The sequence below is a fragment of the Solanum verrucosum genome, unplaced genomic scaffold, assembly GCF_900185275.1.
Source record: "Solanum verrucosum unplaced genomic scaffold, falcon-dt-bn FXZP01000086.1, whole genome shotgun sequence".
Lineage (NCBI taxonomy): Eukaryota > Viridiplantae > Streptophyta > Magnoliopsida > Solanales > Solanaceae > Solanum > Solanum verrucosum.
Window position 1 is genome coordinate 1682078 of NW_026020100.1, and position 71503 is coordinate 1753580.

General features: G+C 32.4%; 7 protein-coding genes across 8 annotated transcripts; 2 read left to right on the top strand and 5 right to left on the bottom strand.

The window, feature by feature from the left end:
- Positions 1–305: 305 nt before the first annotated feature.
- LOC125825047 (kirola-like) lies at positions 306–1061 on the bottom strand. The gene is made up of 2 exons (XM_049504398.1): positions 875–1061; positions 306–520 (listed from the first exon to the last, which is right to left on the bottom strand). The coding sequence occupies exons 1-2, from the start codon at positions 1059–1061 to the stop codon at positions 306–308; spliced, it is 402 nt and encodes a 133-aa protein (XP_049360355.1).
- Positions 1062–15946: 14885 nt separating this feature from the next.
- Positions 15947–20489, bottom strand: LOC125825046 (transcription factor bHLH81-like). 2 transcript variants are annotated; one of them, XM_049504396.1, is made up of 5 exons: positions 19967–20489; positions 19091–19231; positions 18910–18975; positions 16757–16825; positions 15947–16349 (listed from the first exon to the last, which is right to left on the bottom strand). In XM_049504396.1, the coding sequence occupies exons 1-5, from the start codon at positions 20402–20404 to the stop codon at positions 16299–16301; spliced, it is 765 nt and encodes a 254-aa protein (XP_049360353.1). In that variant the 5' UTR covers positions 20405–20489; the 3' UTR covers positions 15947–16298. The 2 variants fall into 2 exon arrangements, with proteins under 2 accessions (XP_049360353.1, XP_049360354.1); XM_049504397.1 differs by lacking the exons at positions 15947–16349; positions 16757–16825 and adding an exon at positions 18711–18771 and having other exon boundaries at positions 19967–20439.
- Positions 20490–33817: 13328 nt separating this feature from the next.
- Positions 33818–38086, top strand: LOC125825044 (transmembrane 9 superfamily member 1-like). Its single transcript, XM_049504394.1, has 12 exons — positions 33818–33973; positions 34447–34636; positions 34718–34822; positions 34972–34989; positions 35083–35177; positions 35271–35423; positions 36050–36184; positions 36298–36464; positions 36541–36635; positions 36767–37140; positions 37309–37585; positions 37679–38086. The coding sequence occupies exons 1-12, from the start codon at positions 33896–33898 to the stop codon at positions 37744–37746; spliced, it is 1755 nt and encodes a 584-aa protein (XP_049360351.1). The 5' UTR covers positions 33818–33895; the 3' UTR covers positions 37747–38086.
- A 2360-nt stretch (positions 38087–40446) lies between these two features.
- LOC125825045 (protein NRT1/ PTR FAMILY 5.10-like) lies at positions 40447–45966 on the top strand. The gene is made up of 4 exons (XM_049504395.1): positions 40447–40663; positions 41209–41426; positions 43852–44387; positions 44880–45966. The coding sequence occupies exons 1-4, from the start codon at positions 40528–40530 to the stop codon at positions 45694–45696; spliced, it is 1707 nt and encodes a 568-aa protein (XP_049360352.1). The 5' UTR covers positions 40447–40527; the 3' UTR covers positions 45697–45966.
- A 1054-nt stretch (positions 45967–47020) lies between these two features.
- On the bottom strand, positions 47021–49518 carry LOC125825021 (GDSL lipase-like). Its single transcript, XM_049504373.1, has 5 exons — positions 49244–49518; positions 48813–48934; positions 48252–48470; positions 47589–47832; positions 47021–47420 (listed from the first exon to the last, which is right to left on the bottom strand). The coding sequence occupies exons 1-5, from the start codon at positions 49494–49496 to the stop codon at positions 47179–47181; spliced, it is 1080 nt and encodes a 359-aa protein (XP_049360330.1). The 5' UTR covers positions 49497–49518; the 3' UTR covers positions 47021–47178.
- Positions 49519–56491: 6973 nt separating this feature from the next.
- On the bottom strand, positions 56492–58095 carry LOC125824978 (GDSL esterase/lipase 1-like). The gene is made up of 5 exons (XM_049504323.1): positions 57847–58095; positions 57657–57779; positions 57369–57587; positions 56924–57188; positions 56492–56826 (listed from the first exon to the last, which is right to left on the bottom strand). Exons 1-5 carry the CDS (start codon positions 58093–58095, stop codon positions 56492–56494), a joined length of 1191 nt encoding a protein of 396 aa, XP_049360280.1.
- Positions 58096–67255: 9160 nt separating this feature from the next.
- On the bottom strand, positions 67256–68931 carry LOC125825020 (GDSL esterase/lipase 2-like). The gene is made up of 5 exons (XM_049504372.1): positions 68679–68931; positions 68460–68581; positions 68141–68362; positions 67584–67848; positions 67256–67497 (listed from the first exon to the last, which is right to left on the bottom strand). Exons 1-5 carry the CDS (start codon positions 68929–68931, stop codon positions 67256–67258), a joined length of 1104 nt encoding a protein of 367 aa, XP_049360329.1.
- Between the last annotated feature and the right edge of the window lie 2572 nt (positions 68932–71503).

The window sequence follows — 71503 nt, forward strand, 5'->3', positions numbered from 1 at the left end:
ACATATTTGATTCTTTTCAAAAATAAAATAAAAAATACCACTATATAAATTAGGAAAGAGACAAGGAGCAATATTATATAAACTTCATATCCATGTGTTATTCCACAACACAAAGGTTACATGAGACAGACACAACAAACATCAAAGCTAAAAACGAAATAAAAAGTACACAACCAACATGGATTATTTTTCACCATACTCTCAAACAACAAACAAAGCATGAGGCAGCATTTATGTAAAGCTCACATGCATATATAGATGATCCCATCAATTCATCTTGACATGGTGATCATCAACAGCTTTGGTCATACCAACAATGATTCAGAGACATTCTCATTTGGCCTTTCATACTCTATTGTCCAGCTTACTAAATTGATTTTGCCTTTTGTTTCGATATGAAGAGTTGCCTTATAATTATCATATGTATCCACTACATCACCTTCAAATTCTTTGAATATGACCACCTTTTTTTCATGATCTATAGTGTCAATTATCTGCTTGGAGATCTTCTTTTTCCCTTCTGTCTTACAGGAGAAAGAGAGAGTTAGATAACCATAAGAGTCCTTAAGAAAAGCTGAGTGCAAAATGATATCATAAACGGAGAGTATACAGAGGTTTGGCTAAGATTTGAAGTTAATGTGTTTTGAATTGGTCACAAAACCCACTACATCTTCTTAGTTTTTGAGTTCACACTTAAATATTCATACATATTTAATGAAATTCCTGACACAAATATATGATCTAAGCAATATAGCTACTCAATAATTTGTCCGAACTGATAGCTAATACTCTCCCTCTGCCCCTAGTGAAAAGTCATTTCCCTTTTTTTGACGAGAAATATTTTTGTTAGGAAATTTTTAAATATTTAGCTTACCAAAGGTATACATCCAACAAATTTTGGGCCCAACTGTTCCAATGACACCATCAAGAAGTTCAAAACCTTGTACATGCAAAGGGCACATAGTAGACATATGGTGTGGTTTATTTGTAAAGACATCATGAAACACATCCTTGTTAGCCTTCATTTCTATTTTGGCACACAACACAGATTTTAGACCCATTTTACTAAAGACTTGGGAATAAAAAGATGTAGTCAAACTATAGGAAACTTGTAGATCAGAGGAGAAGTGTTGATGTCCATTACAATGATTATTCAACAATATATATAGACTAGAAGGGGGAAGGTGGAGTTTTTTTTTTTTTTTTTTTTAAATCCTTTTTTTAAATTAAAAGATGGTATAACATCCCAATCATGTCCTTACGATTAGTTTTTTCTTTATATATATATATAACTACATTTGTGGAATTGTGATCAATTTTAGTTGGGACTTTGAAAGATGTATTTGATTTAAGTTAGAATTCTTAAGGCTACTCTAACCCTAAACCCTAGCTTATGCCTATATAAAAGATATTATATTTTCTTAAAGAGGCATCTCGAATATTCCATAAATTCATTTAATTTTCATAAGGAGATCAAATTCAAATCATCCTAGGTCATCAGATCATGGAGAAACCTTATGAGAGAGAATCAAGGGAAGAACAAAATTGTACTCATATTGATTTATCAATAATATATTTTGCTTTCTTCAGATTTTATTTATTATTGATTTATTTTTCATATATTTAAAATTGGGTGAAAACAAATTGGCACGCCCAGTGGGACCAAATCTACCTTGCATCTCTTCTCTCACTAATCAGATCTGCAAATCTGAAGCCACAAAACTGCAAAGGTGGAATAATGAGTACTTCAAAACCTCGTCTTTGAGTCAAGTCTACACACTGACTAGCCTTGAAGCAGGAGTGTTTTAGACACTGAAAATTTGTGGGACTCTGTAAGACGTATTCAATTCTAGTTGGGACTCTATAAGAAGAATTCGATTCCACTTAGATTTCTTGGAGGCTACTCTAATCCTAAACCCTAGCTTATGCCTGTATGAAGGGTATTATATTCTCTTAAAGAGACATCTCGAATATTCCGCAAATTCATGAAATATTTATAAAGAGATTAAATCAGATCATCCTAGTTCAAGAAATACGCCACTAACGACCGTCGGATCATAAAGAAATCTTATGAGAGAAGAATCAAGGGAACAAGCAATATTGTATCCATATTGTTTCATCAATAAAATTGTGTTTCTACATTTTTTTGTGATTGTAATTTATTTTCTATCACTTTAAAATTTGTTGCAAATAGTGACATAAATAATAATTTTCATGCACTTGTAGCAATACTAATATATATTATGCAATTATATTTCAACCACTTTTACCACTGATGCAATTATGTTTCGACCACTTCGATGCAATTTTGTTTCAACCAATTCTAAAGGATACTATTTTTCTTTCTAAAAAGAAATGATCATAATGCAAAATGAAGATCTAGGCTCATGCATGAGCTAACGATAAAATTTTCATTAGAAAGAAAGTGATGTTTCAAGTGAGCATGCAAAAAAAGACAAGATTTTTAAAAGTTACGTGGGACTCATCATTTTTCAAAGCTAAAGTTAGGTTTATTTTAGTTTAATCGGTATCTGTCTTAGTTAGATTCTTTATTAGAGTGGTTTTTTTTTCCCGATAAATTGCTTATTCACTGCCTTAAATGGTCAGTGGGCATGGAAAAAAGACAAGATTTTTAAAAATTATGTGGAACTTATCATTTTTCAAAGATAAAGTTAAGTCTCTTTTAATAAAGTGGTAATGTTTTTTATTTTATATATATATATATCCTTTTTTTCTACGGTAATTTTCAGACGATAATAAAAATCATCACCATTTTATTAAAAGAGACTTAACTTTGTCTTTGAAAAATGATAAGTTCCACATAATTTTTAAAAATCTCATCTTTTTTGCATGCTCACTGACCATTTAAGGCAGTGAATAAGCAATTTGCCGAAGAAAAAACTACTCTAATAAAGGATCTAATTAAGACAAATACCGATCAAACTAAAATAGACCTAATTTTATCTTTGAGAAATGATGAGTGCCACATAACTTTTAAAAATCTTGTAATGCTTGATACTTTTAGTTTGATCGGTATCTATCTTAATTTGACCCTTTATTCGAGTAGTTTTTTTTTCGGCAAATTGCTTATTCATTGCCTTAAATGGTCAGTGAGCATGGAAAAAAGATAGGATTTTTTAACGTTATGTGGCACTCATCATTTTTCAGAGCTAAAGTTAGATCTCTAATAATAAAGTGATAATATTTTTTATTATCATTCGAAAATTACCAGAGGAAAAAAGAATGGAAAAATTGTATATAATAGCAAACTATTAATTAAAATTAAATGTTATAAATATACTTTGATTTAATTGTACCCTATAGCAAACTATTGTTATTTTCACCACTCTCCCTGGTGGAATCTCGCTCGCCACTCTCATTTGGTGGCAGTCTCGCTCGCCTCTCTCGCTTTTATACAAACACAAATGTATAAAATGTGTTTGTGTTTACATAAAGCGAGAGGAAATTGTATATATACATATATTTTCGTTCCCCTCTCCCAGATCTCACTCACCACTCTCCCAAATCTCGCTCGCCACCCTCACCTCTCTCGCTTATACAAACAGAAACAAAATGTATAAATTGTGCTTCTGTTTGTATAAAGTGAGAGAAAATTGTATATACACATGCAAATACATATATTTTCGTCCTATACACTTATAATTATACAATACAAATATTTCTCTGCCCAGTTTTCTTTTGTCTTTCTCTCTTTCTCGTTTTATACATACACAGATTATACAATTGATCTTTTGTCTACAACTGTTTTCTTTTGTATATATATAGCGAATTATACAACTGTCTTCTTTGTATATGTATAGCGAATTATACAACTGTTTTTTTTGTATATGTATAGTGAATTATACGTATATATGTTTGTTATGGAGCGCAATTATGCAAATTTTGCTATAGCATACAAATATAAATTTTGTGTTTGCTATATGTGAAAGTTGCTAAAAAAATTAGGATATATATATATTCAGCTTCAATACTGCTCTATGACAAAACTATATTGATTTTTTTTAAAAAAAGACAAAACTATTAATGTGTTGATATCTGTGAAATTTTTTGTTTGATTTTATTCTTGAAAATCAAACCTGTCATTTATGTAGAAAATACTATTTTTGTCAACTTTTAATTGTCATTGTTTCCTTTTTAGAGTAAAACGATAAGTGCTTTGCCTAACATTTTACTATATATTTTTTCATCATATTGACATGCGAAAAAATGCAATTTATAGTACTTTTTGTAAAATTTTTGAATATCTAAAAATTTTTGTTTAAAATATCGAAGTAATGTAATCTAGTTTTACTTTGAAAATTAGTCAAATTAATTTTCAAAAAGCGCAACATAATAATTAAAAGTGGACAAAGAGAGTAATGTTTTGTTCCATGTTTTGTAAAAGGTCAAAAAGTACATTAAAGGCACTAGTAGGCATGCATAATTGAAAAAATAAAAACTAAAATTAAATATTCACTCAAAAAGATAATATTGTTATGAAATATATTACATGGATGTAGCAACTAAATGTAATATTCGGTTACTCTTCACAATTATATATAGTTATCCTCCTCACGTTCGTAGAGATTAATGTCATATTTATGTTGTCTTTTGATGTTCCTCTATACAAGACAGATTTATGTGTATGAGCGGGGTTTTACGGTGTCAGTTATTGCGATTAAAAATTATATATTACACTTGTCAATTATTAAATTAAAATGGCGAACGGTGCAACTGGTAAAAGGTTTAATGGAACGTCTTAGGGTTTGAAATCCTCTTTTTTTCTTTCTTTCTTTTTTGTCTTTTTCATTAATGCGTGCAAGGGCTTCGGCTTTTTTTCCTCATTACTTCTTCTTTATTTGTGATTACTTAATTATCTAATTAACTGTTTTTTCCTTCACTTAGTTCTTGATTATTATTTTTTTATTTACTCTCTCTTTCACTAAGTATTAAGTTTAATTGATATGAATATTGTGTGTATATTCTATATTAATTACAGATCAATATTTATTTATGAACGTCTCATAAATATTAATTAAAATATATTTAGATAGTATCTTTTTTTTAAAAAAAAAAGTTTTTAAGAAAATGATGGATATAAAACTTTTGAATTTAAAGGTTCTTTCGATCTTTTACGTCACACTAAGTGGAGATAATTGGATTGACGCTATAATTTTTTTACTTTTTCTCAACTATATGGTATTAGATGATTTATACAAATTCAAATTATTAACGTGATGAAAAATCTCTTGTTTTCTTAAAGTTATAGAGTTCTTTATTCCTAAAAAAACTACTTAGGTATTTATATCTAAAAAAAAATACCGAATGCTCATGTTTGATCAATTTATTTATAAAAATAGAAAAAAAAAATTAAATAACCGAAATTATAATTTATAATTGAAGGAATTGACCCGTTTACCCTATTTAAACAATATGACACACATAATCTTTGAATTCTGGATCCGCCTCTGCCTCTATATATGCAACTATATAAATATAGATATTGAGAATTATGTTATATACACTTGAATATACTTGGAGAAAAAAAAAAGACAAAAGTTCTCTTTGCTATTTACGAGGTCGTTTGGTAAAGTGTATAAAAATAATGCTCAATAGAGTGTATTAGTAATGCTTGTATTAGTTATGCATATATTATTTCTTATTCATTATTTGGTTTGGTGTATATTAAAAATAGTATGCATTATATAAAAAATATTTATTTTACAAAAATATCCTCCACAATTATGATGAAAAGTAGGGACGACAATGGGGCGGGTTGGAGCGGGTGCGGGGCAGGTTGAAGCTTAACCCGCTCCGCCCCGCATAAAATTTTGGGAAAATTGTATGAAATAGCAAACTATTAATTCAAATTAAATGTTATAGCCATGCATAGTTTATTTTAATTGTAATTCGCAGCAAATATCTCCTTTTTTTGTCATCTGATTTGTTATACAATTAGACATTTTCGGTATACAATTAGCCATTTTATACATTTCGGTATAAAATGTATAAAATGCGTTTGTGTTTGTATAAAGCGAGAGAGAAACGTATATACAAATATAAATACATATATTTTCGTCATATACACTTATAATTATACAAATACAGATCTTATTATACAAATTATAATGTATAAATGAATTTATACAAAACTGAACAATTTGTATAAAATTGGATGTTTGTTGCGAATTATACAAATCAAAAGCTCCATCACAAACAAAAAAATTGCTATGGAGCGCAATTATGCAAACTATAGCTATAACATACAAATATGATTTTTATGTTTGCTATATGTGAAAGTTGCTCTTAAAATTTTCTCCTATTTATTAATTCGCCCTGCCTAGCATAATATTTTCTCCTATTTTAAATTTGTCCCGCCCCGCAAATATCCGCCCTGCTTATGTTATCTCTATTTGTTTCTTCGTTTTGTTATTTTGCTAAAATAATTAAGAGCTTTTGCTCTTATATGTGCTCTTAAAAAAACAATTGCTAAATTGCTAAATCAGAGAAAGAGTCAAGAGAGTAATTGTTAAGAGTTTTTTTGTCACGTTCTTAGTCTTTTACTAAGCACATGTGTGACACTTGATAACCTGCTCACGATCTTGCATCACTTGCCCACGATCTTGCTATGCCAAGTCAGCCTAAAACTCTAGGAATCGCTAAGAGAATGGAAAAAATAACACTAGAGGATTGCTAGGAAGAACTGTGTTGAATTTTGTTGAATTTTGCTTGATGAATTTACAAATAGATGCCCCTCTATTTATACTACTAACTTAGGGGCTAAAGTGTAAATAATAATTGTTACATAAGTCCCTTGATATTTACAAAATAGTCATCTCTCTAGAATCTTCTACAATGCTAGAAAATTCCAAGGACCTTCCATGCAAATTCTAAAAATTCTAGGAACTTCCCTAAGAAATCTCTCTATTTTTTTAGAATCATCCACAAGGACAAGTCTTTCTCTTATGTAAGTCATCCACATGGGAAATTTTGTGTCATGTGGCACTTACATGGTACTTATATGGCATGATGACATGGTGGGTCGTCACACTCTCCCCCACCTGTTACGACAACCACGACGCATTGCTTCGGCATAAACTCACGAATCTTATTTTTGAATAGCCACAAGTCCTCATACCGTTCTCGTGTAGCTTCTTTCGACGATTCTTCCGATGATTTCCCTTTCCAATAGTCGTGAAATACGATAATGGCTTTTTGTCTTTGTCTCCCTCAAAACTTGTAGTCGTTTTCAAGAACATCAGTCTTCCTTCTTAAGCCCCTTCACAAGTTGTATAACTGAAAATTGTGCTTGATTCTGATTGTGTGGTATAGTTAATGTAGGCACCATGCAAGTTCCTTCTCGTTCCATGACCCAGAGACAATGGAGGTAGGGATCGATCAAGGTATGACATTGTGTGAAGAACTTTTATCTTAGTCAAAGTTATTCATCTTTGTAATGGTAAGGTTTGTCATACCTTTTCAATTGCCCAATTTGATACCAACACTATTTGCAACACCATAAGCATTTTAAGGATCAACATTTACGATTTTGACGCGAGAGTTTGTTGGAGCATGCTTCAACTCTTGTTTCTTCGTTGCAGTCTGTGTCATAAAATTATGAGGTTCTCCAGTGTCAACCAATGTACGATTGGGCTTATTATTTATAATGAGATCCACATACTGATTTCTATTCTCTTTAACTTGGATATCTGACTTTGTGATGGCTTCACATAGTCCAATCACTCATAGTTAAGCTGTGATCGAACTCTCTTCTTTCGCTTGCTCCTTCTGTTTACGCACCATAGTGCTAAGACTCCTCAGGTCGGGACAATCCTTGAAGTTTTGTGGACCCCTTCATATGTAGCAACCTTTTCTCTCGGAATGTGCTTTCTTTTCCTCATAGCTCTGACGATCAATTGACTTCTTATTATCGAACTTATGGGTATCCGAAGTCTTGTGGTGTTGTTGATGTACTTTCTTGCTTTTACCAGAATCTCTTCCATCCTTAGCAATGTCATCTTCTGACTTACTGCCTCAGTCTTTGTCATACTTTTCATTCCTGAAACCCACCAATGATTCAACTTCCATTATGACTTGATCTATATCAGTGACTCGTCGACATTGTAATTCCTGCTTAGCTCAATTTTGCAACTTGTCCATATAGTAGAACAATAAATCATCACAAGTGAGGTTGGGGATTTGAAGCATAAGGTTCATGAACTCTTTGATATAGTCGAGTATGCTCCATGTATGTTTTAACTCTCGAAATTTACGTCTTTCCTCGTACAAAACATTATTTGGAAATTATTGTCGTTTAAACTCGACCTTGAACTGATCTCTTGTGATAATAGTGCACAAACCTCTCTCAGCATCAGCCGATTTACGCGTCCACCATAACATGGCAGTCTCTGACAAGTACAACACTGCAGTATTGATCTTGGCATTGCCATCCCTTACATTTTCATGTCGGAAATAGTTCTCCAAGTTTCAAAGAAAGCTCTCTATGAACTTCTTTAAGCATTGGTGGCATGAGAGCCTCAATCTTAGCCTCTCTCGTCATGACAACATTTTTGGATGACTCAGTCATGCCAACATTGACCTGCTCTTTGAATGCCTCTATCATTCCTTTCATGGCATCGATAGTTCCTAACAATATGAGCCTGTATTCTAAGGTAGCGATGGTCTATCTCATCTCTATCTCCGTTTGGATACGCCCATCCAAGTCATTTCAGATGTTTTTGATCTCTTCAAGAATATGCCCCTCAAGAACGCTTAGAGTGCATTTTACTTTACCCAAGCGTTGGCCAAATATCTTAACAACATTCATCCCCGCATTAACCTTTGTAATCCCCTCTCTACCGATCGCTTGCCTCAGTGGTAGAAGGTTCTTGGGATGAAAGCCCTTCATTTGGCTTAACATTCCTCTTTTTGTCATAGTCTTTCTTGTCAGGAGCATCTTGGATGACGTTGTCTTGAGTGTTAGCAACGTTGATTTTTCCGTTGCTTGTCATTCCTTAGTTGCAACCTTCATCTGATACCACGTTGTCATGTCCTTACTCTTTTACTAAGCACACGTGAGGCACTTGACAACCTGCTCACGATCTTGCATCACTTGCTCACGATCTTGCTATGCCAAGTCAACCTAAAACTCTAAGGATCGCTAAGAGAATGGAAGAAAGAACCATAGAGGATTGCTAGAAAGAATTGTATTGTAGAGAACTTTGTTGATTTTTGTTTGATGAATTTACAAATGGATGTCTCTCTATTTATACTACTAACTTAGGGGCTAAAGTGTAAATAATAATTGTTACATTAATCCCTAGATAATTACAAAATAGTCATCTTTCTAAAATCTTCTACAATGCTAGAAAATTCCAAGGACCTTCCATGCAAATCCTAAAATCTCTAGGAACTTCCATAGGAATCTCTCTATTTTTTTAGAATTATCCACAAGGACAAGTCTTTCTCCTATGTAAGTCATCCACATGGGCAACTTTGTGTCATGTGACATTTACATGGCGCTTATGTGGCATGATGACATGGCGGGTCATCACATTCTTCTCTTAAATCTGATATGAGAGTTGAAAAGTCCGAGAGATCAGACTAAGAGAGTAGAGAAAAAAGTTTCCACCTGCAACCCACTTAATTTCTTAAATGATTTGTTCCAACCCACCCCGCCTCACATAGACTTAGACTTGCCCCGCACTTGTGTTGCCCTGCCCCATTGTCATTTCTAGTGGTCCTTCAGCCTATTAATCTATTTTGTTTTTTGTTATAAAATTTTTATGCTATACAATAGTTAGCAAAAAAAAAAAAGATCTCTATTTTCTTTTTAGAATTTTAAATTAGTACACAAAATATAATTAGCAGTGATGATTACAACCTGCTAAAATTAGGCAAATGAATATTTTAATAGACTGATTAAAAATGTTAAAATGTTAAGATCCCTTCTTCTTGTTTCATTCTATGGACTATGAGTATGTAGAACTTGATTCAATTGGATTACAGTTTAAATATTATTGCAATTTCCTTATTCAAGAGCAAATGATAACTACATTAAAAGAAAGACTAATCAAACAAGGAAAAAGAAGAACATTCTTGATTTTAAGAAGAATTTCTTTTAACAAGCTAACTAAAATTGTTAATATTCCTTTTTTCTTTCTAAGGAGAGCTTATTCAATTGAAATTAAAGTTTAGGTATATCGTCATTTCTTTTTTTAGTTTCTTATTTGATGTTTGATATTCATATTAAGATTCAACTAAATCAAATTCGCGCATCGCAAAATTCAATTTTGAGGACCAGAATTGTTCAAGAGAATAATAACTACATTGATAGTAAAAACAAATGAAACCTAGAAAAAAGAACATACTTTACTTCAAATAAAACCAACATTTTTTTTTTCATTAATAGAAAAGACTAACACAAGAACAAATTAAGATAGATATCTCATTTCAAGAAGAAAAAAAAACTCCTTTTCTTAAATCATCATCAATTGCTACTTTCACCTTCCTTCATTGTTGAATTTTGACCTTCTTAATCTCCTTGTGTTTCATGTCTAAATAAACAAGAAAATCAGGTATATTATTCTTGTGTATATACTTCATTTTTTCTGCATCTTCCAAGCATGCAAAAAATAGTAATTCCAGCTTCCTTACTTCTTCATCCATCTTGTTAGCAATAGAACAAACAAGTTTCATCTTCTCATCCATGTTTGTAGTACAAATTCCACACTCATATCTAGCACTATTTATAGGTAAATGAAGTTTTGTGATATGGTATAGTCTCTACTATTTTTAGCTTCTTCATAAAAAAAAATTCTTAATATTTACAATTTGTTTGATTTTTTTATAAAAAAATAGACTAACACTCTGTTTGGATCATTGTTATCCATTGTTTCATAATGTATTGTATTGTATCGTACTCTATTGTATTGTATTGTATGGTAGAAACAATGTTTGGCTAGACTGTATTGTTTGTTGTTGTTTAATAACATTTTAATTGTTTGTTTTGATTGTATCGTACTATATTGTAATTTATAAATTTACTAAAATAGCCTTAATTATTCTAGGGTAGGAGGTTTGACTAGAATTAAATAATATAAGGTAAAGGGTAAAATAGTATTTTGAAATATTATGTAAAGATATAATTAGAAAAAGAAATTAAGCAACAATGGGAACACACCAAATAGGCTGTTCCATAAAATAGGAGTTTTCATTGTTACGTAACAACGAAAATTTAACAATACAATACAATACAATACATTTTAAGTAACAATCAAAACAAACATTGTAGGTATAGTAACGATACAATACAATACAGTGGATAACAATTATCCAAACAGAGTGTAAAAAGGAATAAAGATGTTAGTAGCAAATTGATTAATTGTCAAAATTCTTATTTTTTTAAGGGAAAATTGTATATAATAGCAAATTATTAATTCAAATTAAATGTTATAAACATAGTTTGATTTAATTATACTTCATAGCAAAGTGTTGTTATTAAGCCTCTCTCTCGCTTTTATACAAATACAAATGTATAAAATGCATTTGTGTTTGTATAAAGCAAGAGAAAATTGTATATATACATTATTTTCGTTCCCCTCTCTCCCCTCTCCCAGATCTCACTCGCCTCTCTCACTTTATACAAACACAAATGTATACATTGCGTTTGTGTTTGTATAAAGTGAGAAAAAATTGTATATATAAATACAAATGCATATATTTTCATCTTATACACTTATGATTATACAAATACGATCTTCCCCTACCCAATTTTCTTTTGTCTTTCTCTCTTTCTCGCTTTATACAAACACAAATTATACAATTGATTCTTTTGTATATGTATACCGAAACAGATTATATAATTGCTTCTTTTGTATATATGTATAGCGTTTGCTATGAAACACAATTATGTAAACTATAGCTATAGCATACAAATATGATTTTTGTGTTTGTTATATGTGAAAGTTGCTCTTTTTTTAATTGTTAAAATTCTTTTTTTTTTCCACTTTATTAATTTTCCACAATTAAAAATGAATGAGTTGACCAGTTATGCATATTAAGGAATTGTTAAAATTCTTTTTCTTTCCATTTATCAATTTTCCAAAATGAACGAATTGATCAATTGTACATATTGATGGATTAAATTGGCAAATGAGACTAGAGGTTTATTCACATTCATATGTTGAACAATTTTGAAAGAACATATGTGTGTTTGTTAAATGAATATAAACTTATGCCCAAAAAATAAATGGAAAGAGAAAAAGTAATGCTATTTTGGATTAGTTTTTTTTTATTTTTATACCAACTAGGTAATATTTTAATTTTTTTTTTTTTCCATATCCTACTACTTCCATTGATTATAATACTTCTAAAGCCTCATTTGTTTCCACTTTCCACTTTCCACTTAATAGGGGTAGAATTAGTCCTTTATATTGCAATATACTAAGTGTGTGGAGTACTTTTTTTCCTTAATCTTATTTATGCATGTTCTTAAAATCATTAAGGTGTTGCACTAAAAAATCTTCCAAAAGTAACCTTGTAAACCACTATGTACATCACCACCGCTAGTTATCACCATCTAATTATCATGATCCGCCACCATCGTACAATCGCCAACAACCTACTAGTATTACATTACCACTATCACCCATCACGACCAGCTACCACCTCACAACCATGCCGAACACCACCCCCACTAACTTTCCGAGTGTGGGTACATTGGTTGACTATTTTATAAATAATGCTTCCTCTGTTTCAATTTATTTGTCCTACTTTACTATTTATAGTCTCTTTCATAAAGAATGTTTCTTTCCTTATTTGAGCAACTCTTTAATTCTAACTTTTCACGTGAAATGTTTAAAACCACAAGATTAAAAAGTATTTTGATACACGCTGCATACCTTTAGTTTAAAGCTACAAGACTCCTTCATTACTTTCTAAAAATCCATGCCAAGTCAAAATTGTACAAACAAGTTAAAACAAAGGGGGTATAAAACTTAAGATTTTCTCTTAAAAATTGATATCAAGATGAATTACACACATTTAAATGCTATGGATAAACAATCTTAATTATCTGGCGTCCGTATCTAGATACAATATCTTAATAATCATATAGGTTTTCAAATTCAAGCACCTTAATATAAGGAAAAATTACCGAAATGCACATCTTACTTTACCATAATCTCTAAAATTTCCTACCATTTAAAATAATTTCAAAAATTCCCTTTCGGATACATCCTTATCCCTCTCGGATACATCCCTCCCCTATGTATCCGAATCCTAACCCCTCTCTGATACATTCCTCCCATATCGGATACATCCCTCCTCTATGTATCCGGATGTCCTATCCCCTGTCTGATAACAAACAAAACAAACAAACAAACAGGGCCCAAGTCTTTCTGACAGTAGGTTATTGTACTGTACTCATGCTGAATCAATCATAAATTCTTATATATGTTGTTGGCAGAATGGAAAATAACAAACAAGATTCAACAAAACAATATTCTTTATCTGAAACAGAAGAAAATTTTCTTTAGGATATCAGATGTATAACACAAACTAAAATAGGTAATTTCCTTTCTGTGGATGTTTTTATTATGCAATGACACACACGCTCCTCCTCCTCCCCCTCCCTTCATTGCCTCATCAAATACAGGTAATCCATTTCATCTTTCATAATCCAGACTCCAGAGAGTGATAATTAGCCAAATGTTTTTTCCTTACAATATCGTGCATCACCATTGGTTTATTAATGCCAGTTACGCGATACATATTCATTCTTATTCAAAACTAGCAAGAGAGAGCACTTATCTAAAAGCAATGTTGCAATATAATACATTATTATGTTTCTTTTTACAAATAAGAAGATTACTCACCAGGGCTAAGAGTGAATAGCAGGCAATTGATCCCTGCAACAGCACTGTTTATAATACTATGAACACATGTGCATGGGGATGTTGCCGATAATATACATGCTACAACATTATAATTTCTTCAGCTCCTCCTTACTTCCCAAGTAAAACATGATCTACGAAAACCTGTTTATTTCCAGCAGATAACACTAAGCTGAGCTTTTTCCCAATCTACACACCAGTTGCTTCCGTAATGTATAATGAACACATGATTTTCCTATAGGTTTATATTTAATATGTATGGTATGTTAAGATGTGCTATCTGTCACTTCTACAAGAAACTTCCACTTTCTATTGATAAGGCATACTTGCTCTTTTATCAGAGCACTAAAAGAAGAAATAAAGTGTAGACCTATAGGAGCGGCTCGTTGCACCGGGCTTGCCTAGTGCTGGATACCTCTCCTATGTGGTTTGCGAGCTATTGGGTGCGCGACTGCGGGTTTCCCTTGTCCATAAAAAAAAAAAAAAAGTGTAGACCTATAGGCAAAGTTCAATTACAATTCCACAAAGTAAATGCAACAACTCAAAAGGCAAAAGTCCAAACCAAAATACAGAAATATTGAAAGTAAGAACTAAGATCGAATGAAGAAGGAGACGAGGAACTAGACGTAGAGAAAGTAGGATGAGAGATATAGACTTTGCCTAAGCATGATCATAATATGCATAAACTATTCTTTCTAACTGAGGGTCCTTTTAAACTAGTTGCTAATAGGGCCTGGATCACAAATCAACCTTTGTGAAGGTCTTTTGTTTCAATTTCTCAGCCCAATAGTTGCTTGTGTGACATCCCTATAGATATCGACCCAGGGCTTGGGCTGATTCATAACACCCAAACTATTCCAGAATTAATACTCACTTCGCAAGAATGTCTGTTTGTGTGTGTAACCGAAAGGATACACTTGACCTTTCGTATCATCAGTCTTTCATGAGGGAGAGGAGGTGATATCTTCTTTTGCTTTATTTATTTATTTTCTATCTTTTGGGCCATCCTCAAGACCTTCAAGTACATAACTAGGAACTTGACCATTAAACGCATCTCAAGAGCAGGGGTGGATTTATTGGGTAGATTATGGTGCACATGAACCCATGGTCTATAGGTGAAACTAGGTATTTTATGCAGTGGCGGATGTATGTTATGAATTATGGGTGCTTAAGCACCCATTGCTTTTTGCAATCAACACTAATATTTGTTTGTAATATCTAATAATTTATTCAAATGTATTAACTAAGCACCCACTTTATATAGCAATTCTCAAACTAAAAATAATTGAGCACCCATGAAATAAAATTTCTGGATCCGCCACTGATTTTATGTACATATTTTAAATTCTTTTGAATTGGTATAATATTATCTACTAACACCTATACTCCAAGAAGGCTAAATGGTGCACTTAGTTAATTGTTGAGTTATTTACCTAGAAGAATAGGGATCAATTCCAGCTTAATGCATTTGTTCCTCTCCTTATCTAGTGGTGCACCCATGTTCTAAAAATTCTAGAGCTGCCTCTACTCAAAAGTGTTCATGCTTAACAGGCGACATGTATAATCACCCGATAAGAAGACATTCTTAAGCAGTCCTAAACGTAACATGGTAAATGTCAATAAGTGAATAAGGTCTTCAGATCAACAGAGTCGATACATTCAGCCCTCTAATTTTTTTAAAACCCGAGTACATATATTTAATAAAGCAACTGAACCTCGTTAAACTAGTAACTAATAAATAACCATGAACGAACTCAATCCTGTATTATCAACAATGTAAAATGCACAATCAAAGAAATGAAAAATTCCAAAAAGCTCCATTTTGCAAAGACAAAACTGCACTAGTAATACTGCACCTTCAGTTTAAGAAAAGTTATCTATATGGACTTCATAAACATGCAAGTATTGGGGGTGCAGCATCTGAACGCTAAATCCTAAAAGTACAAAATACCCCGACCTGTAAACATGGAAAGAGAAGCATAGATAAAAAATATAAGTCTCCCAGTAAAAAGAAAATAAAAAAGATATTGCCTTTCCAAGACATCCAACTGTTAAACTTCACACTGATGCAACGATATTTATTGATTTCAACATGACAGGTCTGCAAATCATGATTACATCTTCAGAAAGTGAAGTGTTTCTGCTGCAGAAATATGACTATTAAGCAAATTGACACTACATATACAACATGATACAACTGCACCAGAAAAGTGTACAACCTAAATTTAATAATTAAAAGCCGAAGCTGATTCTGGATTCTAAAGTAGCGAAGCTCTTGCAAATTTCCATTAATATCTACACATGAAGAAGAATAGGATATAGAGGAGTGAATTACCATTTCTAAACTGCATGCAACTAACAAAACTATTGCCTATATACTCTAGTGGAGCTCTCTTCTTCTCATTATTGATCTTTCATTGAGCACGTGCATTTCTTCTGATGCTCCGTAAGTTCCTGCAGGATTAGATTTCTAAAATGAAACGCACCCTTGGATAGAAATGTGACAATTCTCTTAAGTACATGCTTCACTAGACCAGTAACTACCATTAATCAAATCATGTGACATAACTATATTGAAAGATCTCATAAAGTAATAACTCGTATGTAATTAATCAGAAACTGGAAACAATTTCTGTGCAGAAATGAAACAGGATAAAGGAGACCAGCTAAGAAATTGCATGAGCCTGGCGTTGACTCACCTTTTCTGCTAATGTACAGAAGCTGGGAGCCAACTGGTTGTTGTTTCTGAGGTTATCGAAAGAAAAGATTTGACTACGCCACTTAATTTATTTTTGTCTTACTCACTTCCTTTTCCACAGAGTTTTGGGATGTTCAATCACTGGAGTGAATTCATGAATTACCTGAATCTGCCTCTGCAGAAACTTGACGTATTCAACTGCTTCTTCCAACATGTCGGCTGTGTTGGTTTGCTGTGGATGGAAAAACTCAATGTTAGTCATGAATTGCCTGAAGTACAATAAGAATAGCACAGACAACTAGAAATAAATCAGTCAATCGATTTGCAGCTAATTTCACTGTAAAGTGGTGCAAGTATCAAGATACTTTCTAGTTCATTTTATTACAAACCTTAGTTTTACCAATTCATTCTTAATCAAAGAAAATCTAATTTTACCACCCATAAAATATCACGTTATTGTAAGATAGCTTTTCGTCTTTGTTCTGTACATTCTTAACTGCTGATCCTCATTAACCACACATATGACATCTTGTCCAGCACAAAAATATCCAAAATGAGCCAGGCACTGTTTCTTAGTGAAATCAAAACATTGAGGATCCCATAGACATGATATAAGAATTAGGGATAAATCAGGACATCAGCCAAATTAACATTGAGGTTTAAAAGAAGTTCAATGACGGCAGGCTCGACAAATAATGTAGCGGTGAGAGAGAGAGAGAGAGAGAGCAAAAGGTATAAAGAGAGAAGAGTGAAAGAGATTGAGATGATAAAGAGGGGGTACAATACTACTCAGACTCTAAGATATCTTGAGAATCAAATCAAAGCTATCGTATTCTCCAATCTAGAATGTCCATCAATAGAAGGACATTTTAAATTCTTTCTCAAAATCTAAAATATTTTGGTATGCATTCAGGCAGAAAAAGACATTTTGGTGTGCATTCTCTAAAGAAGTAGGAGAATGCTCTCATTGTTCTTACTATGTTAAGAACTGATTCTTTTTATATAGTAGGTAAAAACTCATTTATCGATTTAGAATTAAACATATATGGATTCTTTAACCCAGATTAAAATTATACATCAAATTAAGATGTACTTGGTGCACTTACCCATTAAATAAAAACTCGTTTATTTTTATGCAATAACATATATGGATTCTTTAACAAAGACTTAGATTATAGATCATGGAATCAAAACCTACTTGGTAGTACTAGTGGTCATTGCCTAAGGTTAAAGAATTGATCTATTGGTTGTATTTTTTGAAGTGTGGGAATGTATTGTTGCTTAAATCTGGCTTTGATGTTTGACCAAAATACTTATTTTGAAATGATACTCCAACCGTACTTGAACATATCAAACAACTTAAGAGTAATCTTCTAAAATATCCTACCAATCAATCTAGTTTGCCTAAGATTTGGCCTTTACTTCACCTGGCAATAAGACGGTTGAGATTTGACAAAATCGAGAATGGAGCTTCGTTAAGCAAAAGCTCAGGGTTTTTTTTTAATGCTAAATGGCTATTGTGAGTTCATCACAAATGGATTGGGCATAAGCAAAGGAGAGATTCAATGAGGATAAACAAAATTTATCTTATTCCCTACAATTTCTAAAGATTAGGCCGACACTAATAATGGTTGAACTTTTGGTGAATAGGTAAGAACTTATCTCTCAAATGGTGAGTAATGAGTATTACATTGACCATAATCAACCCAATAGAAAATGGAAAACCACTTGGGAGGGACTCACTGGTATTACAAAAGTGTTGGCCTTTTAAGTATGGCTAAAACTTGGACGGTTTGTTCTTCTTCTTTTTTGAGAATGGTAAACTTTACTTCTATATATCCACAGGTGTACTACAACAAAATGTAGTCCCCCATCACAAAAGTTGTCTCTTTACAAAATCCTAATAAATCTAGTTACAGTCAATCAATTGCATTAAAAACAGTATTGGACGATTTGTTCTTTGATTTTTTCTAAATTCATCTTTTAAGATTCAATAGTGTTAAATAGAATTAGCTGTCAGCAAAACTGGATTCAAATGCCCATAAAATAATGTTTTTTATTCCTCGTAGCTACTTCTCTCCATACATTCGGTAGACTCACCCATTAAGACCATTGATGTCATAAAGAAGTTGATTATCAATTTGATATTAAAGGTGGGTGTCTTGTTCATCATTTTTCCTGTAGAGGGAGACATGATAGAAGTGTGAAAATAACAGGTGTCAAATCCCTCAAACTAGCACAAGTCAAAGCCCTCGTGAAATTGCTATTTATGCACAACTTTGAAAGAAGTACAAGGAACTCCCATAAATAACTTACTTTGTCCATATTTGGCACCAGTTCCTGAAGCTTCCTAATTCTGTCACTTATACGCGTTCGACGAACCTTGCACAAGAGAAGTACATGCGCAACCTTATTAGACTAATGATTGAATGATTTAAATTGCATATTAACACAGGTAATTACAAGCAAAAAGAGAGAAGGGAAAAAAATGCTTTACCCGCTCCGCTATGCTGCGAGGATGGGTAGCACAGCCACGCTTAGCTCGAACCTTACAAGGCACCAAATCATCCATGAGATTCTCCATTTCAGCATCCAGCGACCCACCAGAACCATGTAACTGCCCACTTGACTCTCCCTTCTACACCTCCCAGCACAAACAACCATAAGTATGATAATATTAATAAAAACATCGGAGTTTCGGGGGGGGGAGAGACAACCATTACACAGACTTGCTTCAAAGTTTAATTTCCAACAATTATTGGCTGTTAGTGTCATTAACTAGGAAGTAATGATTTCATATTATCCATATATATTGATCTTTCAGCATAGGTTATATTTGTACAACAACCAAAAGACTTGAAGATCAAATCCGGACAGAAATAATAAAAAGAAAAGAGACATAGAGGAACACCAATATATGTAAGACTCCCTGACTGTCTTTCAGACAACACAATCATCTCATTAGATAGACATAAAACACAATACAAAGTGTAGTCAAATCTTTATAAGGAAAGTCAATTCATCTAGTCCATCTCGGATAAGATGAATAATCAAGACAGTGTTCATTTACAAGTAAAAATCATTACTTTTCAAGATTGAATTAACTTTGACATATAAAAACTTCAAGCAAAAGTTGTGAAGGAAAACACAAAAAGATCAAAACAATTAGTAATAGCTCTTCAATAGAACACATTAAATGAACTAAAATCCAAATGATTAGCATAAAATTCTTGAAATACATCCAAGCAGACGGAGATCCTGGGTTCAAGTCACCCCCACCTCCAAAACAATCTCAAGAAAAAATAATAACCCCCCATTCATGGATAATAAAAATTCAAACTAATTTTGGGTAAGTTGTTGAACTTATACTAACCAACTGGGATGCTAATTTTCTGGGCGAACTTTCGGAATCACCGTCTCGGGTTCGCTTAGCGGACTGCGAAACATCAACAGATGGAGAAAGATAGTCCAAACTGGACGGAATTCCATAGTTTGAGAAGTAACCATCAGAGCTTATATGTGAAAGAAACTCCGCCGGAGAACTGTTCTGCCTGAGAAAATTGCTACTACCACCGGATTCAAACAGACCCGGATCGCCAGTGAACCTAGTAGCTCCGCCGGTTTCCAGTTTAAGCTTCGGAGTTGATGGGTGAGGTGGTGGTTTATTGGGAGTGTGTAAAATGGGAGAAGAAGGGTTAAGAATAACTTCGTTCTCAGTGTCGGACTCAAGTAGTGCTTCTAACCATGTCGCCGGAGCTGAACGGAAACGGGAAAGTCCACCTCCTCCGGCACCGGCAGTTCCACGTTGCATCGGTGAATTTTTTCTAGCAAAAGTTAACTTTTTTTTTTTCTTCAGGTGAATTATTTGTTGTTTTTATTTTTAAAAAAGTGAGGTAAAGAAGAAGATGGAGCAACAGAAGAGTAGAAGCCTCTGTTTGGTATAGCGTATATGTTGAGTTCTATGGAGAAAAATAGTTGACAAGTATTCTCATCACTAAGCTACCTACTTTTTTTAATTTAAAAATATTACTATAATTTTTTAATAATTTATGATATTTAATGTAAATATTAGTTGTATTGTTTAATGATATTTGTAATATAATTTTTAAAAATAAATTAGATATATACTCTTTTTTTTGCTACAAATAACCTTACTATATTTATGTATATATTAAAAATAAATGGTCTTAACAGATTAAATATTATTACAGTCTAAAAGAATTAAAAGAAAACTTAGCTAGATCGTTTAGTACCATATTTTTTTATTGATTTTCAAGCCGATGTCCGATATTGAATTTAACTAAATTCAAATTCCTTTTTCTATTGATTTCCCACCGTTGGATATTCACATAAAACTCTCACATTGTGAAGTAGAATGCTTCCTATCAAAAGTAATTTAATACCAGAAGACTCAAATTCAAGACCAATAGCATATTTAAAGATCTAAAAATATATAAAATATGTACATCTTCAAAGAAACTCATACTATATAGTTTTAAATTTTTTCACAAGTAGCCTTTATAATAAAACTATACTTTTTTCGATATCATCTTTATCTTATTTTTGTGACAGATAAAATTACTAGCACATTTGATCATTCATTTTTCGTACTAATATTTTTCAATGCTATACATATTGTTAATGCATTTTTATTATTTTTTATCAAATTTGTTAATGCTTTAACAAAATACGTATAGAAAGAGTCATTTGGAAAAGTATGGTATGTGTTGATGATTTGCGGCGATGCTTTTAACGTCATTTGAGGTCTACACTGTGCAACCAAAGCCTATCCTCAAAGAAGCGCGTGAAATCACGGCTAACCAAAGAGGGGAACTTTATTTTTCTTCAACAAAAGGTGGGGAGGGTTTTTCTCATTCAAACCACTTTTTATATTCTAATCTAAAAAAACACAAACCTTATTCATTTAGTATGAAAATAAAAAAAATATTCACTTGTTTTAGAATTTTAAAATTGAAGTTGGAGATGGAATTTTTTTTAACCATACATTTCCTAAAGAATATTTAAAATTAAAATGTATTTTTATAAAATATGTTTTATATCTCCAATTTTAAAAAGTTAATAAACTCACTTGACTCAATTAATTTACTTTAAACATGTAATTTAATTTGTTCTATAAAGATCATATCTAAAATTAAATAATCACATAATGTCATAGGTTAGATTCCATATACGACCTATTACATGATATCACAAATATATTTTTAAATTTGAGTTGAATATGGAGTTGTGTTTGGTTATTATTTATATAAATAATTGTTAATTGTTTGCAAGTATTTAAAAAAATATGAAATATGATTTAAACATGAAACATAATTTGATGGGGTTATTTTTATAAAAATAAAGTATTTAGGATAAATGGAAAAGAAAAATATAATTAAAGTGGAAACAAGGTTTTGGGTTTTGTCCAAACAACGATCTTTTTTTGTTAAGGAACAAGTTATTTCAAGATTAGTTATTTCAGAATTGTTGTTTCACTTTGAACATGAAATAAAAATAACACTACAATTTATTCTAATTGAAAATAAATAAATTTATATATAATCTCAAAATTAATTACTACGTATCTCTTATCACTTAATAATAATAATTAGTTAAACCGAACGAACGGTAAGCATCATTATCAAGATAATGACACAACATAAATAACAAAGGGCTTATCTTAATTTTGTGACAGAGGAAGAGTATAGATTCCAAATTAATGGGATTCGCGTGAGCAGAGAGCGCGTGAATATCTATTTTCCGCAATATTATTTCAACCTTTTGTTTGTCAATTTTTGTAGCTGTATAACTCATTTAAAATTGTGGCTAAAATTTGAAGCATTTGACCCTGGCCACAAATTAATAAAGGAAGAGTTTAGCCTTAATAAGTGTAATATAAAAAGAAATATTTTAGTGGATGTGAGTGTTTCACGCCATCCTTTCATCTTGTTCTTCATTATCTCCATTTGTTTTTTTATTTGATGATGATGTCGAATTAATATCGACTTTAAAGTATTAATTTGACTTGTATAGTCATTGTAGTGATGATAAAATATAATAATATAAAAATAATGAACTGAAAAGAAAGTAGAAAAAAATCAAATCAGATTAAGCCGGTGTTCAGATTGGATTAAAAGTTGGTTAAACCTATTTTTGAGTCAGTTTTTGATTTCTAAATGTGTTTGACAAATATAAAAAAAAATACCTTACAATAAGTCAAAAATGACTTAAAGTAAGTCAAAAACCAAAAGTAAGTCTCCCCTACTTTTTATTTTTTGACTTAATAGTCATTTAAATTTGATTTTTTATTTTTAATTTAATTTTTTTTTAAAGTCAATCCAAACGGGATTAGTTTAAAAGATTTGGATTTTGAAAGGTTTACCGATATATAATAATGTCAAATGTTTTGAAACTTCTCTTAGAAAAGTTAAAATATGAAAATGAATCTTTCCTCACAAAGTAGGTTAGAATTGTGCAAATATTAGTAATACATGAATTAATTAGGCATAAATTTATTCATTATCTCAAGTAGAAATTAATTATGGAGGATTTAATGATTTATGTATAGTTGTTTCATATTTGTTTTGTATTAATAATAATATATTCTCTTATAAATTTAGGAAAAATTACCTAAATACACAATTTATTTTATCATATTTTCTAAAATTTCTTTTTATTTGAAAAAATTATAAAAAATCCTACTCTCTCTTATTCTCAGATACATCACTTTACGCGATGTATTGGGACGTGCATGATGTATAGAGACATTGAGTGATGTATCGAGACATTAAGTGATGTATCCGAAATCGAGACGCGATGTATCGAAACGTTGAATGATGTATCAGAACGTTTTGGGATGTATCCACATTCTATCAAATTTAAGGAATTTTTGTAATTTGAAGAAGAATAGGAATATGATGTAACTAGGTCTTAACGCTATAATATTTGTGTAAAATTTCCAATAATCTATGCATGTACTAGGTATGTAGATTTCTAAATTACAAATCAATCATCTATTAATGTTACTTATGTAATATTTAATACATGCATAACTCACCACTAAACCAACTGTCAAGTGACCTCATTTGCACAAATACTCTATTTTGGGGTGATATTTAATTTTTGACCCTCAAAATCGTTCGTAATTAAATTTTATCCTTCAAAGCTAAGGAACAATTTTTTTATTTTTTACTTATTTTAAGTTATTTTTTATATTTGTAACTGACTTAAAATTAAATTTGACCAATTTTTAAGTCAATCCAAACACCCTTTTAGTGACAAAAGTTATATCTTAGGACAAAAGTTCTCTAAAAATTTGCCTTATGAATTAAAAGTTATTCTTAAAAGAAAAATTGCCTGCGAAATTACTTATGCCCAACAAATTTAATATATAAGTGTACTTTAACTCACAATTTTTCACTAAATGAGCAATAAATACAAAAATTAAAAACACCCCAAAATAATGGTGTCCATACAAAAAAACTTGTTTTATTTCATTAGTAGGTTCGTTTAAGTTGGAGGGGAATTGGGCCGGGTTAAACAATTCAAGCAGTTTCCAATTGAATTCAATATTAAAAATTGAGGATAGATCTCTTTATTTTAGTATTGCCACGTGTCCCACAATTAGAAGTTGGGTTAAATCGAAAAACTTTAGTATGGTAGAGGCACAACAAACAAAAGTGTTGTGTGAGGTTCACTAATTTTTTGACACTTGAATATAGTGGGCCCATTCTTTGACTTTAAAGCTCTAAAATTAAGGAAGAAATATAATTTAAAATTGACATGATAAATAATATAAATAAAGTGAATTATGGGGCCCTCTAGTCTTTAAGTGGTCGTTTGGTAGAGTGTATAAGAATAATGTTAAATAAAGTATATGAGTAATGTTTGCAGTAGCAATGCATATATTAGTTCTGCTTGCATTAATTATACATAGATTATTTTAATGCATTGTTTGGTTTGATGCATTAAAAATAGTATGTATGACATTAAAAAAATTATTTACAAAGATATCCTTGACTTTTATGGTGGAAAAGATGTAACAAAGGTTTTGAGGGGTAAGTGGGTCTTTTATCATATTAATGCATGCATTAAAACCATTGCATTGCTAATACCTAGAAATCCATGGTATTAGCAATGCACTTCTTAATACACAATAGAGTGTATAACTAATGCAAACATTAGTTATACATAGGTTGAAAAAGAGTACCAAACAAGGTACTAGTAATACACAAGGCTAATACATGCATTATTTTTCTTAACACACTCTACCAAACGACCCCTAAGTTCATTATATCCAAAAGAAAAAAAAACGGACATCATTCTTCTTCAACTTCGAACGTTTTTCTTCTAAATTGAAAAATTTATCAGAATTATATCTCCCAATATTAGTAATTGACAAAATGAAAATTTGCTGAAATAATTTTGTCAGAAAAATTGAATTTCTAAATACAAATATAATTAAATTTATATATATTCGAAATGATGTTCATGTTTGAATGTACTTTAATACAATTTCAAAAGTGAAAAGTAAGTTAAAAATAGATTATTTTAAATAAGTAAATAATTTTTATGTTTAAATGGATCCTAAAAGTAGAAGTTAAAATGAAATGAATTAGGAAGATGAAAAATTTAAAATATGAAATGAAAAATGGCTTAATCCTACGATACGAATATGAATTATATTCGTATTTAAATTTGACTATTAATATCTTAGATAATTATTTAACTATAAAAAATAAATTATATTTTTATTTATATTATAAAATTGAAGGAGTAATTTAATTGGTTTCAAATAATTTTTTTTAAAAAAAACTGTCTAGAAAAAAGAAGAAAAGAAGACTATGAAAGAGAAACAAAAGCAAAAAAATAAAAATCAGCAATGGATCCCATAAATCAGAATATAATTGTAATAAAAAATACCCTCATACAATTAATACAAGTTGTACCTCTCCCATAGTAAAAAATTCGGGTAAATCTGTGCAAATGTATAACTAAACTGAAATACTATTTCTTATAATACAAGATATATTTGGCCTTTTCCCATAAAATAATGAGTAAATTTTAGATTTAGCAAACATAAAAATCATATTTGTATGCTATAACTATAGTTTGTATAATTGCGCTTCATAGCAAACTTTATGTTTGCTATAACTATTAATATGTATATTTCGGTATTGTCACGACCCAAAAATGGACGTGATGACAGTCTTAACCCACCAAGACAAGTCAACCTAAAACTCAACCATTACAATAAAATGCGGAAATTTTTATAATAAACTCAAATATACCCCCAAAATCTGGTTGTCACGTGTACAAGCCTCTAAAGTATTACAATTGAATCAAAAGAAAAATACAAGTCTCATATGACATTGTTTCTAGAGTAGAACAAGATCATAAACAGGAGTAAGAAGGATCGTTGAGAAGACAACCAACTACCTCACAAATCTCCCAGAGGCCTCGGAAAAGAAGAGAATAACAGTACCACAAAAATCCAGACTCGTAACCTACAAAAATTTGTAGAAGCAAGGGGTGAGTACCAAACCACACGGTACTCAACAAGTAAACCTCTAAACACGAGTTAAGGGGATAGAATACAAGTACTCCTTACACCCCAACTGTCACGCCCCGAGCCTACACCCTGGACGTGGCCGGCACTCGAAGACCATTGCTGGTCCCCAAGCGAACCCTCATCCTGGCTGACTCCAAGCGAAATACTAACTTAAGCATACAAGAGCTTAAAACTGAATAAGAGTTTATAAACTCAACTTTACAAATCTTTAACTCAAAAGAAAACTCTGTATAATAGAATATATATATACAACTCGCCATAAAAGGCAACTTTAGTCTTCAAAACATTTAACAAAATAAATGAAGAGACTTCTGAAACTCTATTGTCTATCTATGAAGCCTCTAACTGATAAAGATGGAAGCCGGGACAAGACCCACGACCTCTTAACAACTGATACAACTGAAAGGTAAATGAAATCCTCCGGAAGCAAAGAGGCTTGTCATAGCTAACTGGAACTCCTGGATGTATCAACGAATCTCCTGTTGATGATCCTGAATATCTGTGTCTGCATCATAAAAAGATGCAGGCCAAACGGCTCAGTACGTGGAATGTACGAGTATGTAAGCTGGAAAGCTAAACAACATAGGCTAGAAGAAAAACTGGAATAAACTGAACAACTTACCTCTTTTCAAACTTTCTCAACTCAAGGAATACTCAAAACTACTCAAACTTACTCAACTCAGAAGATAGATATTGGACTCAGAGACAGATACTCAATTCAAAGATATATACTCAACTCAAAGATAGATACTCAACTCAAGATAGATACTCAACTCAAGATATATACTTAACTCAAAGATACTTAACTCAAGGATACTCGACTCTTGAATAACTGAACTCAACCTGATTGACTTCTTTTAATAGAAGGCAATTTAAAACAAGTGCGATATAAAGAAAGACTGTTTAAAACATGTTATAAACTCTGTGTGTACACAAGGATACAATAAGCCTGAGATGTATATAGAAATACAATTGAACTGATGTATATAAAATACAATAATTTCTGTGTATAAAAATACAATAACTGTTGTGGGAGTTTCTCTAACCGACAACCATCACATAAGAGCTATAGTGATGATACAACGATCGACCTCACGCTGCCAGAGCATCTTATACCCGGCCAAAGGTATAAGACCTGAACTGCCTAATGGATCCACTAGTCTAATCTGAAAAGGATTCATCTAAAAAGTATGATCCTTTTCTACCCATGGTGGCTAACATGGTTCTATGGGGGCTGTGGGTTCTTTGAACGCTCCCCCAATTCGGTGCTCGATACTACTCCCAAAAATGTACTGGCTCTTATGTTTTTAAAACATATTTATTCCTGCTGATATGAGATAATTACTCAAAAACTAGCCCGAAGGCTCTTTGGAAATCTCAATTTCCAACCTTGTTTAGATGTAAAGACATTTCTTTAAAACTCCTTTGGGAATACATAGTTCCCTAATAACTTTGAGAAATGAACTCAACTTTAAACTCTTGACTCTTTACTCTTTACTTGACTTGAAACTCTTTACTTTACTTGAACTCTTGGCTTGATGTGAAACTCTTAACTTAACATGAAATTCTTAACTTTGACTTGACTTGAAACTCTTGACTCAGAACTCTTCATTCTTTACTTAACTTGAGCCTTAAAATGAAGTTAAAACGATCAATGAAGACTCTTGGAAAACCTTAAAGACTTGTTTTGACTTACCTACTTCTAAGCTTGACTTCACTTGACTTGGAAACTAACTTCACTTGATTTTGAAACTAACTTCACTTGACTTGGAAACTAACTTCACTTGAATTGGAATTATGAATTCAAGGGTAATGATTTGTGTTTGGAAAGACCCCATGATGATTAGGAATAATTTAGGACAGCTAGACTTAAGAAAAAAATTCGAAATTTAATTCTAAAAACAGAACAGATTCTGTTCACAGAGGTAAACACAGCTGCAACGCAGACTTGCTTCAGCCAAGCTGCCCAACTTTTCTCCTTCATGTTGCCAACTCTAAACCCTCTCAACCTCAAAGGTTCTTTTCCCAAACACTTGGGGTCATAAACCCCTCAACATACAGTGGATTCCACTCAAAAACGCAACCAGATCCTATCCCAAATCAGCAAGAACTTCAACAACACAACCAACAACTTCAACAACCAAAATACATCTTTTCTTGGAATTAAAAACGAGTTGGTGTGTGGGGGTATGAACCAACCAACACTAAAGATCATAAAATCCCTCAATATACAATAGATTTCAGCTTAAGAACACAACCAAATCATGTCCCACAACCAACAATAACTTCCACAACACAACTAACAACATCAACAACAACTAACAACTTCAACAACTTCAACAACAAATCCAATCTTTTCTCAAATCATAAAATGAGCTTGGTGTGTGGGGGAAAGGATCAACCCACACTAAAGAACTCACATACCTGATTAGGGATCACCCCCGACGAAAATCCACGACGATCCTTAGCTTCTTCTTCTCTTTCTCCTCTTCTTTTCCTCTTCTTTCTCTCTAAAACCCTCACTCTCACTCTTTTAAAAAGGGACAAAAATGATCCAAACATCAGTCTAACACCTTAATATAACCCAAAGAAATGATTAGGGAAAAGACCAAAATACCCTTAAAATTTTCGGACTAAACAAACTGCACTGTGCGACTGTGCCAACAGCCCAACTTCCAAAGGGCATAAGTCACTCATACGAACTCGGAATCAAGAAAACTCGGTGGCGTTGGAAAGATCATTCCAAGGGCTTTCCAGACATAACTGGAAATTCACCTAAATCATTTTGAGCTAGGAGTTACAACTGCTCAAAGTTGACCAAAAACTCCTTTTTTTCCATAGCCAAATTTTCCAGATTCTTTCCAAAATGACTATTTCCAATTCAACTCTTCTTGGAACTCAATGTGCTATACCTAGGGACCTTAACTCAACACTCAAGAAATTTTATTCCTCGGTAAAATCTCACTCCACATGAAGGACGGCTCGAGTCTTAGTTCGAAAAAATTCTCTGGGGTGTTACACCAACCGAACCTTCACAACTACAATCTGTATAAAACCAACCCAACCTAACAGTTCACAATTTACAAAACACATAGCTCAACACAACACTCTAACAATTGCATACCTTCAACAACAAGCTCAATATTCATCAGTCACAAGTTCCATAGAAAGGCACTCACAAGATCAGCAACACACAAGATCAAGTTCACCAATAATAAAGAAGTGCAATGCAATGAAATGCAATGTCAAGTATAGTGATGCATGTCTGACCTAGTGATACACACCCGCTGTCTCTCAGTCCGAGACCCATGGGGGGCATATCTGTCCATGCATCCATCGCGGCGCGCGATACGACCCTCGATAATAGTAACCATCGCGGCGCGCGATACGTCCCTCGAAATATAGTATCCATCGCGGCGCGCGATACGTCCCTCGAAATATAGTATCCATCGCGGCGCGCGATACGTCCCTCGAAACGGTACATCCTCTTTATTTTCTTATTCTTTCTCAATGAACATAACACTTGTCACAACCATGTCTCAGAGCAATGCAAATGACATGTTCACACAAATAATGAGGAGATGACCATTTTCATAACATTGCACAATTCACAACAAGACAATCAGGATACAACATCAACAATAATTCAACAAGCCTTTCAAACAATTCTCAACACATCACACAAATAATTGATCACATTGCCTTTTATTATCCCTTTTTCATCATTAGAATTAATTAATGTGGACAAGTCAACCCATCAACAAGCCTCATTACCCTAAACACATATTACAAGGAAATACATGAATTTCATACACTTAACAAGGGTTTAGAAATCCACTTGCCTGAAATAGTCGAACAATCACTCCGGGACTTGAACCTTCCCCTTTCGTTGAACTTCTAAATCAATTCGATCTATCCAAATAAATATTCACAATAAGTTTTCAAAACTAACAACACTCATATTACTATAGGTCTAGCCTAGATCCAAAAACTCACTCAAAATTATAATCAAGTTCTTAAATCTTGATGCCAATTAACATTTCAATTATCATATTTTCCAAGTTTCAAGTCTAGGGTTAAATCCAATTTTTTTCAATATCATTATTCGAATGGTATTCATGTTATATAATATACTTAATACTTATTTATATGCACCCGATATTATATATAATAATTGAAGTTGCGACACGATGTTCATAAGAGATTTCCAACATGAAACTAAAACACGGAAACTGCATCAATTCAGGTAGAAATTCTACACCCACCCTTCTATGAATTTGCTTAATAATTGGCTCATCATTGCGCCATAATTGATCCACTATCTATTGTATCCTAGACTCACAGAACAACACTAACAATGTTACAATATTTCTCTATAAAGAGTGAAAACTCAAAACTTACCAATATATTTCAGCATGTAGTTGTTTCATATACATCAGTCACTGTACACTAAGAAATAACTAAACAAAACAACAATTATAGACTAGTCTAAGTACATTGTCCATTTTTCTTTCATAACATTATTATATTAATATATGTATGTAGCATCCTAACTTCAATATAAATGGAAAGAGTTGGAACTGTATTAGTTCTGACCTGGAGAAGTACGCCTCCCATTTTCCATTCGTCTGACGCCGCTGCGAGTAAGTCCTCGCCTATTCCCTTTTATCTCTTTTCTTTTCTAAATAAATTACTTTTGTACCAAAAAGTGACAAACCCTAATAGGTTATTTTAATAGGTATGAGTCAAATTGTATAGGTTCTTAAATGAATTTTCAGACTTGACCCATTTTTATCAATTACTAAATAAATACCCGCTAGTTAAATAACCATAGTTATTGAATAGTTTAAAATTCTCAAACCAACTTCACCGACTAATCATAAATGACTCAAAGCAACTATCGGGAGGAATAAAATAGTAATTTCTAAAAATGACCTTTTGGGTCATTACAGGTATACATATACAGAAGAATAAATTGTATAATCTGTTTCGGTATACATATACAAAAGAATCAATTGTATAATATGTGTTTGTATAAAGCGAGAAAGAAAGAAAGACAAAAGAAAACTAGGCAGTGGAAAATCTGTATTTGTACAATTATAAGTGTATAGGACGAAAATATATGTATTTGTATTTGTATATACAATTTTCTCTCGCTTTATACAAACACAAACACAATTTATACATTTGTGTTTGTATAAAGTGAGAGAGGCGAGTGAGAGTGGCGAGCGAGATTCTCTGGGGAGAGAGGAGAACAAAAATATATGTATATATACAATTTTCTCTCACTTTATACAAACACAAACACATTTTATACATTTGTGTTTGTATAAAGTGAGAAAGCCAAGGGAGAGACTGCCCAACGAGAAAACGAGAGTGGCGAGCGAGAAATTTAGGGAGAGAGGCGAATGACAACTGTTTGCTACGAGTTACAATTAAATCAAACTGTGGTTATAACATTTAATTTGAATTAATAGTTTACTATTTATACAATTTCCCTAAAATAATTTTCGAAGAGTCTTTGAATTTCTCCATGTAATGCAGGTTATATTTGGGCCTTGTTCATCAAGTTTGATTGTCAATGCATCCAAAGATATAGAAGGAAAAATTATTTGGATGAATACCTTTTAATAAATAATTATTGATTTTAGCGATATTTTTTATTTATTATCATTTATAGTAATACATAACAATACTATGTTAAATCTGTAATATGTATTAAAAGTGAATTATGTATGCAATATATACGTATTATAATTGTTTTTTTAAAAATATATTATGCTTGTTTAGTAAGAAATTGACACATTGTATTATAAGTGTATTAAAATGTGTGATAAATGTATTATCTATCAATAAAAGTTGTATTATATGTGAATAATAAATTGTTCTTTGTAATATATATTAAAATTGTATTATAAATGTATTAAAAGTGATCAAATGAAAAAAACAATGTTATTGTTATAAATGATAAATATTTTTTTAATATGGTATATTTATGTAGTCCATATAAATTTGAATAATAAATTGTTCTTTGTAATATGTATTAAAATTGTATTAAAAGTGATCAAATGAAAAAAAATGTTATTGTTATAAATGATAAATATTTTTTTAATATAGTATATTTTTGTAGTCCATATAAATTTATAGCTCCATCTAATGTTCATTCACTCAATATTGTCATGAACTCTGTAAAGACTAAAGAGTAACCTCTCTAGTCTCTTGTGCATTGTCATGTACTTAATATGTAACACAACAACCCTCTAAAGTTGACACTAATTTTCAGTTACATCTTAAATAAGTTTTTTTTATTTTGAACACTTTAAGTAGGAGTTCGTTGTGTCATTTTGACACTTTTCGCTGACATGACATAATGAGTGTATAACACTCACTAATAGCGCGTTAGAGCTTTATTTAGCCTTTTTTTTTAATTTCTTTTTTGTCTTGTCCTATTTTCAACTACCATTTTCATAAATTTAAACTCCTTCCATGGTGAAAAGTGTTGACAGAAATTTTAGAGTTAAATATATATCTCGTTGATTTAAATTTAATAGACAAATTAGTTTATTATTTGTTTTTAAATCAGGACTTGTTTAAATTATGTGGTTCAAAATCATGATGGAAATTAATACAAACAATTTTGTTGCTTGATAGTTTAACCCTCAGATTCCTGTTAGATCTAATTCTCTCAAAAATTCCTTTTTATCTCTTTCTTAGATTCCATTATGTATTTTATGCTCTAATTAGTCTCTAACTCTCCATGGGAAACGACACCTGCACTTAAGTTTCCAATGATGATATTGAAGATAAATTTCTCCATTTTGTTTGGTCCTAATTTCCTCAATTTTCTGTTTTTACTCCACTACAGATATACAAGAGAAATTATTTTTCACTCAAATCATTCAAATTCCATCAAATGCTTATTTTATAGGGAACATGATTTAATATATTTTGAATCTTTAAAGAATAGAGAAAGCTCGGATATGACAGAGAAGACGAATGGGGTAGGAGTGGATTTGATTTCGTAGAGAAGACGATTGGTGTTGGCGGGCAGGGGTGGTTTGATATTCTGCAAAACACTTCTTTTTAAAAGTGATTAAGTTTTCCTTTTGTAATCATTTGGGCAAAATGCCACGTGTCATCAATTCACTGGTTATCTTTTTGGTTTTACCAAAATTCATTGTTTAAGAATTATTTTGGGGGAAATGACAAATGTCCTTATTTTATTGGATACTTCACAGGTCATTCGCGAGTGTAACACACACACATTAGATATTTTTGCTTATTGAAAAAAAGTGTCAAAATAACATAACGAAACCCTGCATGAGGTGTCTAAAGTGAACATCGCCCAGTTGAGGTGTCTAAGTGAAACTTCGTGCCAACTTTAGGGGGCCACCGATGGATTTGACCTTAGTTATTTGTTACTATTTCATTTATTACTTATCTAAATTATCATTATTTTAACATTAAAATACATTTATATTTTCAATAGCTAAGAAATATTTTTAAATCAACTTTAACATCATCGAAATGTGTTTAAGGACATACGAATTAATAATTCAAGTCGTTGAGTACTCAAAAGTCAAAGTCGTCGGCGACAAAAAACTTGCGATCCATTAGACAAAAGACAATGGAAAAAAGAGTTGCCGCACTTTCCTCTCATTTTCTCATAGCAAACACACTAGCTAGCTGCTCATTCCTTGTTGTTTTTCAGACACTGTTCAGCTCAAAGCAATGCTCTACTTCGCCTTCCAACTCCTCACCAGTTTCATTATCTGTTCTTGTTTCTTAGCATACCCAATTCTTGCAAAGGTACAATCTTGAAATCCTTACAAGTAAATAGCTTTTCAAATTCAATGGATTTGTCTTTCTGGGTTCCCTTCTAAAAGGAAAAATATTGAATATTTGAATGACATGAGCACAATCAATAGATTCGACTCTTAACTTGTGTGTGGTTGAGGCATTATAAAGTAGTAGTTTTTTTTGGGGTTGGGCTATTACCATGAGAAGAGTTCTACTTCAACCCATAAAAATAAAAATAATTCACTTTTATTCGGAATAGTTTTTTTACACTTTATTTGAAAATGAGTGATTTAGCCATGAAAATTACTCACTTTTTCACTTTTGAAATTGTATTCAAGCATAAATATTATTCCAGTAAAAAGTATAACCAAACACAACTTTAAGTTTGTCTAAACACCAATACTAATTGTGCATCTAAAACTTGCAAGAATCTTGTTTATGAATTATCTAATTGGTGCACGACTTTCTGCTATTTGCTGCAGTATCAAGAAAATGATTCTGTCACTCTATGGGTAAACAAAGCTGGACCATATGTTAACCCACAAGAGACCTACAGTTATTATAGCCTTCCATATTGTCGTCCTGGTGATGGTTATCATAAGCAGGGTGGCCTCGGCGAGGTTCTTGGAGGAAATGCTCTTATTGATAGCCGAATTGATATAAAGTTTAAGAGTCTGTTCTTCAACTTTTCACAGTGTATTATTTTATGATTTGAAGCACGTCTTTTTACTATTATCCATTTCCTTTTAACAGGAGATGTGGAGAAAAGATCAATTTGTGAACTTAAATTGGATTCATCAAAGATAGCACGGTTTAAGTATGCCATTGACAACTCGTATTGGTTTGAATTTTTTATGGGTACAGTGTTTCATGACATCTCTATGATACTGTCAATTCTTTTCAACAGTTACGCATAGCTCTGCTGTTTAACGTGCACTAATTTCTATACTTTTCTCCTGTTTTGGGTCATGACTTGTGACTTGTGATTCCTTCCTTCCTGGCTTCAGATGATTTGCCAATATGGGGTATGTTCTTAACTAGTTTTTCTCTAAATGTTTCTAATTACCATGTACGGTTATAACGTAAGTGAAAACTCACTTGGTATAAGGGAAATTCAGGTTTTGTAGGTGAAGTGCATCCTCGCGGAGTTGGAGATAACAAGCATGTAGTGTACACGCACAAGATGATTCAAATTCAGTACAATAGAGACCAGGTAGGCATTTTGTTTTTAGTTCTTAATGCCTTGTGGTATATCAATGATCTGCAACTGAGTGTTGATAATCTAACTATAGTCTCACTCCATTAGATCATTTCTGTCAACCTGAGTCAAGCGATCCCGAAGCCTTTGGAGGAAGGAAGGACCTTGGATATGACATATTCTCTTAAATGGTTCCCGACAAATATTAGTTATGAACAACGATTCAATGTTTACCTGAATAACTACTTTTTTGAGAACCAGGTACATACCAATCTACTATCCTACTATATTAACTACTTAAGTGGTAGCTTTTGATGGGAGTATGATTATATTTTATCAACATTTAGAATTCATCGACACTGTTTATTGATGATATGCTAGCATGTGGTACCATAGATAATCTGTACCATGTACTTTCTTACTTGCATTATAACTTTTTCATGGAAGAACTTGATTAAAGCAACAAAACAACTGTGTCTTTACTCCCCCTCAAAAAAGCAGTTACTGCTGCTCTGTCAACTTGTGGATAATTGGGGTCTAGACCACAAGAAGTAGCTATTGTCTGAACTGGAATTGTGACTAGTAGAGAAATCTATGTTTCCTTCTATTCTAAACATGTAACGACTTAGGCGAGATTGAGGCATAGAAGTAGTTTTTGTTAAAAGGAGATATATTTGGCCCCATAAAGTGTTTCTGCATATAAAGGCCATGCACCAACTTCCGTTTGGCTTTCTACAGGGAAAAATATACTTTTCTAAAACTCAATTATCTTTCTGGTTCTCATTGAAACAAAATATTAATGAGAAAGCAGATTAAAAATTTAGGCAGTTAGTCTCCATAAAGTTCTTCATGTTCCCAGCTCCTAAAACGTCTTACTCCATTTGCAGATTCATTGGTTCTCTGTAATTAATTCCATCATGATGGTAGTTTTCCTCGTTGGATTAGTGTCTATGATTTTAATGCGCACTCTTCGCAATGACTACGCAAAATATGCTCGTGAAATTGACGATATGGAGACTCTGGTAAAGCTTTTTCTTCCAATTAGTCAAGTATTTGCATGAACCTATGTCCAATGGCATATCCTTATCAGAAAATTACTGATTTGGGGTGTTTGGTTGGTTGAATTCTTGTATAGGAAAGGGATGTTATTGAAGAGTCTGGTTGGAAACTTGTCCATGGTGACGTCTTCCGACCTCCACAAAATCTGGCTCTCCTTTCAGCAGTTGTTGGGACTGGTGCTCAGCTTGCAACACTTGTTCTCCTTGTCATTTTATCTGCCTACTTTGGAAAGATGTACATGAGGTATGTTTGCAACCTGTGCTACTAATTAATTATGTTGATCATTTTCTATTTAAATACTAACTACAACATGGCTTAGGAGAGGAGCAATTATTACTACCTTTATTGTATGTTATGCTCTTACATCATTCATCTCGGGATATGTGAGTGGTGGACTGTACTCTCGTAATGCTGGTATGTGCTCCTCTCCCTGATGTCTCATTAGTTGTTTCATGCAGCATAGTAGGTTATCATAATCAAATTTACCTGTGTAGCAGATGGATCATTTACCAATTGACGATTTTTTTTTCTTTGAATCCTTTCAGGTGAAAGCTGGATGAAGTCGATGGTCCTTACAGCATCACTTTTCCCCTTTTTGTGTTTTGGGATAGGGTTCATTATAAACACTATTGCTATATATTATGGATCTATAGCTGCTATTCCCCTTGGCACAATTATAGTTGTTTTTGTTATTTGGGCTTTTATCTCTTTTCCCCTGTCCCTCCTTGGTACTGTTGCCGGAAGAAACTGGAGTGGTACGCCAGATAATCCATGCCGCGTTAAGAATATCCCTCGTCCTATCCCTGAGAAGAAATGGTACCTTAGACCATCTGTTATTTCTCTGGTAGGAGGTCTTCTACCCTTTGCAAGTATTTTTATTGAGATGTATTACATCTTCGCTTCCTTCTGGACCTACATGGTAATTACTCTTTTTGGTATCTAGAAAACATATCTTGAAATACTTCTTACACACTGTTTGTTCCTAGCATCTTTTTAGCAATATTCTCATCTACTTTTATTTCTCTAGTGTAGCTATATCTTTTCAATTTGTAATTTCACTAACCACATTTGAGAATATTCTTGACAGGTGCACTACTATGTGTATGGATTCTTGCTCCTTGTGTTCATTGTTCTGATCATTGTCACTGTTTGTGTGACAATCGTGGGAACATATTATTTGCTGAACGCGGAGAACTATCATTGGCAATGGACTTCATTCTTCTCGGCTGCCTCCACTGCTCTATATGTCTACCTATATGCTATATATTACTATCATGCAAAGACTTCAATGTCTGGTCTCCTCCAGACCAGCTTTTATTTTGGCTACACTCTTATGTTCTGCCTTGGTGTCGGTATCCTATGTGGTAAGCTCTTTTAGTAATCTCATTTGCACTGTGCTAGATCCATGTCATTAACTCGATCCATTGTTTCTTGATTGATTTTCTTGGAAACTCCAGGTGCTGTAGGGTATCTCGGTTCCAATTTATTCATCAGGAGGATTTTCGGAAATATCAAATGTGATTAAGTGCATGACAACAAGACAGGTTACTCTTTATAGAGTTCTACTCATCTGTTGAGCGCGAAGACGTATGTTCATGCTTGTCTTTATTGATCACAAACTGTGAATGAACATTAGATGGAGCTTCATTTTACATAGACAAGAACTAGCATTGTATCTTTGGATACATTGGCAATCAGATTTCATGAAGCTATATATGTTACATGGATAACTTTTAAGACCCTTTGTAGATTCTTCTTACTTTTGTGTATTCTATATGATATGTATAAATTTCCTTATTAAAAGACTATTACATGATACATTCCTTTGGAAAAGATTGTCTTTAAACTTTTTGATTTCATAATTATCTTTTACCGTTGTATCACCTCAACTATTTATTTATTTATTTTGATTAGAACATATCACCACTACAACTAATACATCAAACATTATTATAATACGGAGAATTAAATCCTCTATTATAAAGTGGAATATCAACTCCCTGGCAATAAGATATAAGTTCAGGTAGTCAACCATCGTACTAAATTTTATGTTAATATTAATCATTTGTGAATATATTTTTGAGTCTCCAACTAACGCCATAATGGAACGCAAGGAAACGGCCAAAAAAAAAGTACTCGTAGTTGAAAATTTTTATGGTGGTTGAGGGCCAAGTATGAGGTGGCATACAAAAGTTGTGTGAGGCCCCTTTTATAATTTGACAAATGGATTTCTGGGTCCCATTTTCAGAAAAAAGGGCCAAAGTTCCTTCTCTCTCTTACTTTTTAACTTTTTCCTATTATTTAACTTTTCAACTTCTTGTTTTTTTTACCATTATTTCAAATTTTACTATTTTCCTTACCTTTAAATAATTTAAAAGTGTGAAATTTAGCCTAATTCATCATACTCCTAACATTAAGTATTATTTTTCAATCCTATATTAATTATCTAAATTACTAAAAATAATTATTAAAATTGTTTATCAATTAACAAAATTAAACTATAATTTTTTTTCATTACTCTAACAATTAATTATTTTTGAAATTATAAACAAAATTTGTAAAATTGTAAAAAAAATAATATAAAGAGTAAATTAATAAATATCATTTTTATTAATAGTTTCTTAAAGAAAGTGTAAAAAAGTAAAATAACTAATACGAAAACAAAAGGAGTATAAACTTAATTTTTTTCTTCTCAATTATTTCATAATTTTCTAATTTCATAAACACTTAAATGTATCAAATATTCTCCAACAAGAAAATATAATAGAAAGACCATCAGTAATCCTGACAAATAATTACATAAGTTTTTGTTACTATTTTCATGTAATCCAAATTCGAAAATCATCCATAAACTCCTACATACATACATACATACTTTAAAAATATTCTTTTATTATTATATTAACATGATAAGAATTGCAACTTATAGTGTTTGTTAAAAAATATAACCTTCTCACTAAGTTGCAATTCATCCAAAAAATATTATTAGTTGCAATTCTTATCATGTAATATAATAAAAAATATATTTTATAGTTTGAATTTTGAGAGAAAAAACAATAAATAAATAGAGAGAGTAAATTGAAAAAAATCAATTAATTATATTTTGATTTTGTTGATTTACAAATAATTTTAAATAACTAATTATTTTTGTTCTTTAAATAATACAATTGATTTTGTACGAGGTTAAGAACACAAGTTTTAGTTTAGCTTTTTAAAAATACATAATTATTTTACTTTAAATCTAAATTAATATTAATATATTTATTTATATTTGATTTTTAACAAATGAATATTATGAATTAAATTAAAAATAATAATAATAAAATTACTAATTTTAGGACATTACTATTGTTTATTGAAGAATTGGAGAAATAATGCGAAAAAGAGATAATGAAATATTAATTTTAGGATATTATTATTTTTATTGTGTAATGAAATATATTTAATTTTTTACAAAATTACAAAGTACTCTACATAGAGGTAAATAAAAGGTGGAGTGGAGGAGTGAGAAGAGAAATGAAAAAGTTATTTTGGGTAAATTACAATTTTGTTTATAATTTCAAAAATAATTAATTCAAATCATATTTTCTATATATCATTTATAAAATATATTATTTAAAAAAAAAACATTTTATGAAATTAAGACATGGGATTTTAAAATACTAATTTTTTGTAGTTTCACTTTCTTCAATTCCTTAAAACTTTTCCAAAAAAATAAATTTAAATTTTTCGACACACCAACTTGGTTTTTTCTCAAATAAATGATGGCGCAAAAGATGATATTGTTTCTCGATTAACTAGAGATTTTGAGTATGAAAAATTCTTGGTAAACAGTATATCACTTCGAACAATGCTCTACACAATGCAAATCTTAAATTGTCGCATTTTAATTCATATACTAAATTTCAAATAAAAAATAAAATAAAAAAACATCATACAAAAATAAAATAAAATAAAATTATGTTAAGAGTTAACAAGTAGGAACTTTTGTATGCCACCTCATACTTGGCCCTCAACCACCATAAAATTTTTCAACAAGTAGTAGAAAAAAATGCAAGAAAGAAGGTTAAAAATAGATGAGAAAAGGAAATGAAAGAAAGTGACATGTGGTCCCAGAACATACACTTGGCAGCCAAACAACCCCTCACACAACTGACAGTACTTGCGCCTCGCGCAGGATAAAATTTTTCCTCGTAGTTAAATATTACTACTTGTACTGTATTGACAAGAGCAATTTATAGATAAGCCCAATCGATGGAACAACTCAATTTCAATTCAATCTGTGGTGTCAAACTTGGCTGTCCCCATGGCCAACGGAGTCACCATCTCCGACGCCGAGACCCCGTTTCTCAGCGACGTCGTTGAAGGCTCCGTTGACTATAAGGGTCGTCTGGTGACCCGATCCAAATCCGGTGGTTGGAGATCCGCATCTTTCATCATAGGTAATACTTGTCTATGATTTTGGAATATTACTACAATTTTAGCATTTATGTTGTTTTCAAAATTGGTTATCTTTCTGCATTTTAGCTGCTGCGATGTTTAAAGAGCTGTTTTTTTTTTTTTTTTTTTCATATTAGATCTTTCTGCAAGCTGGGTTGTCTTGAGAATATGATTTTTGTTTCAATTATTCTAATGATATTCAAAATTTTCTGCAGTTTTAGCTACTGGGTTGTCTCGAGTTTTGATTCTTTTTTCTCTGGAGTTATTGATTTTTCAAATCTTTCGGCACTTCTAGCTACTTGTTGTTTTAACAACAGATTTTTTCCGGCTACTTTATGGATTTTCAATCTTTCTGCAAAAAATTAGCATCTGGTTGTCTTAAAAATTGCCCTCAGCTAATTGGGGATTGAGGCGTTATTATTGTTGTGATAATAATTGTCGCTGATTTGCAAATCTATCTCCAATTTTAGCAGCTGGGTTGTCTTAAAAATGTTCTTATCTCAAATTCGCTGATTTTGAAACTTGATTATCTTCTTCCGTCTTATAGGCGTGGAGGTTGCAGAGAGATTTGCATATTATGGGATAGATTCAAACCTAATAAGCTACTTAACGGGGCCACTAGGCCAGTCAGTTGCATCGGCAGCGGAGAATGTAAATGTTTGGAGTGGAACGGCATCGCTTCTTCCACTTTTGGGTGCATTTATTGCTGACTCATATCTGGGTCGGTATCGGACCATTATCATCTTCTCTGTGCTCTACATCCTGGTTAGTACCCAATTCAGGCTTTTGTTTTGACATGCTTTTACTTTGTTTATCCCCATTAATGGTACAATAGGTTGTGGAAGTGCTTTGATAATAGGCTTTGATCTTCTTTGCCAAGGCGGATCACAATTTTAAGTCGGTGGTTGTGGAGTACTGGACCCATTCCCCTCTTGTGACAAGTAGTGCACGCGAAGGACACACACATACATACATAGGTGAGGCGGAAGTAGTGGGTTTGCCAACACAGGCTGTGCATGTAATAAATACGCCTATGCCTCTTTGGACTTGGTTGAAATAAAAATTGAGTTAATGGTCAAAAACACACTTAAAGTATCCTGATTTTTCAAGTTCTATACCTAAATTGCCAGGTGTGTGAGTTTTCTTACCTGAACTATCACCAACTATTTATGAAAACACACCTCAACTATTCGTTGTTTCCCTTTTCCTACTCAAAATATCACCATCCTTTGGGCAAGAAAAGAGAGTAATTAGTTAAGGTGTGTTTTGATAAATAATTGGTGACAGTTCTGATAGGAATCTTGTACTCATGATAGTTCAGTTTAGGTATGAACTTGAAAAATTGGGAATCGGGATAGTTTAGGTGTGTTTTTGACCTTTCACTCATATAAGATTGTTCTTTGTAGATGAGGATAAAGGACTGGTTGAAAATTGAGCTTTTACTGTCCAAGTCCTCTTTGCATTTCTGGACATTTGGTAGTTGATTATTGTTGACATTAATAGTTATGAATTTGTACTCAGTAGCAATTTCAGTGTGATTAGATTGTTTTGATTCATGGATTAAGATGACTAGACTTTAGTGGCTTTAGTAAATTATCCTGCTCTCTTTAGAGAAACATTATTAACAAGTTAAGTGATGGGCCAAACATCACTTACATATGCTTATTATTGAGGAGTACATGGATAAATGCAAGAATTACATGTGCTTGGTGTTGCAAAGTTATACGTGGAGTGGTTTCAATGCATCTTTATTGATGTTGTATTATTCGGAAGGCAACCATATACTATCCTGCAGGTGTAATGTGGTCTCTACTTTAAAGAGTTGGGTCTTCTACTGTTGCAGCCTGTAGCTTAAGCCTTACCTCCCATTTTTATATATCTAGACATTATATGAAAGTAAGTATTATCTACTGTGAAGATGAAGAAATTGGGTAAGTACATAGCATATTGCACAGGTAGCATAAAGTGTGAACTTCATGCATCCAAGGTAGTGGCCTAGTGATCAATGAGGTGGATGCACGAATCACAGCTTAGACAAAAAAAAACTAGGCTATTTTTTCCCATCTTCTTAAGCCTTGGTGGACAGAGTGCCTAGTACCTGTGATGGTGGGAGGTTGCAGTATCTGGTAGAATTGTTGAGGTGTGCACAAGCTAACTCAGACACTACAATTATCAAATAAGAAAACAGTGCGGACATCATGCTATTATGGGGTTTATTTATCCCTCTTGTCTTGATAGAAAAAAGTATGGGGCATTATTATACCTGTTTTTTGATAAGGTATCAGTACTGTAATACCTTATCAAAAGTTTGACCTACACAAGTTTGACTGGAACTATTAAAAGCTTCAAATGGCAGCATTTTTGAGTAGAAGGCACTCTGAAATTTAAATTTGATATTCTAAAGTTGGCTCTTTAGAACCAGCATATCTGTTAGCGTGAATAGATACTTAGACAGGGATGGTAATGTAAGGATTAATAATGTAGGGATTGTAATTAAGGGTTAATAATGTAGGGATTGTAATTAAGGATTAATAATGCAGATTTTAATGATGGTACTAATTCTCAAAAATAAAAAAAATAAAAAATAATGTAGATTGTAATGCAGTTATTACTATACTGGTATTATTTCTTATACAATGTCTAGTTTAAAATGTATTTCTTTATATTTTTAAAAGGGATTGTTTAAAACATAAGGGTTATTTTGGTCATTTTAGTTACTAATATTCCTATTCTTCATAAAATAGTACATCGATTCATGCATAGCTTATGCATTATTATTAATGTTAGCAACAAAAATGACAAGCAAACAGAATGTATAAGTAATGCGGGATATTATCCAAGTAGAAAAATTGTAACCAAATATTTTATTGCTTATGCTGAACTTTCTGCGGGTATTTTCACCTGTATACTTGCAACCAAATGAGCACTTAAAGTATGGCTCCATGTATAGTTTCCTAGTACCAAGCGGCCTCTCTTCACCATAGCGAGAAAGATAAAAACCAAAGTCTCTGTTCTATTGCTTGATTTTTTTAGGAATAAGAAAATTGTCTAGGTGAAGTTTTCTAAGGAGAAAGGCATAACGATGGCATGATTTAGGAACAAGTACGCCTCTCAAAAAAGTACTGTCTACTTTTTGCTCTAGCAAAAAAAGAATTAGCAAGTAAATCATTCTTCGTTTGTTGAACTGCAGGGACTTGGCTTCCTGACGCTTTCAACTGTTCTCCCTTCCAGTCATTCTGACTGCCAAGATACTGCAACATGTTCTCCTCCCAAGTTCCAAATTATTTTCTTCTTCTTTTCATTGTATCTAGTAGCTTTTGGACAGGGAGGGCACAAGCCTTGTGTGCAAGCTTTTGGAGCGGACCAATTTGATCCTCAAGACCCAGAGGAAAGTAAAGCTAAAAGCTCATTCTTCAATTGGTGGTATTTTGGAATGTGTGGTGGGTTGTTCATGACTGTCTGTATATTGAACTACGTTCAAGATAATCTTAGCTGGGGTCTGGGATTTGGAATTCCCTGTATTGTCATGGGTCTCGCACTTGTTGTTTTCTTGCTTGGAAGCTTCACTTATCGGTTTCACCAAAGCAGTGATGAAAAGAACCCATTTATTAGAATTGGTAATGTGTTCATTAATGCAGCTAGGAATTGGCAAACAACCACTTCAGCTATATCAGTGGAACAAGAAGTTCAGGGTATTCAGCCTCATGAAGGTTCTGAACAATTCAAGTGAGTGTATTTTGCTGTTTTTTTTCTTAATTTTTTTTTTCAAGTGAGTGAATTTTGTTTGATTTTTTATGCTTCTGATGATAATTTAAAGGAAAAATACTACAGTTCTGCAATAGGTTAAGATAACAGAAGGGTTTCTGGAATGGGCTCTACTGGGTTTGATTTGTTAAGAGTTAAAAGGATATAGGAACTGGCTTTAAAGAGTTAATGACTGCATAATATTCAGCTTGTTATTGAATGTAGAAGCCCAAGCATGTACGGACACTCGGATTTATTATTTATGGGATAGTATTGGCCATTTAAATAAAATATTTCTGTATAAGCCATTCTCCTCTCTATCTTCACGTAAGGGTTTGGTTGCGTACACTCCCCCCTAGACCCCACTTGTTGTAGTTCACTGGGTATGTTGCTGTTGTTGTATAAAAAGTTGTTCTTTAATCAAGTGTATTACAAGACATCTCATTTATTGGTATATATCATTATTGAACACAGGTTCCTCAACAAAGCGTTGCTCGCACCCAATGGTTCCAAGGAAAATGGGAAAATTTGCAGTATCAGTGAGGTTGAGGAGGCTAAGGCTATTCTTAGGTTGATTCCAATATGGACAACATGTTTGGTATATGCTATTGTGTTCTCACAGTCATCTACTTTTTTCACCAAGCAAGGTGCAACTATGGACAGATCTCTTGGTTCAAATTTTGAAGTACCAGCTGCCTCATTACAATCTTTCATTAGCCTCTCTGTTGTCATTTTTATTCCTATATATGACCGTATTTTGGTTCCCGTTGCAAGAGCTGTAACTGGGAAACCATCAGGCATAACAATGCTCCAAAGAATTGGAACTGGGATTTTCTTGTCTATACTTTCAATGGTGGTTGCGGCTATAATAGAGAAGAAACGTCTCCAAACTGCTTTAGAACACGGTCTGGTCGACATGCCAAAGGCAACAGTTCCCATGAGCATTTGCTGGTTAATACCTCAGTATATACTATTTGGTATTTCCGATGTATTCACCATGGTTGGTCTGCAGGAGTTCTTCTACGATCAGGTGCCAGTTGAGTTGAAAAGTATAGGTCTTTCTCTCTACCTCAGCATTTTTGGCATAGGGAGCTTCTTGAGCAGTTTCCTTATCTCTGTTACCGAGAACATCACTGGGAAAGATGGTCAGACCAGTTGGTTTTCTGACAACTTGAATCGGGCACATCTGGATTACTTCTATTGGGTTCTTGCTGTACTAAGTACCATCGCATTCACAGCGTACTTGTATTTTTCAAGATCTTATATATACAATAAGTCAAGTTCTCTCTAAGATGTATGGTGTACTTGTGTAGGATACCTTTAGCATGGAGAAGTCGATGGTAGTGTAGTGATATTCTTGTCAAAGAACTCCTTGTGCTGGTAGAAGGAATAGATATACATGCACTGCAGGCTGAGGTGCTTGTGACACTATCAGGAGATAGAATTATGCTGTTGTTTGTTGATCATGTAATTGTAAAACTAAGTGTATGCAGATGTTTTATGTCATGTGATTGTAATTTCAGAATACTGTCATCTTGAAATAGTTTGGCGCTTGAAATAACATTTGAACAATAAGCAATGTTGACTTATTTCTCCTTAGAGAGCTTACAAGTTGTCATAACATGTATAATATCTTTGGTGATTGAGTTTATTGAACTCCCAAGTACACCTTAAACCCAACTTTGAAACTACTTGTTCTAGTTTAAACATCTGTTAGAATAGAAACATCTGTTACCAAAACATTACACTAAAAAACATGTCAAATTAATTGCAAGGCCAACATTAGCAGAGAAATCCATTTGGTATCAAAGCTAAGTGCCCTCATGCCATCTGTAAGCTTAAGTGGTATCTTAGCTTTTCCTTACAAGAATTCCTCCTACACCTGTAAACTGTAGCATTCGCAATTGACTTCCTCAACTGTGTTTGATAGAAAGGCAGGCATAACACCTCTGACCAAGAGAGTGGTTGGTGCACATATATCCCCTACATGCTATGGTTTCTAGAGTGAGTCAAATCTGTATAGCCGTGGAGCAACATCCACGTCTGGATCTTATCTAATTGCTCAACAAGACTCTATGGTCGCACAAGAACCACATACATGATTCTCTCAGTGGTATCAGTGAACCAAACAGGTTTTTTCTTTCTTTTACTTAAAATGTAAATTAAGGCAGAAAAGGCTTGTTTTTGTTCATTTTCTTTTTCTTCAATTCTTTTGGAACTATGGTTTTAGGAGAGGACAATGTATGATGCCTGGCAGGATTTTCACTAGCCATGACTTCTCCTATGACACAAAGGGGTGAACCATTCCATCAAATCCTTGAGAAGGGGCCCATCTCGTATTTGATGGTCGGCATGGTAATAGGCTTTGTTTCTACAAGGCAAAAAATGGAACAAAAATATCATTCGATTTGTTGAAACTCTAAAAAAGATATAAGAAAGGTTCCTTCATTGAGTGACAATTGGGCAACTTATGGGAAGTTACCATCGAATAATGCACCTACACGTTTTCATCGAGAGCCAAAGGGATTAATTATGATTACCATCTCTAGTCACATTCTACTTTTCAAGGTCCAATGATGAAGGTGCAAAGGATGACTGCAGAGAAACAAAGGTGATTATAGAAGAACAAAGACAAAGAGGGGGAGTTTTATTAATCTCAATATGACCTTCCTAATCAGAAGGACATTCTTTTTAGCATCAAGTTTCACATACTTTTCTTCTACTTTCCTTTAATATGGAATAACAGAACAGTTTCAGCAATGCCACCATCATGTTATGTTGAAAGTTCAAAAAAAGATTTAAGGTTGTAAGGTGCAACGATGTCTGGAGTTCCATTCCACATTACTTCGGCATATTGTTTGGAGGCCAGCTCAGAGGGATGAAAAGAGTCGAAAAACAAGTAATCTTTCACGTTTTTACATAACTTGTACTTTTTTACTTGTCTCTTGCCTCCACAACTATAAATCCCTCGTAATGGACCAGCCCCACAACAAGCCGTCTTTGATGTCTTAAAACCTAAACAAAGCAAAATTGTAAGTAAATTAAGACTATAAAGAGACTATTCCATATTACTATAAAGAAACAACCTATAGTACTCATTGCCACATTAGCTATGTTAACAAAAATCAAGAATGCTCGAACATAAAGAGACTAGACGTTGAGTTTGATGAGAAAAGAACATACCATATTTTGTTGGATTATCAACGCTATCTGAAAATACTTTGAACAAGTTGAATAATGTGTACTTAAATCCAGGCAATTGCTTCTCCAGTTGTTTGAGTGTATTTGGAAGAGCCGAATTATGCATTTTTACCAAGTTTGTGATCTTCCCTATGGAATTGCCATTGAGAGCTATAGTATTAGGGAGACGACCTATTGGAACCATATTAAGCATGCCAAATTTTCTCCCTCCTTCCTTGTAAATTCCCTGTTCCATTAGTTTAAGAAAGCACAAAGAATTAGTCTAGCTACTCTCTAGACTAAACACAACATAGAACATGAAAAAAAAAACATTCAAATTCGACAAACAAAAAATTCGCAAAGCTGATGGTGTCTAGATGATCATTTTGTAAGTTTGGGTGCTCAACTGACAAAATGAAGACAAGTTGAGATGTCTACATGTGCATACTCCTTCCAAAATGGACGAGAAAAATGACAACACTCCTAACTTGTCAGATATTATACAAGTCTAAAATAAGCACTGCTCAATTTGTATTAAACACAAAATGCATGAAACTACAAACATCGTTTATTGAAGCAAATACTCCAAGTGTTAAATAGATAAAAGTGGTAAAACTAACTCCAAAGAAATACGAAAAGATTAGGTTGAATCGATAAGTTCATTACCTTCAGAACAGATGTCAAATTGCCCATAATTATCTTTAGATATTCTCTCTCAGGATATGAAGAATTTGTTGACAAAGGAGCCAAGTAATCGTTACCACCAGCACTAAAAATATATACAGCATTCGAGAGGATCTGTTTGGACTCTGTTTTCCCCACCTTCTTCTTCAACAGTTTTACGACTTTTTTGAAATAACTCAACTGTGTTTGAAGATCTATAACCTGTCAAATGGAATCAATACTTCAGAGCTACATAAACAAGTCTTAGTAATACAATCTTCCTATCAAACTAGTTACTCCCTGTTTCAATTTGTTTGTCCTACTTATCTTTTTGGTCCGTTTAAAAAAGAATCTCTTTCATTTTTTGACAATTCTTTAAGATTACAAAATTCAAAAGTATTCATTACTTTGTTAAATTTCGTGCCAAGTTAAATTCAGACAAATAGATTGAAATAGAGAGAGTATATGAAACCAATTATATCAAAGACTACCACCCTATATTGATTTTACTATCAAATTCAAACGTGATTACATCAAACTTAATTCAAAGGAATTGTTACTTACAAAACCACGATGAGTTTCGACCAAACAACCAGCACCGCCTGATGCAAAGTTTACCCCATGAACAAAATGTTGCTTGCCAATTTCAAAATACGAAGGAATCAACGGCAAATTAGCATATTCAGCTGCAAATACAACAAAATAATCAAAGTCCTATTCCTCCACAGAAAAATAATTCTTGAAGGTCCATTGCAATTAAAGTATCAAATATTCGACTCGGAGAATCTTTAAAAATCTTCTTCAGAATTATAAGCGGAGTGAAGATTTTGAGTTTATGAGTTCTAAATACAGAAAAGTACTTTACTGAGTAAGTGGATTCTTTTAATAGAAATACTAAATATTGTCAAAAACTACTCAACTCGTAACTAATACTCTAGCTCTGCCCTTGTTTCAAACATTTTTCAGATAATTCACCAAAAGGCCATAAAATTTACCGATAAAATCAGGGATGAGACGTCCATCAGAGAACCTGCCGGTAGGGTACTTGAAGAATGATTCTCCATATGGCCGCCAATTTGCTTGGTACTCAGTAGTGGTGTTGATGTAGTTATTATTTCCGGGATCGAACAATGAATCGCCGAACACGAAAAGGCCAGCTTGAGGTCTGCTAATACACAAAATTGGGTGAATAAAACATACAACCAAAATAAAGATGTAGAAGTTAAACAAGGTTGAGCTCAAAGCCATTGGAGTAGTTGAATTAACTTAAGAAAAAACAATTATATATAGTACTCCGTCTCCCTCATGGCACACTCATCCATTTATTCCGTGCTCAATTTTTTAATAATTTTTGTTAATAATTGAAAACAATTTAACTATATAATTTATCAGGAACTATATAATTAAATATCATTTTTTATTGTGAAAATAATTGAGTCGCGGGGACTGTTCCGTTTATAGTTGAAAAAATGTTTGTGGAAGATGCCATTTCTTAAAATATATCTTTCTACATTTTTCAATTCAAAGATTCCATGGCGTTATTTCAGCAGCCAAATAAGAAAGAGAGAAGATCTAGACAAAATCCGTTCACATGGAGACAAAATGAATAAAACATAAAAAAAGTCTTATCCATTCCACTGTAATCACAATATACAACAGCCGCAGTGGGGAGCCACCTCGGAGTTCATCCGAATCTCCTTCGGTAAAAAATTATATGATGTACACATGGTTAAAATAACTTTTTAGGTATATATAGTAGATATCGAACCTCCTTCGACTACTTTGTGTGTTTATTTTTTCAGATTTTAAACCCTTTATTAAAAATCTTGACTCCGCCACTGAAAACAGGTGTTAATAAATACTTTTTAATGCTTTTAACAATGTGCATAATATTTGGAAAAATTACATATCAGAATTTCTAAAATTTTCTACTTTTTTCGTTTTTTTTAATTGTCATATTATGCATTTCAAAAGTTAATTTGACTAATTTTCAAAGTTAAATTAAATCGATATTTTAAACTAAAAATCTAAATATTCAGAAATTACTATAAATTGTAATTTTCTACATATCAATATGATGAAAAAATACATTTTAAAATGTTACTCAAAGTTCTTATAAAGAAACCATGACAACTAAAAGAGGACGGAGGGAATATCATTTTAAAAAAATTATCTCTCTGACACACCCCCATTAAGTAATGTATGATGTAGCCAAAGTATGTATTCAAGAGCAATGAAAAATTTGAAATTTTTATAATTAAAAAAATATTTAAAATAAGATATAATTAACCCCTTTGAGATTTCTATACTTTTCCCATTGTTTCCCTTTTTTTTTTTTTTTGACATGGCCCATTAATTCTTTATTTGTGCTATAGTGTAATGATATTCTTGTATTAGAATGCTCTGGGACGGTTGATTTTTCGAGGGAAAATTGTATGAAATAGCAAATTATTAATTTAAATTAAATGTTATAATCATAGTTTATTTTATTTGTAATTCACAGTAAACATCTCATTTTTTTGCCATCTGATTCGGTATACAATTAGCCATTTTCGATATACAATTAGTCATTTTATACATTTCGATATAAAATGCGTTTGTGTTTATATAAAGCGAGAGAAAAATATATATACAAATACAAATACAAATACATATATTTTCGTACTATACACTTATAATTATAGAATTATAGATCTTATTATACAAATTACAATGTGTAAATAAATTTATACAAAACTGAACAATTTATATAAAATTGGATGTATCTAGCGAATTATACAAATCAAAAGCCTCATAGCAGATATAAAATTTGCTATGGAGCACAATTATGCAAACTATAGCTATAACATACAACTATGATTTTTATGTTTGCTATATGTGAAAGTTGCTCATTTTTCAAGTGGTCACTCAACTATTAATTATTATTTTTTTAAAAAATATTTTTTTTGATTGAAAATAATTAGAATAAAAAAAGTGACTTTATGAGAAATCAATCCTAAAAAGTAAAAACCACAGATTGTTTGTTGGATATGTAGGAGCTAGTTCTATATGGTGCGAGAATTCAACTTCGATTAAAATTTCATTTGATATCTCTATAGTTATGTAATTGTTTGTTGAATTTATATTACATATAATTGTTTTGAGAATAATTACAAAAACATGAGTGATTTAATTTTGGAATATTTGTGATCTTAAAAATTAACTTGGCGCCTGAAACGCCATTTGAACAAAGAGTTAGCAATGTTAGGATACTTCCTCTTAGAATCTTCTTCATAACAACTTGTCATAACATGGACTATTTATATTAATAATTTTTTCTTTTGTTTTTAGATGGACAATCAGACGAGGCGAGTAGAATTTTATTTGGATCCTCAATTATGACTTATGAGTTAGTTATAATAAATATGAGGTTGATTTAAAATAGGTCAATAGGAAGATAACATGAAATTAATTAAACACAAAATGCGCGCATGAAACTCCAAACATCATTTATTGAAGCAAATACTCCCAAGTCTTAAATATACAGAAGTGGTAAAACTAACACCAAAGAACTACAACAAAATTAGGTTGAATCAATAAGTTCATTATTTTCAGAACAGAAGTCAAATTGCCCATAATCATTTTTAGAAATAACCAATTAGGTAGTCTTGTTAGTGTCCATGAGGAACTAATATAGAATCATTATTCGAGGCTAATTAACATAAATTTAGTCTTATTTATAAAATTGTGAAATAAATTAGAGAGTGTTTTCTCTTGTATCCAATGCTTGTGTCCATCGATCATTTAGGAGGGACTATATGAACTTTTGTAACAAGTAATCAAGCTTATAATAATAACAGTTTCTTTGTCCAACAAAGCTTGTATTATTGGCTTGAAGTTCCGAATATGCATTACAGTCCTCAACAATAAAACCTTGCTGCAGGTGTGCTGGTTCCTTAGGCAGATTATTTTCTGGTATTGTGTTCTCAAATTCCAAAATACCATTTCCTTCTTGAATTTGCACCTCAACTGGATTTTAAACGACATTGATAGGATGATTGATCATCCCATAGTACTCATTCCACATTTGCGTTAGTTCAGGATCATTACATTCTAATAGAGCATTGATTTTCTATTCATCTGATGAAGACTACTCTTGAATTTGTAACACTGGTTCAACAATGTTGATAGGAGTGATAGCCTTATATTCCTGATCCATCCGCGGCTCAACAGAATTTACCCCTGAAATCACCTCTGTATCCAACTTCTGTTCATCAGGTTATGTTGAAAGTTTAAAAAAGGATTTTAGGTTGTAAGGTGCCACAACGTCTGGTGTTCCATTCCACAGTAATTCTGTGTATTTTTGGTAGGCTTGCTCAGAGGGATAAGAAGAGTAAAAAACAAAGTAATCTTTCACATTCTTACATAACTCGTACTCTTTTACCTCCCTCTTCTCTCCACAACTAAGATGCCCTCGAAATGGACCCGTTCCACAACAAGCCGTCTCTGATATCTTAAAACCTAAACAAAACGGAACAATTTCCTCAACGATTTTCGTGCGTGTTTTCTCTCTAATAGACTTTTTAAATTTGATTTTCTATGAATTTCTAATTATCATAAGTATATATATTTTTTGGGCTCAAATAATTAGTCATTCGTTATTGTCCTTCGTCTCAATAATATGAAACCTCTCAACAATTTCCGTTCTTTTATGAGGTCCCATTGAAATAGGTTGGCCAAAGCCTTTCCACCACCCCCACCCCACCCCGTCCAGAAAAGATAACAAAAGATTAACTTTTTCTTAATTTTATGTGAACAATCGTATCTTAGATCGAAAGATTTTTCGTGCTATATACCTTCTATGGCTTCACACTCTTGGGGTGTTTACAAATATAGTCTGTGGCGTTGCTTCTGCAAGCTGGCCCAATACATTGTATCAAACACAACCTTGTATAATAAATAGTGAATGTAGGAGAGTGAACATACCCTAGACTTGTTGGAAGTTTGTTAATTACTAATCCAAGTTCAAAATTTATAATTAGTTGCTTAAAAGTAATTAATTTAAAGCATTAAGTGAAATATTGTGACTTTTTTCATAGTTCAAAATAAATGATATCTCTAAAGGAACGGACAATCAATCACAAATCTTTCTCCAATTGCATATGCAATATGAAAATGTACATTGCATGTTTCAACAAAAGATTTACTCTTTATAAATAATCAAACACAAGAAAAGAAATAACAGTAGATATCAAACTCCTAGTGCATCAAGTTTCACATTTCTCTCTTTTTTCTTTACAAGTATATGGACACGTGCGTTGCACGTGTATTTCATAACGATGAATATGAACTATTAAAAAATCACATAATTTCTTTTAAAATAGTATGTCAGTTACAATAAAAATATGAAAAGTAAAATGATAAATGTTTGTAGTGTATAGTTAATTCATAGAAGAATTTTTTTTGCATTTAGTCCTTCCCTTATTATAATTTTGATAGATAAATTTTACATTTGTTTTAAAAGACAAAATAAAGTAGCAAAAACAAACATAGAGGCACACTACATTAATTAGTAAAAGATGAAATTCTCCTTCTCATTAAGTAGAATGTAATTAAGTAATTCAAATTTATAAATAAGGAAACTTAATTAGAAGGAAATAACTAAAGAATTAAAGTGCAACGATTGGTATTTAAATTCTACCATTATATAATTAAAATATTAATATTTAATTAAATAAATCAGATTTTAATTTAGTGGAGAGCCAAAATGACAATATTAATATTTTTACAATTAAAAGTTTGTTAAAATATATTTTACATTTTTTTGTTAAAAATATAATAGGAGCAATATTTGGTGGTTAAAAGATCTTCTAACTTCTTAAGCATTTTGGTGTATCATTTTTTTGACTTTGGGATTTGGATCTCATGATAATTTTAATGAAAATTGTCTAAAAAATATAGATTTTATCCACAAGCACAAGTAAGAATAATTATTTACAAATATTTAAAATTTAAGGTGCAAAAAATGTAATTATTAATAATTTGAAATTAGAATATCTTGTAGGCATTAATTGTCTGTTTTTACATGCCTTATACACTGTTTTTATGATTCTATTTGTTTTATTTTCTATAGCAAAAAATACAACATTCAATCAAATACATTCTTAAAATGAAATTACAAGTACAAAGAAAAAATATCATATATAGGAGCAAGTTTAGCATAAGGCTATCAACAAAAATAGAAAAATACTAAGACAATCTTTTTCCTGCTTTTTATTGATAATGCAAATTAAAGCAAAGCTATAGTAATAAACATTCAACCTTTGACCATAAAAAAAGAGTTAAAAGTTTTGGAAGACAAGTTAACGGAAGTGACATTCATGATTCAATTACATAAATGGAGGGGTCTTATCATAGTTCTAATCTCGGCAAATAAGTAAAAAAATAAATACATTAAGCTCCGATATTCTAGTAATTGAAGTGTTATTCATCCCTAACATTATGCCTTGTAATCTTGACACAAATCCTCATCTTGAAATTTTCTTCACTGGATTAAAGCTTCTCTAGTCTGCCACACACAAAAATTGTATCACATATAAATCTTTCTATGAAAGTACTATTGAAAGACTTGTATTTATAGGAAAAAATATAGCTTTGAAATATGAAGATTCAGTTACAAAGTTGAAAGGTTAAGTACTACAAAAATTAAAGACAAATATTAATTAAGAATATAAATTAATTTGAAAGATGAAACACATACCTGTAAAGGGATAGCTGTTATTTTTATTTTTTTTACTATTTAATTTACTCACATTTTTACCAATTAAAAATATTATATTCTATTATTTACTATTTAATTAATTAAATATTTTAATAACATTTGGATTTAGCATAAGGGTAAAATGATAATTCAATTTTTTTACCTTGAAATTTTCTTCACTTGATTAAAGCTTCTCTAGTCTTACACACACAAAATTTGTATCACATATAAATCTTTCTATGAAAATACTAATTGAAAGATTTGTATGTATAGGAAAAAATATGGGAAAATTACGCGATTAAGCAAACTTATACTACTTAATTACTCATCATAGCTATAGTTTGCTATAATTACCACTCACGACTAACATTATACATTAATTACGCGGGCTGACTTCGAGTTTGTATAATTAGTCATGTTTGTATATGTATAATTCGTCAGAATATACAAATACATATGTATAATATACAATTATTTAACCTATATACATATACAATTCACCTCTCTCCCACTCTCTGCCCTCTCTCGCTCGCCTCTCTCCTCTCTCTCCCAATCTCGCTTGCTACATATACAATTGCATATGTATAATATACAATTATCTAACATATATGCATATACAAATCACCTCTCTCTCCCTCTCTGCCCTCTCTCTCTCGCCTCTCTCCTCTCTCTCCCAATCTCGCTCGCCTCTCTTCTCCCTCTCCCAATCTCGCTCGCCTCTCTCCTCCCTCTCCCAATCTCTCTTGCCATATATACAAATATATATGTATAATATACAATTATCTAACCTATATACATATACAATTCACCTTTCTCCACTCTTTGCCCCCTCTCTCTCGCCTCTCTCCTCCCTCTCCCAATCTCGCTCGCCTCTCTCCTCCCTCTCCCAATCTCTCTTGCCATATATACAAATATATATGTATAATATACAATTATCTAACCTATATACATATACAATTCACCTTTCTCCACTCTTTGCCCCCTCTCTCTCGCCTCTCTCCTCCCTCTCCCAATCTCGCTCGCCTCTCTCCTCCCTCTCCCAATCTCTCTTGCCATATATACAAATATATATGTATAATATACAATTATCTAACCTATATACATATACAATTCACCTTTCTCCACTCTTTGCCCCCTCTCTCTCGCCTCTCTCCTCTCTCTCCCAGTCTCACTCGCCTCTCTCCTCCATATAACATGTAGCTACGAATTATAATTATCAAACTATAGCTATGGAGAGTAATTAGACTATTTTTGAGTGGCTATATGTGAAAGTTCCCCAAAAAATATAGCTTTGGAATATGAAGATTCACTTACAAAGTTGAAAGGTCAAGTATTACAACAAATTAAAGACAAATATTAATTAAAAACATAAATTAATTTGAAAGATGAAACACATACATGTATCTATTTAAAGGGACAACTTTTATTTTTAATTTACTCACATGTATACCAACTAAAAATATTATAGAAATTCTACTATTCACTGTTTAATTAATTAAATATTCTAATAACATTTGGATTTAGCATAAAGGTAAAATGGTAATTCAACTTTTTTACTTTGGAGCTTTCCACTTATAATAATAGATGATGATAATGATGATGTTGAAAGTTTAAAAAAGGATTCTAGGTTGTAAGGTGCTACAACATCTGGAGTTCCATTCCACAGTAGTTTTGTGTATTGTTGGTAGGCCAGCTCAGTGGGATGAAAAGAATCGAAAAACAAGTAATCTTTCACATTTTCACATAACTTGTACTCTTTTACCCGCCTCATCCCTCCACAACTAAGAATCCCTCGAAATGGACCCGTTCCACAACAAGCCGTCTCTGATATCTTAAAACCTAAACAAAGCAGAACACAATCAAATCATTGGTGCATAATATATAATCAAATAACCTTAGAAATACTTGATTTTGAGTTTGAAGAGATAGAAGATACCGTATTTTGTTGGATTATGAATACTATCTGCAAATACTTTGAAGAAGTTGAATATTGTATACTTAAATCCAGGCAATTGCTTCTCTAGTTGTTTGAACATTCTTGGGAGAGCTGAATTAAACATTTTCGCCTTGTTTGTGGCCTTCTCCATGCAACTTCCATTTTTAACTCCTTTTTGAAGGTTGAGAGCCCTCATAGAAGGGAGACAACCTAATGGACCCAAATTAAACATCACAAACTTTCTCCCTCCTTGTTTATAAACTCCCTGTTGCATCCATTCATTTAAACGCGAGTTAATCACTTGTACGTCCATTTATTAATTCAATTCAATTTGATATGCAAGTTAGGCTCTAAATTGACATATCAGAAATTTTGTCAAAATATTCTCTTTTAATACCATCAAACTTGTCTATAACATCAATAGAAGAAGATCAATATTAATTACCTTTAAAACAGAAGTCAAATTTCCCATAACCATGTGTAGATATTCTGTATCGGAATATGGAGAAGTCAAATTTGCTAATAAAGGGAAAAGGAAATCATTATTGGCAGTGCTAAAAATATATACAGCATTGGAGAGGATCTGTTTCGACTCTGTTTCACCCACTTTCTTCTGCAACAGTTTTCCCACATTTTGGAATAATTTCAACTGACTTTTTAGAATCTGTCAAATGGAAACCAACATTTAAAATTCAAACAAGAATTACAATAAAGGAAATATATTGTGGCTTACAATGGCACGACTAGTTTCAGCCAAAATACCAGAACTGCCTGATGCAAAGTTTACTCCATGAACCAAATGTTTCTTCCCAATTTCAAAATACGGCGGAATAAATGGCAAATTAGCATATTCAGCCATAAATAATGTTTGAGTCAGCTTGCTTATAAGTTGATTATTTTCAAAGAACGCAAATAAATTTACCGATAAAATCAGGAATCAGGCGTCCATTAGACGCCCTGCCAGTAGGGTGCTTAAAGAATGATTCTCCATAAGGAAAGTAATTACTTCCCCGCAAGTCAGCAGTGGTGTTGATGTACTTATTATTTCCAGAATCGAAAATCGAATCACCGAACACAAAAAGGGCAGCTTGATGAGGTCTTTCATGGCACACAATTGGTGTGGCAAAATGTGTAACCAAAACAAAGATGCACAAACTTGACATCAAAGCCATTAGATTATTACAAGTTTGGTTTATATTTGCATAGAACTGGAAATATGTTTATATAGTACTAAAGGTCTGCAAAATGATATTTTTTTTAAAAACGTCTCTGCATCCACTATCGACTCGACGTGAAGACAAAGTTTGTTTTCAATGTCAACTGAGTTATGAAAGAAATCAGATATTCACATTAATACTAATTTATACTCCCTCAGTTTAAGACGGGGTTTAAAAAATAAATATTTTATTTTTTAGAATTTGTGTTTTAGTACTTATATTTTTTTTTCACATTCCCTTCAGTTTTTTGTTTCCTTTCCATCCTTTTTTTATACATCAGAAAGATATTCGTATCTCTTCAAAAATAAAATCAAAATAAATGTTCATAAAAAAGATTCTTTAAAAAAATTCAATTGAACCAAACACTTGACACCACATTCCCTAAGATTATGTGATTTAATTAATGCAAGTTACTATTCCCACCAGTCCCAATTAGTTGTTCTGTTTCTTTTTCTTTTTTTAAGAATTAAACTATTGTAACTGATCAATATTTTAAAACGTTTCATCAAATTGACATGAGAAATATTATAACTAGTATTTTTTTCCTACAATTTTTGAATATATAAATTTTAATTTTAAAACATTGAGTTAATTTTATTCAGTTTAGCTTAAAAAATAAGTCAAATTAAATACAACAAAGAGAAACATGACTACTAACTTGTGACCGAACAAGTATTTGTTTAATAGATTTTGATCTGGCAGACGTTGGGAATAAGTAAACGAGTATCAAATAAATCACATTTTTTTGCTTAAAAAAATAGCATATGTTTAATTTGGAGTAGTTTTATATATGTACTTTTGATTCTTCAATTTGTTAGTTCACGTGTATTCTTTACCAACTAACCTTTCTTAAAATAGGTGTTATTGGTTTCAAGAATAAATTAGAGTTAGTATTATATATTTTTGGTAGGTTTGCTCAGAGGGATGAGTGGAGTCAAAAAAAACAAGAGTTAATATCTCAGATGGTCACTCAACAATGCACTCTTTTCGTAGAAAGTCACTCAACTTTGGTATTTAACTCAAAAGTCACTCAACTATGAGTTTTTTCTAAGAAAGTCACTCAACTATGAGTTCTTTTCTCAGAAAGTCACTCAACTTTGATTTTTAACTCAAAACTCACTTAACTATGAGTGTTTCACTTACAAAGTCACTCAATCTATTTAATTGATTTTTTTCATTAAAACTTACACACATGAAATTTTTATTTCTAACTAAAATTATAAAAAAATAAAAAAAATATTCATTTAGACCATTTAATAACCTGATCCGTTGAAAATATATATTTTAATGATTTAATTATTGTTTTCAACTAAATTTACTAACATGAACTTTTTGAAAAAAAAGAAAGATATTCATTTAAACCATTTAATTAATTTAACTCTAGCACTCTAAAATCAATAACATGTAAACACCATTTTACCAAAATAAAAATAAAAATGTAAAGACCAAATTTTAATTAACTTAACGGTAGGAGAAACATTAGTGACAAATTCAAGTCAGTTTTTTTATCACTTCCTTTTGTTCCTTCATTATGCATCGTTGTTAGAAGTTCTGCATTTTTCTATCCTAATATTCTAAAATTTTGAATTTACTGAAAAAGTAATTTTGTAACTTTTACATTTTATGAGCAATGCATGGAGATCGATGTATTCACACACAATTGGAGAACAGGGGTGCGGATCGGATTATTAAATGAATATCTTTTTAATTTTTTAACATTTTAGTAAGAATTAAAAATTTCATGTTTGTAAATTTTAATGAAAAAAATTAATTAAATAGATTGGGTGACTTTGTAAGTAAAACATTCATAGTTGAGTGACTTTGTAAATGAAACACTCATAGTTGAGTGACTTTTTGAGAAAATGACTCATAGTTGAGTGACTTTTAAGTTAAAAACCAAAGTTGAGTAACTTTCTGAGAAAATAATCCAAAGTTGAGTGACCATTTGAGATATTATCTCCAAAAAAAAACAAGTAATCTTTCACATTGTTAGTAATGTGAGATGTCCAAAAGAGCAACATAGGGGACCTTTGTCATATTTTCCAACGGCAACAGACACATATTGCTAACAAGAGTTGCAATTCTCTTCTTACTCCATTCTTCCTTGCTATCAATTTCTTTACGATCAATTGAATTATTCACTTGAAGTATCAATGAATAGTGATAGTAGCTCGCCTTTCCCCAAGTCTCTCCATTGAAACTGATATCGGCCAATTACAATCACGCACTCTCTGATTTACAGTAAAACTTTTCGACATTATCAAATGGAGTTCAGGTATAACCTCATGCCCTGCAACCACACACTTGTTCAAGAGGATAAACAAAACTAATGCAGTATCTAAACCATGATGTAATCTATGGCGTGCAGCCCACTCTATCATCTCAAGGACCCATAAAGTGTGTAACCTGCAGAAGGTAAACTTCGCCTTATATCCACTCCTTAATACTACTACTTTCCACTCGAGTAACATGGTAGCAAGGACAAGTATATAGTGAAGATGTAATTATTTTTGTTCTTTAATGTTTCTAAAATGAGTAGCTGACCTTAAGACTCGCCCATTTACTTTAATTATTGGAGTTCGAAAGAGGAAAATTGAACTAATTAGCAGGAGAACTACCTGTAGCCACATTAAGATGTTCTTAATTGAACTTGATAAGTGCTTATGCTTCTTGATGTTTTGATCTCCTTACAAGTACAGGGACCAATACTCGTCCAATGGTCAAAGTGCTGTATAGCTGGAAAGCTGTCTGCGTCAGAAGGTTGGTGAAGCTGCAGAGTACTCCACCAATCAGAAGCAACGAGGTTGCTTGTTCACTGGATAATAACTTTTCATGTCTAAATATATCCAAGAACAAACAAGAAATTATTCATTCACTCAAAAAGAGAGATATTTCAAGCTTCAAAACAGCAGGGACCTGATCATTGTTTCAAGTGCTTCCTGTTCTAGCTGTTACTTTGTTTGCTTGTAATAGTGCTTATATTGTAGGATTCGTTTCACTTGTGAAAGAAACGTTTCAAGTTTGGGTGAATCATTGTAAGAACTAGGTTAAGGGTAACTTAGTGTCTTACTCTAAAGTCTATATTAATCGGTCAGGATTAGTATAGTGGGCAGTGTTGTATCTGCTTAGTCAAAGTCTAAATCATCTAGGAGCTAGTTGATTTAGTGGGCGGTGTGGTATCCGCTTAGCAAAGTCTAAGTTATCTAGGGGTGATAGCTTAGTGGGTAGTGTTGTATCTGCTTTGGCTCATCTAAGTAATAGGTGTTATTGCTTAGAGTTGAGATTAGTAGGCTAATCTCAGTTTGTAAACTTGCTTTTACTTTTACTTGAGAAGATTAGTGAAAGCAGTTTTTTGAAAAGTCCTGGCAGGCCAGGTCGTGGTTTTACTCCCTTGAGCAAGGAGGTTTCCACGTAAAGTTGTTGTGCAATCTTTACTTTCAGCACTTTGTTTATTTTCTGTTATTGTAACTGTGCTGAGGACCTGGTCCCATCTAGACCAGTGGACGCATACATTCCAACAGAACTAGAAATAACCAATTAGGTAGTCTTGTTGGTGTCTGCGAGGAACTAATTTAGAATCATTATTAGAGTGTGTTTTCCCTTGTATACAATGCTTGTGCTCGTTGATCATTTAGGGGGGGGGGGGGGGGACTGTATGAACTTTTTTAACAAGTAATCAAGCTTAGAATAATAACAGTTTCTATGTCAAAATTAGAAATTGAACACTAAAGTTGGACAAATAGAATTTACATAAACTATAAGAAACATCAACCAAAAGGACTAAGAAGCAGAGCACAAAAACTCTTGATATTGTTTCAAAAACTGATCCTAGCTAGTTGTACTCATATTACTACTTCGAGAACAATTAACATAATTTTTTCTGGACTTCGTTTTTAATGCATAAATACAATAATCTCTAAAATTAGAGTTTTTAACTTTTTAAGAATAGCTTCGCAAAAGACATATTCCTTCATGTGCCACTTTCCATCATCAGGACAACACATCTTAGTATCATAATTGAAACTCTTCTTGCGTCCCATATTCAAAAGGTTGCTCTGTTTACTCCTAACCCATTTCCTCTTATCTTGCTGTTTCCAAGTCCCAAGATTTTTACCCACAACTCTGCAAAATCTCTTGTTACTTTTATTCTTCTTATGCCTCGGAGAAATAAAGTATCGAAAAATATTAGTATCCCCATCGTCTTCTCCTCTGTAATGAGGCCCATAGCGCCATAAGTTACCCATTGTTCTTGTTTGTAATCATCACACTCCGTAATAAAACTATTGTCACACAAATCTTTTTCAGTGATAAACCTAAGAAGGTATGTGCTCTGAATCTCTTGGATGAAATCGATACCCTTCTTCTTCAAACTCCATCACTCTTTCTTGTGTATGATATAATTATTTTTCAAAGATGGAAGAGACTATATATGGGGGCTGAGAGACTTTTGAGAGTATACTTTATACAACAAAAAGTAATAAGGTTGAAGGGAATGGGAACAATTGTACGAATCAAGTATATTTATAGGCTAGCTAGTCAATTCTTGGCTTGATCGGAAACCCAATTGGCAACAAATTAGGAAAAATAAATATTTAGAAACTTACCGCTGTGTGTAACCCCTAGTCCCCTATTAATGATCCGTTAATATAATTATTAGCTTAAATAAATAATTAGCTAATTATCAAATACTATAGTTTTTTGAGCTAATTATTAAAAATTACAGTTAGATAACAGAAAACCCAATTGGTATTAACTTCGGAAAACTAAATATTTAGTAACTTACCATATCCAACAATATAACAATATTTAGAAACTTACGGTTATTTTTGTCTTTTTTAACTAACATTTTTTAACAATAAAGCAATATTTTGAAACTTAAGATTTTAGTTTTTTTTTTAAAAAAAAAACATTTTTTGTAAAAACTTACTATTTTTATTTTATATCTAGAAATAATTTTCAATTTGATATATTCCTCTGGTGGAAATACTTAATAGGCAAATGACATAATTCTTGAATAGTTACAAATGACAATCATTTCTTCATTAAGTGGACGTATGATTTCAGAAACATTTTGAATGTGTCTGGTCTAACTGGTGCAAAAATCACCTTTTCTGCTTGAAGAAACAAAGTTACAAATTGAAGCTCATGTTTAATTAGGTTTTGAGTGTAACCCTCACTCCAATAACTAGATAAAAAGGAGGGGGATTTGTAACATCCGGCAATTTGAAATAACTATGAAGAGGCTTAGAATTGGAAATAGTCATTTTTGGAAGGAATTAAAAATCTGGAAAATTTGGTTAAGTATGGGAAAAAGTGAGTTTTTGGCCAACTTTGAATAGTTATAACTCTTATCTCAGGATGATTTAGGTGTAGTTCCAGTTATTTTTGCAAAGTTCGTGGAATGTTCTTTCCAACGCCGCTGAGTTCACTCAATTCTGAGTTTGTATGAGTGAGTTATACCCTTTGGAAGTTGGGCTGTTGGCAGGGCAGTTAACCCGATTTTGTAAGGGTATTTTGGTCTTTTCCCTAGCCTTTTCTTTTGGATATATATTAAGGTGTTAGACTGATTTTAGATCAGTTTTTCCCTTTTTAAAAGAGTGAGGGTGAGGGTTTGTGAGTAAAGAGGAGAAGAAGGGGAGAAAGAGAAGATCAAGCAAGGTTTCATCAAAGATCGTCGTGGATATCGTCGGGGGTGATCCCTACTAGGTATGTGAGTTCATAGTGTTGGGTTGGTTCTTTCCCCCACACGCCAAACTCGTTTAATTTCGAGAAAAGATTGATTGTGTTTGTTGAAGTTGTTGATAGTGTTTGTTGAAGTTGTTGGTTGTGATTGTGTTGAAGTTCTTGTTGATTTTGGGGCATGTTTCCGGGTTAAATCTATTGTATGTTGAGGGGTTTTATGATTCTAAGTGTTTGGGGCTGGAACCATTGAAGTTAAGGAGGTTTAGAGTTGGAAAAATGAAGGAGAAAAGTCGAAATTTCGGAAAAAAAGGGTTGGGGCGTCGCGCCAGCCAGCGCGCCCCAAAAGGGGCTCTGAAACCCAGCCCTTGGGGCAGCGCGCCTAGCAGAGCTCCAGCAGGCCCCTTCTGAGCTTTGTGGTCTGGCGCCCCGCGCCTCTCAGAGCGCCAAGGACGCCAACCTTTCCCATTCATTCCCCACTTTTTCTTACATGTTCCTTGGTGATGTACCTATGTTTTATAATTGTTTTCAACACTCTAAGGTACATCTAGACATCCCGAACTCATCCATAAACATGAGATTATTACCCTTGAATTCATAATCCAATTCGAGGAAAGTTCGGATCAAAGTCAAGTGAAGTTAGAGTCAAGTCTAGAAGTTAAGAAGTAAGTCAAAGCAAGTCTTCAAAGTTTTTCATGAGTCTTTGTTGAACGTTTTAACTTCATTTTAAGGCTCAAATTTCAAGTTGAGTAAAAAGTATAGAGTTTCAAGTTAAGCCAAGAGTATAGAGTTGAGTTCATTTCTCAAAAGTATTAGGGAACTAAGTATTCCCCAAAGAAGTTTATAAATGTTTTCACATTTGAGTAAGAGAGGAACTATGATTCCAAAAGAGCCTTTGGGCTAGTTTTCAAGAAAAGGGAACATCGATTCCAAGTGAGCCTTTGGGCTAGATTTTGAGCAATTATCTCAAACTAAAGAAAGATGTGTTTTAAACACTTATGAGCCAAAGTATATTTTTGGGAGTAGTTTTGAGCACTGAATTGGGGACACGAGTTCATATTAACTCAACTCTCCATAAGAACCATGTAGCCAAACATGGGAATTAACGGGTCATTCTTTTTAGATGATCACGTAAGATTAAGCTAGTGGATCCACTAAGTTAAGTAAGGTCCTATATCACGACAAGGTATAGGATGGTCCTTGGGCAACGTGAGGTAAAATATTGTATCATCACTAAGGCTCATAGTGGTGGTTGTCGGTTAAAAAATCTTCCACTAAAGTTATATTACTTTTATATAAGTAAAGTTGAGTTTGTTATCGTTTTATCCTTAACGAACTAAGTTGTTTAAAGTGTTTTACAAGCTATTTATGTATTGCATGTGTCTTATTGCTTTACATTTGAGTTCAGTTATTCATGAGTTGAACAGAGCTAAGGTAAGTGTTCACTTGTACTCCTTTCAAGCTTAAGTTGTTGCTTAGTTTTTCAGCTCGCATACTCGTACATTCAATGTATTGATGCCAGTTGGTCTGCATCTTATGACGATGCAGACATAGGTACCCAGGATCAGCATCCAGCACGCCGTTGATCCAGTTGAGCACTCCAGAGTCAATGGTGAGCCTCTTTGCATTCCGGAGGACTCGGTTATTTTGTTCTCTTAGTTTTGTTTTATTAGGATGTTGCGGGGTCTGTCCCAACATCCATCTCAGTGTTATAGAGACTTCATAGACGGTCAGTCAGTTAGTTAGTTTTAAGTTTCTCATCTATGTATATATGTAAATATTCTATTTTGAGACTCGAGTTGCTTTTTTGGGCCAGATTTTATCAGTTAAGTTGTTTTATGTCCTTGCATGGCATGAAGTTATTCTGTTGAGTTATGTTTCCGCTGAGTTAAGAAAGTCAGGCCAAGGGTTCGCTTGGGGCCAGCAATGGTCTTTGAGTGCCAGCCACGTCCAGGGTGTAGGCTCGGGGTGTGACAAGATTGTCCAAGCCTTATTGTTAACTAGTGTAAATGGTTAAGAAAGCTATATGGTTGAGTTAGTTAACCAATTAGTAAAAAGTTAGTTAGAAAGATGCCCTGTTGGCATGAGTTAGTTACTGCATTTATTTGTAGTATAAATATACCCTATGTACAGATACATTGTATCAAGTCACATTATACAATCAATACAACTCTCTCTTCTTCCTCTCTTCTAGCTATGGTGTTTAAGCTTGAGCTATGAAGCTTTCACTTATAATGAGACTTGTTATCTCATTAACCACCAATGTGAAATTTTTTTCATTCTTCAACACTTTGAAACTACATTCCTTGTGCGAAAACACAGTAATCGGGTTATAAAGGATAAAACAATCAACAAACACGTTTTCTCTCTTCTTCAAATGTATAGGAAGGCAGAAAAGGATTGTTCTTGATGTTCTTCTTCAACTTTTTTGGAACTTTGGTTTTAGCAGAGGACTGATTATGTCTGCTATCTGATCACATCCATCTTTTCAAGTTCTAACGATGGTGCAACACCAGACTACAAAGATGGGATCCTTTGTTAATCTCATTGACTTTCTTCCCAAATCAAACAATATTTATACAACTGAAATATATTTACATTGCATGATTCCATCTATTTATCGACTTTAATTTGTTCAATCATGACGACTCAGATATGAAGTCATCTCATCAAATCTAAAGATCATCTCTTTATAAACTGAATACAATAAGAACAGAAAAATTACTAGAGATCAAGCTCTTTATCATCACATGTTTCACATTGTTTATTCTTCGTATAGTAGGAATTGTGAGGTGCTACAACATTTGGAGTTTGAATGTTTAAAAAAGGATTTTAGGTTGTGAGGTGCTACAACATCTGGAGTTCCATTCCACAGCATTGTTGGTAGGCCAGCTCAGTGGGATGAACAGAGTTGAAAAACAAGTAATCATTCACATTTTTATATGACTCGTACTCTTTTACCAGCCCCTTCCCTCCACAACTAAGAATCCCTCGAAACGGACCAGTCCCACAACAAGCCACCTCTGATCGGAAACCATCATACGTAAGTTCCTTGTAGATTGGAGCGAGTTAGGAGCTTACATTTCAATATGATATATGCCTATTGTGGTCTGTGGAAACACTTAATAGACGAATGACATAATTCCCAAAAAGTTGCTATCGACTCTGTGTAATGACAATTTATTTTTGAATTTTATTTTATCTTCACTATGATCATATCCCTAATCGAAGAGACATTCAATCACAAATCTTTCTCCAATTGCATATGCAACTGAAAATGTACATTACATGTTCCAACTAAAGATTGAGTACTCTCTATAAATCAAACACATGATAAGAAATATCAGTAGATATATATGAAGCTCCTTAACATCAAGTTTTACATTTCTCTCTTCTTTCATTTAGCAGGCATTAAAAATACAATTCCATCATCAGGTTAGGTTGAAAGTTTAAAAAAGGATTTTAGGCTGTAAGGTGCCACAATGTCTGGAGTTCCATTCCACAGTAATTCCGTGTATTTTTGGTAGGCCTGCTCAGAGGGATGAGAAGAGTCGAAAAACAAGTAATCTTTCACATTCTGACATAACTCGTACTCTTTTACCTGCCTCTTCCCTCCACAACTAAAAATCCCTCGAAATGGACCCGTTCCACAACAAGCCGTCTCTGATATCTTAAAACCTAAACAAAACAGAGCAAAATCATATCATTGGTGCATAATATATAATCAAACATAAAAATACTTGATTTTGAGTTCGAAGAGATACCGTAATTTGTTGGATTATCAATGCTATCTACAAGTACTTTGAAGAAGTTGAATATTGTATACTTAAATCCAGGCAATTGCTTCTCTAGTTGTTTGAGCATTTCTGGGAGCGCTGAATTAAACATTTTGGCCAAGTTTGTGGCATCCTCCATGCAACTCCCATTTGTAACTCCTTTTTGAAGGTTGAGATTCCTAATAGAAGGGAGACAACCAAATGGACCCAAATTAAGCATCGCAAACTTTCTCCCTCCTTCCTCGTAAACTCCCTGTTGCATTCATTCAAACAAAGTACAAGAAAATAGTTTAGTTAGAGGTAGTAAATATGAAAACATGATCCGTCAACGAGTTAATGACCTGCCCATTTATTAATTCAATTCAGTTTGGCATTCCTGATTCAGCTGACCTAAACGTTAGGCTGATATAAAATCTAAATTGAAACATCAGAAGCCTTATCAAAATATTTTCTTTTAATCCAGTCAGACTTCTCTATAACAACATCTTTACATGTACAATTTTCTTATATATGATCATAATAAAGATTAATATTAAGTTAATTACCTTTAAAACAGCAGTCAAATTTCCCATAATCATCTGCAGATATTCTCTATCGGGATTTTGAAACGTTGAATTTGTTAATAAAGGTGTAAAATCATTAGTGCCAGTGCTAAAAATATATACAGCATTGGAGAGAATCTGTTTGGACTCTGTTTCACCCACTTTATTCTTCAACAGTTGTGTCACGTTTTGGAAATTTATCAACTGAGTTTGAAGATCTATAACCTGTCAAATGAAAACCAAAGTTTTTTTTTTTTTTAAATAATTCCACCTAATATCAAATTCAAACAAGAATTACATAAAAGTAAATATTGTTACTTACAAAGCCACGAGCGGTTTCAGCCAAACAACCAGAACCGGCTGAAGCAAAATTCACCCCATGAGTGAATTGTTTCTTTCCAATTTCAAAATACGGCGGAATTAATGGCAAATTAGCATTTTCAGCTGCAAAATATACAACCAATAACATCAAATAAGTTAGATTATTTTACTGAAAATCTACTACCTCCCTATGAATTGACGAAAGTGCGAATAAATTTACCAATAAAATCAGGAATGAGGCGTCCATTGGAGGTCCTGCCAGTAGGGTCCTTGAAGAATGATTCACCATACGGCAAATAATTTGCTTGGAAGCTAGCAATGGTGTTGATGTAATTATTATTTCCAGGATCAAAAATTGAATCACCGAACACGAAAAGGGCAGGTGTTTGATTAATAGGGCTGCGAATACACACAATTGGGGTGGCAAAATGTGCAACCAAAACAAAGATGCACAACCTTGAGATCAAAGCCATTAGAGTATTATAAGTTTGGTTTATATTTGCATAGAATTGGTATTATATATAAATACTAGTGATGTGCAGAATGATTTTATAAAAAAAAAAATATAAATAAATAAAAAGGTGTGCATCCACTATCGACTCGACGTGAAGACTTAGTTTGTTTTTCATTTGTATTGAAAAAGTGTTGGCTGTTTGACAATTATTTTTGGCTAGTAAATGTTGGGATATGTGAGCATATGTTTTGTAAATAGTATATATTGATGTGGCTCAAAATAATGTAATTATTTTTATTGAAGAAGGTGTTTTTTTTTTTTTGGAGTTTTGGACTCTTCAATAAATTTGAAGTTGTTTGAGTCATATGACGTTGTTAGAGGGGAGAGACCAAGATATATTGTTGGATCAGTGTAGAATATATATTAGTGGACTTGAATGTCCTTAAAGAGAGCGAGACTGGTAGAGCTCCTCTTTGTCAGCGGCATTCTCCCTTCTATCTATCAACCATTTCATTATGGAACTTTCTCCAACTCGAGGGGATTCACGATCCACTGTACCTCGAGGTCATAGTCAAGGGCCACCTTGAACCAAAGGAATTTGATCCTTCCGCTCTCGGGGAGGTCTTAAAAAGTCTCTTTACCGAGAAGCATAATTCTCCCTTCTAAGAGGATGTTAAGACCGCTCAAGCAGACCATTTCTGGGTGGCGCATCAACGTACTCTTGAACGAGTGATAGCCTTATACGTGTTTCAACCTGAATATTATTTATTATTATTATTTTATCATTTTATTTTCAATTGTTATTTATTGTATTTTGTGGTATATACATCAATAACTTTAAGGAAATTCAATTTTTATTACAATTTGAAAAAAGTGCGGGCATCAGTGTAGAAGATCTCAATATTATTTCGGTTGGACGTTGCTAGATCTCTTCAAGAGATGGACGGATAAAATATTTCTCCTTGCTCAAGCGGAGAAAAAATAAAAACTTTTTACCTTATATTTTTGAGATCATATGAGATTTGATTTTATTCTAATTGCTTCATTTCTATAGTATTTCTTGTGATTTGACTTGATTCTGATTCAATTCTTGATACTGTATTGTTGCATGTTTGCTTTTACAAGACATACTACTAAAAAAAGGCCTGTTTGGAGTTGGACAGAGCAAAATGTCACAGAGAAATAGTCATGACTTTTTTACAAGTACAGTAACCTCTCTAAACTAATATTTGATAAATTGCTTAGATCTTTAAAGATAATATTTTTCTTCAATTGCAAATTGGATAAGTGGAAAAGAAATTATTTCGATAATTTAGAAGAAAAATAGTACATAAGGAATCTCAACCTATATATGTACTATTTTTCTTCTAAATTACTTAACTATGATTAAACTTTTTTCCTTCAATTAATTAAGAATTGCCGGTAACAGTTCAGCAAAGAAAGACAATTTATTTCTATATTATAGCAACTAGAGAGTGATGCTATTTTGATTTCCCCATAAGGATGATCGAGTTGATTGAGTAAGAGATCTTCCAAATGTGGGGTCTCAACTTTGAAACTTTCTGAATAATTTTTCGATCAAGCTCGTTGTGCGGAAAAAAAAAAAGGGAAGCCTTCTTAGTTTTTTTCACCTTACCTTCGATTTTTTTTGGTTTCCTCTCCTCCCTCTATTTTATGCATCAGAAAGATATTCGTATCTCTTCAAAATATGTAATTAAAATAAATGTTCATAAAAAAAGATTCTTTAAAAAATGGAAGTCATATTCCCTAAAAAAAAATTTCAATTGAACCAAACACTTGACGCTACATTTCCTAAGATTATTTGATTTAAAACAAAACTACTCCCACCTGTCCCAATTAGTTGTCCTATTTCTTTTTTTTTAAGAGTTAAACTATGGGAAGTTGGTAACTGATCAATATTTTAAAATGTTTCATCAAATTGACATGAGAAATATCGTAATTTTTAGAAATTTTTCGTATAGTTTTTGAATATATAAATTTTAATTATAAAATATTAAGTTAATCTTATTCAATTTACCCTTAAAAATCAGTTAAATCAACTGCAACAAAGCGAAACATGACCACTAATTTGTGACGGAACGAGTATTTGTTTAATAGATTTTGATCTGGCAGTTGGGAACAAGTAAACGAGTATCAAATAAATCACATTTTTTTTTGCTTAAAAAATAACATCGTTTTATTTGGAGTAGTTTTATATATGTACTTTTGATTCTTCAATTTTTTAGTTCACGTGTATTCTTTATCAACTATTCTTTCTTAAAATAGTCGTTATTGGTTTGAAGAATAAATAATAGTACCAAACACATGGATAAGTTTCTTTGTATCTTTTTATGCAAGATTCTTTCACTTTCAATGCCGCACCCGTATTGGATTCTCCAAGAATATGTTGGGTTATGAAGGGTGATTAAGGCGTCATGCGGAAACTTACAAATTGCAAATCATATGGTTGATAAATCAGACGACAAAAACTTATACTAAAAACATAATATTATTATATGAAAACTAATATAAAAGAAAAATATTATAAATTTTTTGAGAGAATAAATCTCCCCACAAACAAGACTCTTAAA

Bases quoted from the DNA above. Each gene is read 5' to 3' on its own strand.
- LOC125825047 (XM_049504398.1), bottom strand. From the start codon at position 1,061: ATGGGTCTAAAATCTGTGTTGTGTGCCAAAATAGAAATGAAGGCTAAC. The intron at 521-874 runs GTAAGCTAAATA...CCTGTAAGACAG, and splicing joins TTGTTGGATGTATACCTTTG to AAGGGAAAAAGAAGATCTCC.
- LOC125825046 (XM_049504396.1), bottom strand. From the start codon at position 20,404: ATGCAACGTGGAACTGCCGGTGCCGGAGGAGGTGGACTTTCCCGTTTC. The intron at 19,232-19,966 runs GTTAGTATAAGT...TGGGAGGTGTAG, and splicing joins GAAAATTAGCATCCCAGTTG to AAGGGAGAGTCAAGTGGGCA. The intron at 16,826-18,909 runs GTAAGTTATTTA...TTCCATCCACAG, and splicing joins TGGTGCCAAATATGGACAAA to CAAACCAACACAGCCGACAT.
- LOC125825044 (XM_049504394.1), top strand. From the start codon at position 33,896: ATGCTCTACTTCGCCTTCCAACTCCTCACCAGTTTCATTATCTGTTCT. The intron at 34,637-34,717 runs GTCTGTTCTTCA...TCCTTTTAACAG, and splicing joins AATTGATATAAAGTTTAAGA to GAGATGTGGAGAAAAGATCA. The intron at 36,185-36,297 runs GTAAAGCTTTTT...ATTCTTGTATAG, and splicing joins TTGACGATATGGAGACTCTG to GAAAGGGATGTTATTGAAGA.
- LOC125825045 (XM_049504395.1), top strand. From the start codon at position 40,528: ATGGCCAACGGAGTCACCATCTCCGACGCCGAGACCCCGTTTCTCAGC. The intron at 41,427-43,851 runs GTTAGTACCCAA...GTTGAACTGCAG, and splicing joins TCTCTGTGCTCTACATCCTG to GGACTTGGCTTCCTGACGCT. The intron at 44,388-44,879 runs GTGAGTGTATTT...TATTGAACACAG, and splicing joins GAAGGTTCTGAACAATTCAA to GTTCCTCAACAAAGCGTTGC.
- LOC125825021 (XM_049504373.1), bottom strand. From the start codon at position 49,496: ATGGCTTTGAGCTCAACCTTGTTTAACTTCTACATCTTTATTTTGGTT. The intron at 48,471-48,812 runs GTAAGTAACAAT...TCCATTTGACAG, and splicing joins TCGAAACTCATCGTGGTTTT to GTTATAGATCTTCAAACACA. The intron at 47,421-47,588 runs GTATGTTCTTTT...TGCTTTGTTTAG, and splicing joins TGATAATCCAACAAAATATG to GTTTTAAGACATCAAAGACG.
- LOC125824978 (XM_049504323.1), bottom strand. From the start codon at position 58,095: ATGGCTTTGATGTCAAGTTTGTGCATCTTTGTTTTGGTTACACATTTT. The intron at 57,189-57,368 runs GTAATTAATATT...TGGATGCAACAG, and splicing joins ATTTGACTTCTGTTTTAAAG to GGAGTTTATAAACAAGGAGG. The intron at 56,827-56,923 runs GTATCTTCTATC...TGCTTTGTTTAG, and splicing joins TCATAATCCAACAAAATACG to GTTTTAAGATATCAGAGACG.
- LOC125825020 (XM_049504372.1), bottom strand. From the start codon at position 68,931: ATGGCTTTGATCTCAAGGTTGTGCATCTTTGTTTTGGTTGCACATTTT. The intron at 68,363-68,459 runs GTAAGTAACAAT...TTCATTTGACAG, and splicing joins CTGAAACCGCTCGTGGCTTT to GTTATAGATCTTCAAACTCA. The intron at 67,498-67,583 runs GTATCTCTTCGA...TGTTTTGTTTAG, and splicing joins TGATAATCCAACAAATTACG to GTTTTAAGATATCAGAGACG.